This window comes from Melanotaenia boesemani, chromosome 19 (genome assembly GCF_017639745.1).
Source record: "Melanotaenia boesemani isolate fMelBoe1 chromosome 19, fMelBoe1.pri, whole genome shotgun sequence".
Taxonomy (NCBI): Eukaryota; Metazoa; Chordata; class Actinopteri; order Atheriniformes; family Melanotaeniidae; genus Melanotaenia; species Melanotaenia boesemani.
Window position 1 is genome coordinate 6,621,946 of NC_055700.1, and position 54,842 is coordinate 6,676,787.

The 54,842-nt window shown below is 39.4% G+C and overlaps 1 protein-coding gene across 2 annotated transcripts; it reads right to left on the minus strand.

Annotated features, from left to right (window-relative positions):
- Positions 1-521: 521 nt before the first annotated feature.
- lhfpl2a (LHFPL tetraspan subfamily member 2a) lies at positions 522-45,196 on the minus strand. 2 transcript variants are annotated; one of them, XM_041970856.1, is made up of 4 exons: positions 44,994-45,196; positions 26,727-26,813; positions 10,119-10,951; positions 522-1,665 (listed from the first exon to the last, which is right to left on the minus strand). In XM_041970856.1, exons 3-4 carry the CDS (start codon positions 10,537-10,539, stop codon positions 1,409-1,411), a joined length of 678 nt encoding a protein of 225 aa, XP_041826790.1. In that variant the 5' UTR covers positions 10,540-10,951; positions 26,727-26,813; positions 44,994-45,196; the 3' UTR covers positions 522-1,408. The 2 variants fall into 2 exon arrangements, with proteins under 2 accessions (XP_041826790.1, XP_041826791.1); XM_041970857.1 differs by lacking the exons at positions 26,727-26,813; positions 44,994-45,196 and adding an exon at positions 16,667-16,733.
- Positions 45,197-54,842: the final 9,646 nt, after the last annotated feature.

Consider the following 54,842-nt stretch of genomic DNA (forward strand, 5'->3'; position numbering starts at 1 on the left):
CCCATTTCAGGTGTGAGAGGAAACAAATCTCAGAGCCTCTGTTTCTGTTCATTGTGGTCCTCTCAAACTTAGAAAAGCCAAAAGCCTCTGGTAGTGAATCAGGCCTGAATTTCTGCTGCACTCTTTAGATAGCACGATTTGTCATGTGCTTAATCTGGAAGTCATCAAGCGCTGTGTTTGGTTTGAGCTCAGTTTGTGGTGGAGGATGGGAGCCACAGGGTTGTGCCAGCGGCTTCTCTGCAGTCCACACGGAGGGAAGAACATCTGCAAAGGGACTCATGTGTGTGATCTGTCACAGAAATAAATTCAGGTGAAGAGGGAGGTCTGGCATTTGGTTTTATTATGCACATTACTAAATGTTAGAAGAAATGTAAATGCTGCTGTGGCTGCATGAGAAAGAAATAGTCTCATTCACTTCATATAGAGCCCAAACTGAGGTCTCAGCACCAAGCTGGCTGCCCCACTTGCTGCATCTCCTCCCTCCTTTAGCACACAGAATGAAAAACTGACACAAGCCTCAATAGTTTTCCCTTCTCTTTATTTGTTTGGCAGAAACAAATCAGAATAGATAGGACACTATCTATGACTTAACACACTCCCTGAAACCAGACGGTACTAACAACAATACTTCATTTATTCCTGTGTCCCCATTGTTCAGTCCATGTCCTTGTGCACAGATTACAGGATGCCTGCTGGAAGAGGACCAGACACTTCACACGACTGAGCTTGCTTCATGTTAGGGTTTGATCAAATTCACCATAGAGCTTCCTTTGCTTGTCTTTGTGCAGTCCAGGTGAAGAATCCTTTCCACCAATACATTTCAAAGGTCTAAAAACACATTAATCATTCAAATATTACATTCTGTAAGCTCTAAAGGACATCCACTCTGAGCTAAAGGCCGCTTATTCTGACTAACTAGTGGTTCCCTTGCTGAGTTAATACTCACATGTGGTAAATAGTTAAAAGATCCAGGTTTACTGGTTGTGGTCTGGTGGCAAAAACACCAGTTAGAGTGGCAAGAGTGACATCATGAGGCCAGCCTGGGTGAAGCTGACCATCATTTTGCAATCATAACTATGTACAAAATACATATAATCACATTTATTTACAGAACATGTGGCAACAGTCTTGGCACCCACATGTTATAATATGAATATAATAACAGACAGCACCTCTAGTGTCAAAGAGACAAAGGCGACACACTGAGAAAAAACTTGGCACTTGTAAATTTCTCCCACATACACACAAGACAGAGACAAAACGAGTCAGTTTTAGTGGTAAACAATGCAGAGGCCTCCATTTCACAAGGCAGCTTCATGAGGAACAACAGAAGGGCAGGGGTTGATCTTTGTTGGCCCGCCTCTGCCTCACTCTTCTCGTTCTCCCCCCACACACAAGTAGCGGCGCCTCAAAGGAGGCAGATCAGGCTCTTGCCTTCCTCTATCTCCTCCTGAACCTTGTCGCTGGAGGTGGCGATCTCAGCCTGAGCGGAGAAGACAGCGCAGATGAAGGTGAGAACGGTGCCACCCATGGCTGTGTAGAAGGCCCAGCCCATGGAGCAGAGGCCGGCCCGGTATGGAGCCGCGTCTGGACCGCAGTAGAGCTGGACTTTGTCTGAACCCCAGCCAGCGGGGTAGAGCATCAGACCCAGGATCAGGAACAGACCTGGCAGAAGGGAAACAGACAGATGGCATGTTACTTTAAAACTTCATCCATGATCAGTTTGCACCTCTGTTTAGTGATACTGGGATGCTGTGCAAGTTTTAGAGAAATAACAGAATTTCCAGGTAAAGATACTAATTCAAATGTACAAGTAAAGTGTTTGTTGATATTGTGCAAAGTTCTATATGCAGTATGTGATCAAACATGATTCAGCGTTTCACTCTCAGCTGATGCAGAGGAAGTGCTGAAGGTGTTTTCCTCATCCAGTGAATTTACACTGAATCGAGCATGAAGTAGGCCAAGCGAGCAAACATGGACGGAAACATCTTCCAAAGCAATTAACTAACTGGACATTCAAAAGTAGAGTCAAGAATAAAGCTGAATTTGTCGGTTAATAACCTGAATAGTTTTCAAGCAAAAACTGAAAAAATTCTAGATTTTTTAGCTTTTTTCTACAATTTTAAAATAAATATAGCTTCATTTAAGACAACAGATCAAACAGAGCCACAAAATGAACATTTTCTCTAACTTTTTTCTAATATTTTATAGTAAAACAACAAATTGATTAATTTAAATCAGCAGACTACAGTTGACAATGAAGTTAATCCTTAGCTGCAGATGACTTCCAGATGCTTTAGCTCTCCAGGCTTAAAAAGCATTAAAAATCTACTGAGCATTGACTGATGGGTGTGGATAATGCTCTGCTTCACTGTTTGAAGTTTACCCTGACAGCCGACTATGATCTCACTCATCAACAACATAATCTTTGCATGTAATCTAATTTTTACAGGATCTTACAGGAGAACTGCTGTTGATCCCAGACACATATAACTTTTTTTTCTTTACTGTTTCAGGATCTGTGCTGCATCCAGGCAGCAAAAACAGGAAAGGGTAAAAGTATGTTGCCAACATCACAGCTGATTGGTCTGCAGAGCATTTATAGCCTTGTATATGTATGTAGCATCTTGATGACGTAAATACGCTTTCTGTTTTTTACATTTAAGGCCATAATTTTGCATTGACAAATTAAAGGAACCCTTTATATCTGCCATTTTCATGTTCAGTCAGCAATATATGAAGCACTGTTTGTACAGAGTGGATGGTGAAAGCCAAGCATTCCTGCTATGACAATCATTTCTGAAAAACAAAAAAACATTTCCTGCTAAAGTGCCATCCTGGCACTCCAAAATAAAGTTACATGAAGGTGAAATGACTTCCTGATTTCCTGTGTGACTACAGATAATAGCAACAGCAAGACCCCCCATGTGTGTCAGGAAAGAGCAACCCAAGCTTGAATCTTGACACACAATCCTGTCGGGGCAGAGAGGAGAACAACAGGAAAAGGTAGCCGATGGGCCGGTGGACTTTCCCGCCTGCTCCTGGCGTCCTGCTTCTCAGTGGAAGGATGGGGTCGCTTCCTATGTTACCGTGACCCACTTCCAGCCCTTTCTGCCTTGCTGAGTTGGCTTCAGCGCCTTATTCATCTTCTAGATGCGAGAACAGACTTTTTTTTTAAAATTTAAAGTCATGAGTTTTCCGTCATTTCATCTGAAGGGTTGGCCAGCCAGACGAGGAGGCTGCCGCCAATCAAAGCTCAGGAGGAAACATTTACAGTAATACAATTACAGAAAATAAATGAGCCGAACAGGGAATGAGGACTTCAGCTGTAACGTTTTCACCCAACTCTTTCACTGAGAGGGATTTGCTTTGTAAAAACAAGGAGGTGAAACTCTGTTTCTCCCTTAATCTCTCTTCCCTTCTCCTCACTTCCTTTCTTTCTCCTCCCTCTTAAAGCACCCAATATCGTATTAAACAAGGAAATGAAAACTAGGTCATAAATTCTTTCCACATGTTGCTGCAGTGTCCCGACGTCCAGACCGGCTCTGGTGATGGATTGAAGGTATGGTTTTAATTCCCAACTCCACCTCTTTGAAGACCCCCCTCCTCCTCCACACATGCACTCTTTCACAGACCCTCCACCTCCTCCACCTTAAAGCTGGACCTTCTAACCCAATATCCCGCTGAGCTCCACCTTCATTCAGCCCCACTGCTCCCCTCTGCCCTGGCTCTTGTCTGCGTTAACTTCCAAACTGTCAAATCTGCACCATCAATCCATTTCTGGATGCTTTCCTCCCCCCTGGTATCCAACCCCTTGCAGCCTCCACCCTGTGATGCTGCAGGTTTGCTTTCCAAGCCAAGAAATCTGGCCACTTTCTCCTGTCTTAGTAATAAATAAGAAGCAGGTCCACCACTGGATGAAGAAGAAGAAAAAGAGGAAATGGTGGCAAAAAGGGGGAAATTTAGACAGGAGATTCTGGTATGATTCTGTTTTATAGTGGCATGCAAATATATATGTATATATATATATACATATATATATATATATATATATATATATATATATATATATAGTCCTAACCCAATCCAGTCCATAATAACTTAAATATTAACGCTTTCACAGCATTTCACACTCTAACAAGCAAAAGCATAGGTGGTAGCCATCAAGAATTACAACTCAAATTCCCAAAAAGTTGGGGCACTGAGTAAAATATGAATAAAAACATAAAGTAATGATTAGTTAAATCTTATAAACCTATATTTTATTCCCAATAGAACAAAAAGATTTTGTTCTATTTTGTGGAAAACATGAGCTCATTTTGAATTTGATGGCAGCAACACATCTCAAAAAAGTTGGAAAATAGGCAACAAAAGGCTGGAAAGTATGTGGCACAAATAAAAAACAACTGGAGAATTATTTGACAACTAATTAGGCGCATTTGCAACAGTTCAATAACATGACAGGAGCATGTCAGAGAGGCAGAGCCTCTCAGATGTAAAGATGAGGTTCACCAATCTATGACAAACTGTTCCACAGATTTTGAAGAACAGATTGCAAGCACAGATTTTCCACATATTTCTTCTTTTGTTGTTTAGCTGTGAAGACAGTGAGGGCCAAAGTAAAACCCATGCTTCTCTTGAGGTATTCAATCATACTTTGAAATTTGCTTAGGATCATTATCTTGTAGAAGCCCTCCTCCTTTCATCTCTTTTCATCACTTCCTGATATTCAGTCTAATTCATTATCTGTTACTCTATGAGATTTGTCAGAGTCACTGGCTGCAGCATGCACAGGTCATGATCAATTCACCATGTGCTTAACAGCTGAGAGATCTTTTTAAAAAAGATTTTTATTAAACCTTCATGCTTATCTCCGAGCACCTTTGTGCATCATGGCAAGTCCTGCGATAAATTATCAGTCATTATGTTTTGTTTCTGATATGCATCTGACATTTTTAAGCTTCTGATGGAGAATTTGGTGGTAAGGATGCAGGAAATGGTTTTCTGATGACTCATCTATGAAAGCAGAATGTTGCACCACAACTCCGGAGTCTGCAACCTTGTCTCAAAGATCTTTAGCAGTCAAACAGGGGGTTTGATTTGCATCTTTTGATTTGATAATTACAATTAGTACTAAGAAACTGAACTTGAAAACTGCTTGAATTGTAAAATCGTTTCAGGTTTCAAAGACAAGGATTGTTTTAAAAGTCACCCTCTAATGTAGCTTGAAATCTAAAATAAAGACATCGTTTTCAATGTGCCACAGAATTTCTCCTCAGTTTCGAAATTATTACATTAATAAAAAAGTTTCCAAACTGTGCCTGTTTGCACTGCACTCGCCTATGTCATCATTATGAAACAGCCAGATCTCCTGTGTAAGCACATATACCCTGGAAAAATCTATTAAATCCTCGGGAATCCTGTTACCTATTAGTCACAGCTGACAGGTCTGCTTCCCTTCTTTGCATAACACATGACATCTTCTGTCAGAATTATCATCACTCAATAACGCGGCTCAAATTCCTGTAAGAAAGCATTTCGTTTTCATCACTTCCAGCCTGGAGCTTAGTCATGGTCTATGGTTAAACTTGTAATAAGGTCTCTGACTCACGGCTGGAATGAAACTTTATGGTGGGTAATAAAGGCATATGACACTGGACGCACAAGAATCGGAGACAGTTTTACAGCTGAGTTTGTTTGGCGTCTTGTCTCTAATCCTTTTTCTGCTAAAGTTTGATGAGAGTGACGCTGAGCAATGAGGGCATTTCAGTAAACGTACCGAGAATTCACTTATAGGTAGTCTAACGGGTGTATAACAGTCCTTTAGGGGCCCTAAAATGTGCACCGACAGGATGTAAAGTTTACCCGACTGACCCTCAGCAAACGTCTGTTTTAGCTATTCTGTTACGTAAATTCCAACTTCAGCTCAGATCTTAAAACCACCTGAGCTTAAACCATCACTAACAGCATGCAGCAATCAGAAAGTGTGTCACAAGGGCACAAAAGATTCAAAAGTACAAAGTCCAAGTGGCATCAGTCCGAGTGTATGCACAGATGAGGTTAATTAGCTTGGGAGTCACTCCAGAGCAATGACGTGACCATCTCTGGCAGCAGCATCACAATCTTCCCATCTGAGGTCAATCCCTTCTCCAAACATCTGCCGCTTGGACTCGGTTTTCGACTCGGGTCGGCAAGCTTTCTGGAAATAATGATTAGTAGAAAGTCGGTGTGGTAGTCGGTGGATATTACTAAGCATGATGTCACCCACCAGCCTCAGGGAAAGACAGACACGTTAAAGACTGTGATGTACAATAGCTGATTGATGATCAATGGTAGAAAAAGAGATAGAACATCACAGGCAACAGGTTGGCTGCCATTTCTTCCTGCAGGTGAGACAAATGAACAAGAAGAGTCATCAGGCTTCAGCTGCAGGGCTGCGAAGGAAACCCTCTTGCCTTTAAACTCTGTTTGAAGCTCCTCTCGCCCCTTTCCTCTTCCACATCCTCATCCTCTCCCCAGTCAGAATCTGTGGTGCATTTCCCTACTTTCTTTACCAAATATGTTCACAAACAGCTTCTGGGTCTTTTATAACCATATTGGTGGTGAGATTACGGACATATTTCACTTCGGTACCAGCAGATGTTCAAAACCTGATTCTCTGATCAAAGATTGCAACCACAATTAGTGATAGCAGCTTCATGTTCGCTGTGCTTTAATGTGACCTCAGCCAAATTACTCAGTATATGAAGACTTGGTTCTTTTTATACTTGGCTGGAATACTCGGGTGGGCAAAGGAAGATGGAGTGTCAATATGAGAAGCTCTTTCACAATCAAGGAAAAGAAAACTATCAAGTTTGACAAAACTACATCATACAGCCAGCAGCTGTTCATCTCCATAACTAAAATCCTTCTCCAGGGGTGGCCAACGTCGGTCCTCGAGAGCCACAATCCTGCAGGTTTTCCATGTTTCCCTGCTCCAACACACCTAACTTAAACTAATGAGTCATTGTGCAGATCCTTATAGGCTGTTGGATCCATTTCATTTGAGTCAGGTGTGCTGGAGCAGGGAAAATTGGAAAACATGCGGCTCTCGTTGGCCACCCCTGTCCTACTCTGTACCTAAATATGTGCATTTCATTATGTTGATTTAATTAAAATGATGTTAGAATCTGAGCTTCACTTTGATTAGAAATCAAACCACACGACTGTTGTCTAGAGTTTGTAGGTTTGTAGGTCTTTTCAGAGGTTTTAATTGTTATAAAAGTTCACTTGAAGTAAATCCAGCAACATCTGCCTGAATCAAAGTCAAAGAAAGCCACAAGTTTAATTGCATTTGAAGAACTGAAGTGGTTCCTTATAAACCAGTGAAATTATCACCAAGTTGAAGATTAGATATCAGATGTCAAGTTGGAGAGCAAGTCCAAATAATTTCTTCTCTTTTCAGTTGAATCAATATGAGATCATTAGAAAATTAAGCTGCGATGGACTTGAAACACTGACAAGAACAAAGCAGGAATATCTGGAATAAAATGTTATTTTTTCATCATTGCATCAGATTTTTGTCTCAACTGTAAAACATCCTGTAGTGATATGAGACGTTCAAAAGTCAAGACACTATCTGATAATCCAGAGGTGGGTGCTGAGCTGCTGGCTGGGAATTTCCATCAAATTATCTTGTTTTAAAATGATCTAGTTATTTATACTTAATACTCAATGTGGCAAGAACATCTAATTTTATTTAATCAATCATAAACCTGCAAAAGAAACCAGATTTCTTTGCTTTCCTGTGAACAAAATTAGAATGTAGCTTTCAGTGTAAAACTACTCATGAACAAAAAGCTTAACAGTCCAGTGTGTAAGACTTACTGACATCCTGATTTCAAAAGCCAAGCACAGATGTGAACAGACGGTGGCCGTCAGCGACCAAAATTCTTCCCGACATTAACATTTTTTCATCTGTGACTGGATCCAGTGGCCTCAGGTGCAGCTACTGCTGGTAACCAACTGTTGAGCCAAAAACATGCTTATGGTCTTCTTCTCTAGTATAAATCAAACAAAGCCAGTACTTCGGTTTAAAAGTCAGAGGGACAAACAAAACGGAGTTCTTTGTCCATTCAGAGATACTGTAGTGAAAAAACACAGTTTTTAATTATATATTCAATTTTTCTGTCCTTGAACTGTGATTTTCTTACACACTGCACCTTTAAGAGGGAGTGGTGTGGTTACAGAGGTGGGCTTGGGTCTGGAGTACCCGGTTTCAAGTGGGTTGCCATGTATTGGTGTCCACATGGCAGCCCACTGCTCTGTAGTACATCTAGAGATATGTGAAACGCAGAGCTGAATTTCCCAATAGGGATTAATAAAGTAAAAATTATTATTATTGTTAAGTTGTAGACAGACTCCTCCACAAAGCTTTTAAATCTTAATTTCCAAGAAAATTAACTTCTCCATTAAAGAGCTTTATACAATAACATCAGCTCTTTTTTACCTTAGAGGCTAAAGCTCAAGTACAGTATTTTAATCATAAAAAAGGACCCTATTCATTTCAAAGACCAAGTACAACCGTTACCCTGATATAGATGTGTGTAAAATCCCAAACGCACGAGCAGCAACACACACACATCTGACAGCAGTATTCAAATGAAGCTATTTCAAGCTCATTGTTTAAAGGTCCTCCAAAGCATCCATTCATCATTCACTCATTGGGTTTCAGTGGCTGAGTTTATAGCTCGACATGTCCTTCACCAGCCGCCCACCTTTTTCTGTTTGGCCCTGCACCAGATAAACAGCACCGGGGGAGGAGAGCCATAATCACCGGAGGGCTGAGAGCTACAGCCTGTGAGGAGAAAGGAGGCTCAGCGAGCATGAATTCACAGCCTCCTCCCCTCCATAATTCACCACAGCGTGCCAAGGTTGCCCAAGATCTGGCCTCAGACACTGAACCACAGACCCATGACACACACCCTTCGCATATAAACACAGATACGCATGCGTGCTCGACCTTTTTTTGTCTATAGAAAGGACTCCAGCTGACAGAGTAAATATTTGGGTGGCAGTTGCTCCAGGTGATGACAACAAAGTTAACTTCTACTTGGATAAAAGCTCACCGAAGGCTCCGCTGGAATAAAACACATAATTCTAACAGTGGGAGTTGTGGTGCCCATAATGGATGTGTTAAGCTGAGAGCAGAGCTTTTCATTTACCTTGATGCACGGAGGATGCCACAGGAATGAACTGAAACAATACAGCTGGATGAAGGTAAATCTATTTATATCAGAGAACAAAACACATGCAGGTTTCTCAGATTCTGGCCAGTTAAAATTAAATAAAAACTGTAAAGGAAAACATATGTTAGTGATTGTAAGGAAATGATTCAGGGTTACGTGAGTGAGATTCGATATGTTCGTTTTGACTAACACAAAAGACACAAAACAGCCACCAAAAGTCCAAACAACCAACAAATGCAAATCAACCACAAAGACCTGCTAAATACACACAAAACAACCCAAACTGCCACAAAGACATGTAAAATCACAGTGAAACACATAATAAAAGATACTCTACACAACCACAAAGATACATAAGGCTTAAAATAGATCAAAAACAAAAAGAATTGCATAAAAAACAACAAGAGACTCAAATTACCACCAAGTTGTGCAGAAAAGCCACTAAGACCCTTTACACAACAGAAAAGAGATTTAAAACAAGTGCAAAGGCACCCAACATTCTATAAACAACCGCTTTTCATGTTTAAAACAACACATTTTATAAGAGACATTTTAGTGTGTTCTGAAAACAAGTCAAACAACAAAATTTGGCTTTGTCTTACTTGGTAACTGTATATGAGATCAAACTAAATGATCATGAGCATCCTGTAAGGATCTAGGGATTGAGCATCCCCTCCGACAGTTCTTCCTAGAACTTTAATGTAATTTACATTAAAGGGAATAGAAATAGTTGAATGTAGACTGAAAAAAATCTGATTTTGACACATCATTGTAATGCTTCTGTATCTGACCAGGAGATCATGTGGCTTCAACTTTCTAGAAATAGAAACTTATGAGGCAGACATGAACCTCTCTGTTGGTCAGCATTAAACACTAAAACCTTCACCTCACCTGCGATTCCCTGCAGCAGTCCGCACACATTGAAGATGCTCTTTTTCATGATGCTTTGGAAGCACATGGTGAAGACTGAGATGAACGCCACAGCGCACAGTAGCAGAATGCCCGCCGCCAGGAAGATGGAGGTCGCCTGCCAGAACCCGCTGGCAATTTCCCCAAAGTGCACGGCGTACGGTCCACAAAGTATTCCCCGCTGCATGTGGGGCAGCTTTATACAGCGGCCATAGATGCCTAAAGTGGGTCTGTAGGCCTCACCGGCTGCGGTGGCCCCATGGGGGCCGATGACAGCATCAGGGGTGCGGGGGTATCCCACCAGCCAGTCAGTGCTCATGAAGGCGATGAGTTCTCCGAACGCGGCCACAATACTCAACAGAGTCCAAAGCATGGAGCGGCAGGTGACAATGACATGGCACATGCTGACGGTGGCTAAAGCGTCTGCTGATTCCAACACTGCTGCGAGCTGAAAAAGGTGGATTGTGAGTAAAAAAAAAACTTTAAAAATGCCAAGAGCTGAGGTTGTGATCCTTCTCCAGTGGAGGCGTGGAAGAGAGTAAAGCCTTCACAGGAAGGACAAAGTGACACGGCTACACAGAAGGTTCGCGTCAATGATTCACAGTCTGCTGCTTCCCTCTTTTCCTCTGAACTTCTTTCACTTCTTATCTTCTGCTGGTGTTCTTTCGTTGCAGCTTTTGTTACTCCTCCTTGAGCTCACCCTCCTTCAGACAGCTCGTTCTTCAGACTCTTCTGCTGCTTCCTGGTTTTTGGTGTCTACATTGTACTGAAGTTGTTTTCCCTGAGCCAGCCCGCTGGCGTCACATCAGACACACCTAAAAGATAAAACAGAGAGAGGCAAGAACAAAGTCAGCGCCTTAATTGTATGCATGAAATGTAATTGCATGTATAAAAGAGGCTGTCATTTCTACTGTGTTTGAGGAAGTGCAGCTCTTGGTTCTCCTCTCATATTTGGGGGTGAGGAGTGCAGAGGGGAGCAGAGAGAGGAGGAAAGGAGGCTGATGATCTTTATGAGGGGGTCTAATGAGTTGTGGAGAGATGTGCTTGTTTGAAGTGGGCCTCTTCCCTTTTCACTGTGTTTATGTTTAAGGATTTGTGATCAGGCCACTTAGACTGCTCTCCATTCCCTGCAGATCATCGTGACCGAAAGTTGTAAAGATAGAAAAAAAGGAAAATCAGGAAAATTTATGAACATGTCTGCCTCTGTTTTTTGTGGAGAAAGAAATGGGAAGGTTAAAATAGACGTGGAAAAAGCGGAATGAGAAGCGGATGCAGACGGATAGAAAAACAAGCCCGAGGCCTCTCATCAAGCAGCCCACACAGCTGACCCGGGGTCAGCCAGCAGTTGATAACAAACCGGCCGTCCTGCTGTCACTTGACCGCTGATAACCTCGGTTACATCAACTGCGCTGAGTCAGTGACATGCCAATCAGAAAGGTAGCAGCAGCTCATAAAACACAATGCAGCCACATCTGTCACAGCTGGTTGACCTTTTACAAAAGATACTGTTTGGGAATATTTTGCCTCATTTCCTGCAAATTATCCATCTTCTGACTTCCTAAACTGAAACTTCAAAAGGTTTTATAGGATGACTTGACTCTGAAGACATTACAGAAGCTTTTTATGACAGCAACAAGGCCAGCTGGATGTGCAGTGGCTGTGATGATGCTTCGTGGTGTCTTTAAAATGCTCATTCTGTATTTACATAATATTGGTCCTTTGGGACAGAATGTAACACTGCACTCCTGGTCCGACCATTCCTCGCCAAAGTCAAGGAGAATTATTTCTAAAAACGTACTGAATCTCAGAGAGGCTGGTTTGCAACATAGGGCTTTCTTAAACCAAACGGATTACTGGGAAGCTTGCTTTAACTGGTTATACTGGTCATTACAACTCACATCCTACACATGAGCTTGGATTAGCTCAATGCAAAGACAAACAGACGCAGCACAACTCAAAGGAAAAACTGGCTTTCAGAGTGACGTTCTGCCTCGTGAAATGTTAGGTCTGAAAAGGCATAAACCTAGCGAGCTGAAGTGGAAAAGCTGATGATGATGGGATTGTTAGCTTTAGAAATTTCAACTTCGTTTTAGCGAATATCCCATTTTTGTAGCTCGATTATCATAGCAAAAGTATGTTATTATCATGAATTTTAATTACACTCAACAGGAGGTAGAAAACTTTAAAAACTATACAAAAAACAATCAGCATTCAATATTGCTGACACTAAATCAGAGTATCATCACATCTGTGCCACTAACAGGATATCGATATTTCATTCTTTCAACATCACAATTATATTAATATAATATTCATATATCATGTTATGTTAAAAAAGATCATTTCTATCATTTTTATAAACTTCTGGAAAAGGTTTAGTGATGCTGAATGGAAACTGTGACAAAGCAACAGCGAATAAATCATTCAAAACTGACGATTAAAAGAAATTTATTTAAAAATTTTCTCTAAATTGATGCCACATTTTGGGTATGTAACTGCAATCATTTCTCCCAGAATAATGTGAACTGATTTCCCACTGTGTGGGGTTTTTAATACATAACATAGTTTTAGTTAAATAATTAGGACTATAAAATAGCTCTAAACCTATAAAAAGTTTTCAGATGATTAAAATCACAGATTCTATTACACTGTAGAAGAAGAAAGACACTTCTCATCATAGTGTCTATTCAGACTCCTTTGTGGAACTCCAGAAAACCTCTGGGGACTAAACAAACAAACTTTGTGACTTAACAAAAGTCTGAGATTTTATCTATGACAGACATTAACTGAAGTAAGCTGATCATACATTAAAACAGGAGTTGGAATGCCAGAGAAGATTAAAAGGTGCTTATACAAGCCTTTGTGCTTATACTATAAATACAGCTCTTGGCCAAATCTCTTCTTTTTTAGTCTTTTCTTTATGTGTCGGTTTCCCTGCTGCCTCTGGGGAGTCTGTTAGTCATTCTCCAACCAGATCTTGGCAGCGCAGCAGAGGGAACTGGGGAACGCTGTTGACACGTGTGCCGCCCGCACCGTGACGTTTCCATCCCTCAGTCCATGGTATGCCATCACAGTAAGCGATGGAAGGAACGTTTGTCTTCTTCTGGACACATCCCTGAGACTCTGACTCAGTGTGTGTGTGAGTAAGAGCATTACACAAACTTTGATCTCTGTCATCCTGTTGAGATATCAACAGTTCTCTTTTTCTGTCCTGTTTCCAGTGGACAAAATGACCCGGATCTGTGGTCTGCTGCAGGGTAGTTTGCATGGGCCTGCTTTTGTGTGTGTGTGTGTGTGTGTGTGTGTGTGTGTGTGTGTGTGTGTGTGTGTGTGTGTGTGTGTGTACAAGCTAACACTGAGTATGTTTGGACTGTGTAAAACAGATGAGCTCATAAGAGCGGGCCCAGACAGCCGCCTCTGTAGAGCTGGACCAAAGTTAACTGCATGAATCACAAGCCTTCTCATTGCCTCACCATGAACAGATGCAGGAACACATGTAGAGTCACAAACGGCACTTTTTGAAGGACTCCCCCCGCCCTTTCGCACAGGGACAGTTGATGTCCAAGCAGTGTTTTGACAAGACCGATATTTGAAGTCAGAATCTGAGACAAAAAGCCCCTCCAAAGGGTCGGGGTCAGACATTTGCTGGCCTGTTGCAAAGACTAATTCCTCCCTGACAGGAATATTGTTGGAAAACACATCGGAGCTGAAACAATCTGAACCAGCTGGAGGGATGCGGAGCTTTGACGACCTGGATACTTAACCTTTAACCTTGCTTAGCCTCAGTGTGTTTGAATCACGTGCCAACTGGGTCTCAAATTCTCTTGAAGTTGCCTTCAGTGTGGGTTAGTAGATGTAAAACAAGTCTAGTTCTATTATTGTACCTGGTATTTGTGACAACGTGAGTCCAGACGTCTGCTCAGTGTTCCCAGACAGACAGATTTGAGCCGCTACCATGAACTCAAGTTTCCCAAGATAGAGTGAAGCCCTGCTGTTCATACATGTGAAGCCTTAGGGGGGATTTATGATCTCCAGTACTGTGTGTGAGTGACCAGGGGAAGATGGAGGATTATTCAAGGCTCAGCTTACATCCAAAGAAGAGTTTATGGCCGTTAGACTGCACCCGCCACACCCCACTGACCCCAAGAACTAATCCCTAAGAGCACAAATACTTATGAGACTCTCAACTACTGACACATGTGCGCCCAAAAGCTAGAAGAAACTTGAGCTGGGTGCGATGACAAAACATAATCAGCAGTTGATTTTCTAGCATCAACTGAACAAAAAAGATGCAGAGACTTAGTAACGTTATTCAACTGCCATCAAACTTCAAAGAAATGATATTGCATAGCTAGTGGGTGAAATGGCATTCTGACATTAACGTTATATATTCTGCAAAAGGGTGAAAGAGGGCCGAGGAGCTCAGCTGGGAGCGTTTGAAGGCCGACATCTGGGCACACTTTGAATTTATGAACTTAGTAGAATGCAAGAATGAAATACTTCTGCAAATGTAGGTGATGTGAAGAAGCACAGTAGCCATTTTTACCCTCACATAATCGCTCTGTAACTAAAAATTAAGGAGCTGCTGTCAGCTTTTTGCTCCAAGTCAGATATGGAAGCAAATCACCAAATCTGTGGCAGCTTTTATCACTTAGAATGAATTTTCACATTCAATCATGGAGAACCCTATTTACTGTACTAATGTCACAGAAATGGCTTTACACGCATTTCCATTTCCCCTGGTTTTATGGATTTTTGTGTGAACTGTCTGTAACTATGTGCAGACAATCAATCCGACACTGAAAGGATTCACCCTTTTACAATAAAGCGGTTGTCAGCTTGTTGAAAATACATCACAAAAAGGAAATTCAGACCAATCTGACTATTTATTAATGAAAACGTTGTTTTTGTAGATGTAGAATCTGATCTGATGATGGCAACCAAAGTGCATGCAGTTCATCTAAAGGGGGGTGACCTGTATGCCAAAGCAAAGTGGAGCAAAAGGAAATGTCGCAGGAACACCAGACAATGGAATTTATCCTCTTTGAATCATGAATGTTTCCACCTAATTCAGTACCACTCCAACTAGCAAACGTTGAGATAATACAACATGAACAAGAGTAATCTAACATATTCTGTTTTGTGTACTTTGTGGAAACTCTGTGTGAAAATGGCAAAAAAAAAAAAAAAAAAAAATTCAAATATTGCCAAAATGCTTTTCTGCTTGGTTAGCATAAGAAGCAAACCTAGCAAATAAACAATTGCCTCCCCAAAATATGCAAATTCAATATCACCTAAAATTTGATATCTGAGAGAGAAATGAAGACAAAGACAACAAGTCTGCATGATGTGAAAAGGAAACCATGGCCTCCTTAAAATAACCAATGGGAAAAAAACAAATGTTGTTTTCCATCGAGTGTCTTTAAGTTGTTTTATAAATCTGTGGTTTCATATCGTAGTCATGTTGTGACTTCTTAAGACGCAGTGGATAGAAAACTTTTTGTAGCTCCAACTAGTAAATTTAAAAAGAAAATCCTTCTAAAACAAAAATCAAAGTTTACCAAACTAATACGCCAGAAAACAGCCTCAAATTCATGCTTTGGGGAATATAAACGTCTAGAAAACATGTCAAGGCTACATTTCCACTGACTGCTGAGAATTCCAGCCTGAGTAAAATTGCCAAGCTTCTTGTAAAGGCTTGGGAGGACAACTCTTGTTCAGAGTGTCCACTCAGCTTTTCTCTTTTCACAGCAACAAAACAGCAGGAAACGCCTTTCCACGCTGCTACTGACAGGAAGCAATCTGCATATCTATGGACCTGTCAGGACTAGAATCACGCGTCACCATGGAGAGTGTTTGTTTAGTGCTTGTTAAAGGGTTAGAGTTTATGCATCAGAGCAGAAGGCTCAAGCTCATATCGCCACAAAGACTGGATTCCTGCACCTCCAGCCCACACATTGTTGGCCTCATTTTAACCAGGAAAGCAACTTTAAGACAAAGGCAGCGCTTATAACGTGTGAGAATCTGTTTGAATGAGAGGCCCTGCAGCTACTGAAAGGGGACGCAGGAAGTGATTGGGCACAGAGGAGCGCACATAACTTAAAGCAGCTCTATTAAAGACAAATCTAGAGGCAGTCATAATTTCAATCATTGGGTCAGGGACAAATTAAGCATAAATCAGGTTTTCTCTTGAAGCACAGCATCCATCATCATCTGTATTCCATGAAGACAGAAAAAGTCCTGGCCACGACATTATTTAAGGAAATTTACAGCGTGTAATGTTAATAATAGCCAACAATAACAAAGGAACCCTATGTCAAGTTTTCCACTATAAAGGAGCGAGTCTTTCCTAACACTTCGGCACATCTGCTCAACATCCTGGAGCTCAGATACCACTAAGAGGCTGCAATTCCACACAAACACCATATTTACTTTCATTATACCAACCAGGCAGCTCCTTTGAGTAGGTATTCACCCAAGAAGCCCCCTAATTAGGATAAATATTTAAGAAAATGAGAAAATAGTCTAACCTGTCTCCATTGGTCTGCAGATAGCCCAGCTCTACTGGAGATGTGGCTTCTCTACTCCGACTCTCCTCCTCTACTCACACTCTTTAATCCCTGCCTCATGCTCTGACTCCCGGACCCTCCCCACATCCCTCCTCCCAGCCAAACAAGCCTCCTCTGATTGGCTAGGCCGGCAGCGAAGCCACACTTCTTGAGAGGGTCTACATTGGCCATATTTCAGAGCTGAATCTGGGTTAAAATAACAAGAGCTGGAGCTGCATAAGGTTTCTCTCCTCTTTCTCTCTCAGTCTCAGTTTCTCTCACCTTCTTGCTTTGTTTTCTTTGCTCTCTTCACCCTTTCAATCAGCCAAAGCCAACATCTTACTATCAGCTTTAGTGACAATTGCATTTTCACTTCTTTAAACTTAGAAAATAATCCATTAAATGCACCACTCTGAATAAACATGTCAGCATACTGTCAGTAAACTACAACTATTACTTTATTGATTGGAACATTGGCTTCCTCCTAGTATCTGTTCGAAGAAGGCTTTGTGTTGCTTAATTTAGCAAGATTTGCTAAAACTAAGTGACAGGTGATAAACTGACCTGCCTGCAGTCCTGTTCCTTCATTTACTGAAATTAAAAATTATCAAATGAACAATGCTACCAATGATGCCCCAAACTGTTGAGAACATTTCGTTTTCACAAAAAATAAAGAACAGTGATGTTTGACAATAAACGTGCCCCTGCTCCATCCTTTTGGTATATTATGAAGGCATCAAATTCTAAATTTATATATTATTTATGTGATTGAAGTGATGTTGGCTTCAAGAAAACATGTAAGTACATGCTGGTGACACAAAGCTTGTCTAGCTGCTGTCATTAATAACCAATATATAAAAAATCCATTTACATCCTGCTCCAGTCAACAGTAAATATCTGACTACCTGATGGGTCAAGTGACAGGTTGTTCAGAGTCTAAGTAAGGCATTTGCTTATTGGCTGATGGCAGCAAAGTGTCCCAGGATTGCTTCCAGCAGCATCGAGTGCATTCAGCCAACACCACAGGCAGCTTCAGTGTTTGACTGACTTTTGTGCTCACTCACAAATTAGTTCCATATGAACACGGAAAAAGGGGCCAACTCAAACATCAAGAGAAGCCGATAAGTCGATAGGGCACTTGAACGCACTATGGAAAGCCCAACAAATAGGTCTGTCTTACCAGTCTAAACTGAAGCTGGTTTGCAGAAGTTTGAAAACATTTGAATGCAGATGCATGCAAGCTAAACCTAAAATGGTAAATGGCCAGTACTTATATAGCGCTTTTATCCAAAGCGCTTTACACGTATGTCACATTCACCCATTCACACACACATTCACACACTGATGGCGGAGGCTACCATGCAAGGCGCTCAACCATGACCCATCAGGAGCAATTAGGGGTTTGGTGTCTTGCTCAGGGACACCTCGACATGAGCTCTCCGGGCCGGGCTCGAACCGGCAACCCTTGGGTTGCAGGACGACCCCTCTACCCACTGAGCCATGCCGCCCCAAAACTTTGATCCATGTCTAATAAACCTTTATGACTCATCCTCATCCTGTGGTTGTGAGTTGTATGTGAATAGGTTAATGGGCAACTTAAAAGCCACTCACTCTCACTAAAGTGTGTAGAATATCACAAAATCCTATTTCTCAACAAAAACAAGCACTGGCTGCTCATGAGGTATTCAGTTTCTCCTCGTTGTTTTCAGGCACTTTATTTTTGCACTTCACATGCAGTTTTAAATAACATCAGTAAAGTTATTTATCCTAATTCTATTTTAAAAAGAGGTTCATGCTGACTGTCGTAGGCAAAAAAAAGACTTTTTTTTTTTAAAGATAAGCTATTATAAGCTATTATAAGCTATACCTTATGTATTGTAATTTTTAGTTTTACAGTTTTATTTTATATTGTTTTTTGTTTGTTTGTTTGTTTGTTAACCTAAATCTTGAAACTATTAAAGAATTTCTTGACGAAGAGTTTTTTTTCTTTTCTTTAAAAAAAAAAAAAAAAAAAAAAGCTAAGCTAAGCTAACATTAGCTAATAACATCTACTACTGTGACTAATCCAGTGTGGCCCAAAATAAAAATTAGCTCACATATTTGCTCCCATTTCTAAACACGAAGCTTTTTTGCTCTTATATTAATAAGCTTTTTCTAATCAACTTGACCTCGGAATATTACTCATTTTACTTCATTTAAGTAATTCATTGTAGCTGGGAATTCAACCTTTCAAAACGTTCTCGTCTCTTTTTTTAATATTTCTTTCACTTTTTTCTAGAGCGCAAACATTATTACTTTATGACTGTTTCACTGTCATTTATATGAAAAAAATTAAGATATTAACATGGAATCTCTTAGAGTATCTGGAAATTGGTTGTGCACTGTATTGCTATCTTAGCTGTAAACTGTAAGTTAGAACAGATACACAGGTTTAAATCAATGTCTTTACACACTTTAGTCATTTGGGTTTGTTCTTCATACATAAAAAAAAACTATGAAAAATTGCACAACTGTCATTTGGGGTCAAATGAAATAGTCCACTACACGTTCTGTTTATATTCACAGTCTTATCAGAAGTCAACCTCACTGTTAACAGACCGACCTTTCACATTTCATGTTTGTGCTTTGAACATCCAGCCACTATCAGTCAGAGAGTTGACCACGAATCCTCTTACAGATGAAGAAAAAGCCATCTGTGGTTCTGCAACCAGAGTGAAGATGATCTGGGAGGTTTCTCTTAGCGGTAATGGGAGCTCAGACACAGAACAGACATTCACATCAAAGACCAGAGGATCTAAAGGGAGTAAAGATCCACATGTACGACACATGCCAGGCTAAAGCATCATTCATACAGATTCAACCGAGCAGCCTGTAGTCCTCCTGTGAGCTGCTGGTCATTCATCTTTCCTTGTCAGGTTTCGGTCAGTAGTATCATGTAGATCTAAAGAAAGAAGATTACTGTGAAGCAATGCAGGGCAAAAACAGAAAACAGGCTGAACAAAGAAATCAAACTGACAGTTCAGCTAAACTTGCATTAAGGCAACTAATTAATGCAATATTTTCATCATTTGAAACACTTATCTTAATCATGTAAAACTAAATTATAAGCATGACTGCAACACAAACACTAAAAATCTATCTCAACACAACTTTTATCTGAATATTCTTTTGTGCCAAAGCCCCAGTTTGATAAAGCTGTAAAGAATGATTCAGGAAGGAACAGATTTCATACTAGACTAACCAAATGCTTTATTTTGGCTCGTGTTGACACATGATTACCGGACATGCTTCAGACAACTCACTGAAGTTTTTATCTCCACGTGTTTTCAATTGGAGCTGCGCCTGCATGTGTTGCATCACTCCTCTGTCCAGCCACCTTTGGAAGGTTAAGCAGGGTTAGCAGGGTTGTGGAAAGAGATGACAGAGGAGGAAAGACATATGGAAAGAGATGGAGGTGACCGATGAACAGATGGAATATCTGGCTCTGACAAAAGCTTATGAAGTTTCCACTTGAGGACAAGAAAAACTAAACATGAAGTGAAATCAGATCAAGATAACTAGACCAAAACAAACATCAAGACAAAGAAAGTGTTTGATACCTGATAGTAGCATAACAATGTAAAAAATGTGCCTTTATCATGCTTTCTTTCAATTATGCCAGGCATTTTATGCCCCTGAAAACTCTAAAAGCATCTATGGAGTGACAACTTCAGTCCTCCCTGCTGCACATTTTCTTCTTTGTGCAATTAGAGAAGTCTGAGTCGACTTTGAATCCCACAAAGGGAGCAGCTACGACCATCTGGCCGCTTCAAGGGCCCATCAACAAGCACATGGAGACAGATGTTTAACATGAACATACTTAGGAGAGAGGCCAGCATCTACTGAAACCACAGTCCGGGTTGAGCTGCATGCTGAAATGTTTAGATTCTTGCTCTAATACAAGAAGTTCAAAATCAACATGTTTTACTTAACTAACTAAATTAAGCCATAGTTACCCTGTAGTTTATACAAAACAGCTTAAACCCAGGCAAAATTTAGATTTAAATGAATACCTTTCTGAGCAAATAAGATGTCCATTGTTGATCACTTCAAAATCTTCAAAATTTACTGTTCTCATACACCATATCATCTCATATTACTATGAGAATGTATGCAAAGAAGAACATACAACCCTTTCTGATATACCAGATGTTCACTTTCAACCTCAATATTTTATTTGTACATTTGACAGTGATCTGTTTATGTATTGTGACAACTAAAGTCAAGAGACAGATATATCTCCCCCTACAAAATGCTGCCACATTTTCTGCATGATGCTCTTGTCAGCTGTACTTGTAGTTCATCCATATCTTCATGTGGGAGTGTTATCTCTGTGGCATATTTGTTAATTTATGAGCTTGCAAGGGAGTACGACTGGAAAACAAACACACGGATGTGTTGAAGGTAAGGAAATCCCAGCACTGAGTTCTGGGGGGAAGTAAGACAGAAGCGTGGGAAAGAAAGATGCAGGAAAAAAGGAATAATGGTGTAGAGGCCGGAGTGTTAAACAGACCTACAGCTTGTGGCCTGCAGGGAGTACACCTGCCAGAAGTACAGAGCTAACATGTTAGTGCCAACGTTGAAACTCATCTCTGAATGAGAGAAAAAGATGGAGGAGCAAACAATATCAGGGGGGTAAAGACAATCTCATCTATCCTAATAGTTTTTTTTTTCTGCACCAACTATGTACATGGAACATAATAAAAGCACTGCATAGACTCATGAGCACATGTGGATCAAGGCAAACAAAACCTGCACATATCTCTTTGATCTTTGGGTGAGTGGTCACCGTTTCCCCACTGGAAACATCTGTTTATGCAATCTGAGCAACTGTGTCAGCCTGGTTGAGGGCTGAGACGGAGCAGGAGTCACTCTGGTAGGAGAACGAGGTAATTCCTCAGCTGTGCCTCTGTGGAGGAAGGACAACAATCCCTCTTCTTCTCATGCTGACCATTACAGGGGTCTTATGGCAAGCCTGAAAGTGATTGAAAACTAAGTCCATCTGACATATCACAGGCTGGCCTCAAAGTGGGTGGCCGGCCAGACAGGGTGGATCTCACTGACTTCTCGTGATGAGATAATTTTTTTCTGTCTGCTGCAACAAGCAGTTTTCTTTTTCTTTTGTTGTCTTTATTCTGACTCCATTTGTATGCAACCTTTCGCAGCTAAATATCAGCTCTTTGAGCCAAGGGTTAAAGAGGCTGAAGAGCAGCAACAAAACAGAGATAGCATCTATCACAGTGCTGGCAAAACAGCAGCAGTGACTGCTCTTAGTGAAAGCCAAAACAGACAACATACCAGTGACCCCACTAGCCAACCTCCAGGGGTTTTTCCCAACTTTTAAAGAAAATTTTCTCATTTTTCCAAAAGCTTCCTAAAGCAAGATAATCTATTTTTAATTATACAAACCTCAAGCACAATGCAGTAACACATTTTTTTACCTGTTGCTGCTGTGGATACCTGTAAAGACAGACAGGATTAACTGTACACTCATGAACAAGACCCTGAGATAAACTCCTCTACTCCAGCCAACAACTCATTCCCAACCCAGATTTGGCAATCCACCCTTTTCCGTCTGAGGACAATGGCCTCAGAATAAAAAATAACAAAACAACTTTTTTACAACTATTTATCCACCACAAAAATGCATTGAGATTGCAGCATACATTACAAAGTCTATTTTCATGGTTCAGTAAATCATGCATTTCTATCCTTAAATTAATGTGTTGTGTTTTGGAATAATAGAAAAGTTTTAAAAAGGACATTTCTACATAGTTGGGCTATTTTATATCAATAAGTTCTGATCAGATGGCCGTTAATCAATAAAACCAGGTTGAAAAAAGAAAATATTCCACATCGCCACTGAATTCTGACTGACTCTGGTACTTGTGTTTCTCACAGAGCTGCAGAGTTTAAAGCCCTTAAGTCTAACACTGTCTTTATTATGGTTAACCCTTTCCAGCCCCACCTTAGCCCTACATACAGCCCCTGGGGGGACAGGGGGCTCCATAAACAAACAGAGGTTCCAGGAGAAGAATCCCTCCACTTCAAATCCTCTTTTCTAAACTAAATTTAAGAAATCAGTCACTTCTTTAAATTGTGTGGACAGTATTTGGCCCTAAATACGTTGTTTGCCAGGATGAATGCAGTTTAATCCCAACTTCCCTGTGGTGCTGACCTGCTGCTCCCAGCAGAGTTTCCCACTACAGCACACAAACCAAACCAACTCCCCTGCAAGCTGAGACCTCGCTGGCTGCTTTATCTCAACGCCCCTGGGGGCAGGGCTGAAGCTGTTGTGGGCACTCTCGGCTCAACCTGATACTCTGCTAAAACTCAAAAAGTAAGCACTGCTGGGAAGCACTGGCAGCACACTCTCTCTGCTGAGTTTTGGACAATAAAAGTATCAAGTGATATCATTCTCGGGCTTTCAGCAAACCACACAAGCATAAAAAGACAAGGGGAGACAAGGGGAGCAGAACAAATGAGCGGATAGAAAAGGAGATGAAGAGGAAAGAAAGAAGAGATGGAAAGCTGAGAAATGAAGAAGTGTGTTGCTATTGTCAGGCTGGTTTATGGGGATGTAAAGTGAGATGCTCTGGTGCTTTGACTCAAAGACAAAGAGATGAGTGTTAGAGTCTAGATATTTTGTGTATGAAACCTGCAAGTGTAGGATTATACCACCGCAGTATCCTGGAGACACAATAGGAAAAATCAGTCTGAATACAGCTGACATGATCATATAATAATCCATAAATAAAGTGAGACAGTAACAGAGATGAAAACTTGCTCATTAAAAGAAAAATGTTTATATTTATCAGTTTTAACGGAGATGAAACCTGATCATCATATGTTTGACATCAGTAAAAACAAGTATAAGATAACAGGAAGAGAGTGGCTGACATGAAGTTTCCCTACTTTACAATAGCAGTGACAAACTATTATTTAGTTTATTGTGTTAACAGGGGCTTTCCACTCCAATGACCTCCACAGGTGCCTCTACTCAGTGTCTTCCACTCCATTGTTTTCCTCCATATTTGAAAAACATACACTCCCCCCTCTTGGCTCCAACACCCCCGACTTCCTACTTCAAAAGATAAATAGATGGGACAGATTTCAAGCTTCAGTGAAGCAAAAAAACAAGAAGTTTCGCCTTCAGTTTCCTATAGTAAACGTTACAGAGCAAGGGTGGCGTAAAGCAAATGATTTAAAGAGGTAGCTGCTGACCCAGTTAAGAGGTCACAAGATGATTCATAGTCTAAAATAGCTGAAAACATTTGAAGTCACAGACAGCCAAACTTTTTTGCAATCTAACACAGCATGTCCACAATTAATTCTAGCTTAGATTTTTATATGAACAATTCAGAAATGAGTTCAAATGAGTCCAGAACTGATGGACGACAAGAGATTATCACAATATCGTCTGATGAAAGCAGTTAGATTTGTATTACAATTACAAAAAAGTTGGGGCATTGTGTAAAAAAAAAAAAGAAAAATATTGTAATTATCTGAAACTGTTATAAACCCATATTCAATTCCCAGTAGGACATAAACAACAAATCAGATGTTAAAACATTTCACCATTTCATGGAAAATGTTAGTTTATTTTGACCTTTTTGGCAGCAACACATCTGTAACAAGTTGGAACAGGGAGACGTTTAGCATTGTGTAGCATCCCGTCTTTTTTAACTACTGTATGTAAATGTTTGGGAACAGGAGGCCTGGTGCTGGAGTTTTCGAAGAGAAATGTCCTTTTCTGGTCTGATGCAGGATTCTAGCTGCTTAACAGTCCTGAACCTCCGTTGCTGGATTTTTGGTTTCATGATGCACTAAATGTTTTCTGTTGGTGAAAGGTCTGGACTGCAGGGAGGCCAGTTCAGCCAGATGAGGAAGCTGCCCACGCCATAGGCACTAATGCAACCCCATACTATTAACGATGCAGGCTTCGAACTGTCTGCTGGGAACAAGCTGGATGCTCCCTCTTCTCTTAAGGTCACAGGAAACAGCGTCCATGTTTTCCAAAATAAATTTTGGTGCAGCGTCCCAACTGTTTTGCAAGTGGGATTGTAGTATATCAACAAAACAGTAAAATCAACTCAAGTGTTAACATCCATTTAAAAGACTGAATATAAATCAAGTCAACTGCATATTGGAAACATTTCTCTGTATAATAGACAGCACTGTATGCCAGCCACATTCATTTTTCCCCTCTAACTGCAATACAATTTCTGTACTATTTATAGTCAAAATAATCACTCTGACAAAAAGTTTGAATGTCATGGTACTCGTCTTTCCTCACAATACACAGCCCCTCTGACTGACCACAAGAGCAATACAGCAAGCACTAACAGCTCACTCACAGTTGCCGCTACATGCTACTTACTCTGCCACAGACAGAGAACCAGAGAAACCAGCGCCTAATGTGGGGAAAAGTGACCCTGCTTTCATTGTGCCGCAATATCAGCTATTCAGCCAAGAACTTGATTTGTTGAAAAAAAGGTTTCCACACATAAAACAGTTGCAAATCAAAGGAAAAATCTGTACACCATCTCACCAACTACTAATACTTCTAGGTAGGAAACATTTTAGTCCTTCTGAGCCTTCACAAGTGTTGTTAAAAGAGCCATCTCACACTAGTGAGCTTAACTACTGTTCCAACATTGTCTGTATGCACAGGTGTGAGGCAGTTATCATCGCAGGGGAGTGTTTTTCACTAGCTGACAATCATACTTTGTGTGTTGGCTTCTCATGGGAACAGAGAAGTTACTATTAATTGGATTTATGGGGATCATCAGATAGCTGGAGCTACATTTCAATGAATGTTATCACATTTGAAGGTGGATCTTTATGGGCTGTTTTCTGTCACAATTTCTGATGCATCTTGTCGTCTGATAAAAGAAATAGAAAAATATGTGAATGAGAGCAACTTTATTTGAAACTATGCTGTATCCACATATACTTATGCTTTATTGTTTTTACCAAAAGAGGGAACTTTGGAGGATGCACATCCTGCATAGGACCATTTGAGTCTAGTTGAGTATATATTCAGCCTTTAACATTATCTGGGTGTTTTATATGATTTTTAAAAAGATTATGCTCTTGAAAAGTCCAGTTTTGGTCAAAGTAATGCAATAATTTAGTTGTTTACCAATGCCTTAAAAATACACTCCCTTGGGATGATCATCGTCTTTCACCTGGGCACACAAACAATGAGTGAACACTTTTTGCACGGTGGTGTGGTGGTTAGCACTGCAGCCTCACAGCAAGAAGGTAGCTGGTTCGAGCCTCGGCTGGGGGGAGGTTCAAACTTGGGAGGCGGTGGCCTTTCTGTGTGGAGTTTGCATGTTCTTCTCATGTATGCGTGGGTTCTCTCCAGGTTCTCTGGCTTCCTCCCACCGCCCAAAGACATGCATGTTAGGTTAATTGGTCGCTCTAAATTCTCCCTAGGAGAGAGTGTGTGTGTCTATCTTTGTTGGCCCTGCGATGGACTGGTGAACTGTCCAGGGTGTACCCTGCCTCTCACCTGCTATAATGCTGGGATAGGCTCCAGCATACCCACGACCCATAGTGGACTAAGCGGTACAGAGAATGAATATTTATTTAGAAGTCATTGTAAAAAGATTTTGAAAAAGATCTATGACATTATTGGGTGGCATGATGAATAAAAGGTGTCAAAATCCAAAAAGAAAAGATTAAAGTTGGTTTTAAATCTTTAAATAATAAACCTAAATAAGTGAACTTCTGCAAAAGTTTGTGTTTGAACTCATTTGCTGACTGTGAGAAGCAGAAAAGTAAAGGTTGACAAGGACTTAAACACCTACTTGAGCCAGTTATTTAAACAGCTGTTTTTTCCATGTGGAAAAAAGTACCAGGAACCTTAATAATGTCAAGTTAAGAATAACAGGAGCCCTGTTCGTGTTAGATTGGTCTTCCAGAGGAAAAGCATCAATCTGAAGTCACATGTGATGTGGATTAACGAGTGTAGCTGAAATTGAACAAAACCAACCTCGTGTGTGGAATCTGGAGCTGGATGCATACAAAGTTCTTCAGTTCAACCAGATGATGTAAGGCTCCTTTCTCAAAGCTACACAACCTGTAGAGAAACAGCAAAGAACAAAGCAGCGTTCAGTCCAAATCACAAAAACACACCATCTCCAGAGGGCAACAGTTCAGTCATCGCTAGCTCCCTGACAGTAATGAGCATCCTTTTCTCATTGCTCATTGGTATTTTCCATCTAAATGTGAGGCAGCAGAGCAGCTGCACCTGAAGAGACCTAAATGGTTTCACATGTTCATAAAAACGGGAAGAGACGCTGATGTTTGCATCCCACATTAGGAATCCAGTGGCAAAGTTGCATAATGTCGACCACAAAATAACATTTTGAAAAAATAAGCAAGGTGTAAATTACAGCTTGATGGCCAACTTCCATAAAATGTCTTTACAACGTTCAAACAGTGCACACTGATGTTGCAATAATGACACATTTTATATATATTATGCTAAATGTTCTTATCATACACAACCAAACAGAATTTTATCTATTTAAATGCTTTTTCCTTGAAAAATTTAAATCAATAGTTAAACCAACAGAGGAAGAAATGGCCGCTTGTCATGTAAAACAGTCTGGTCCACGGTGATAAACCCACAGAGAATTATCACCTGTCTCTGCAGTCCCCCTCTGCTTTATGGAGCGTTTTAGCTTTACGGCTCACAGCTTTACAGTTTAGATTCAGTTATCACTGCTCACAACATTTCCAGCCACAGCAGGCAGCTGTTCCCAAAAAAACTAAAAAGTTAGACACTTGTTGTAGAGCTTTTATCAGCTTAGAGGTAAATATTATTCCCAAAAGTTAAAGTAGAAAAAAAAACGTTCTTATCCATTAAGTGGTAGAAACATGACTCCAAAGAAATGTTAATGCTACTGTTAATCTATTGGATGTTTACAATCTGTCCCCAAAGATCTAGGAAAAAAAAAAAAGATGCTGCTGCTTAATGTTTTTTCAACATGAAATGATATTAAATTAAATGAAAAATACTTTGTCCCAGAAGGAAATAGTAATCGAATTACCTGAATAAATTCAATTAAAAACATATTTTGTTATAAAACTTGTAAAATAAAAGATACATCACATCATGTTGCATGCTGGAATAAAGGGTTATTGTTATTTTTTGGTTTTTATTTTACTTATCTTTGTTGTTTAGCACTTTGTTCTGCTGTGGCTGGCGTTAAAAGCAATTTATAAATAAATTAATGATGATGATGCTGATGATGAAAAAAATCCCGGGTAAAGATAGCTTTGTCATCTCTGACAACTAGGGGTGTTTTTGAGTGACTATATTGATGATAAAGATAATAAATGACTCATATGTGTAATATTTCCTAATGAGGATTATAAATCGACCGATACATGATTTCAGAAAGTTATAGTTAAGAAATACTGTCCTGAAGTAAGATTTCAATTTCAGTATGAACCTCCGAGCAAGCGGGATTAAAACATCCATCCATCCATTATCTTGACCGCTTATTCCATTTCGGGTCGTGGGTGAGCTGGAGCCTATCCCAGCATTTTAACAGGTGAGAGGCAGGGTACACCCTGGACAGGTCACCAGTCTGTCGCAGGGCCAACACAGATAGAGACAAACAACCATTCACACACACACTCACTCCTACGGAGAATTTAGAGTGTCCAATTAACCTAACATGCATGTCTTTGGACGGTGGGAGGAAGCCGGAGAACCCGGAGAGAACCCACGCATACACGGGGAGAACATGCAAACTCCACACAGAAAGGCCACCACCCTCAAGGTTCGAACCTCCCCCCAGCCGAGATTCGAACCGGCGGGGATTAAAACATGACCTCCAAATTCATTAATTCATTAATGACATTAACCTTACATTCTCTGTGATCATAGTATTAATTGGTCAGTACAGATTAAACCAGTCACCACTTTGGAGTGACAAATTGAAAGTCACAACAGCACGAACGACAGCTATCAAACATGTTTCTGCTGTCAGCAGCAGATTCAGGTTACTCTGCCTGCTTCAAACTAATGACATACATAAGTCAAGCTGTAGATAATTAACTAATGGCTGACCCTCTTCCCTTTAACTCGACTCTGCTGAGGCCTTTTAATGGATATTGTCCAGCGAGAGCAGCACTCGGCACAGTTAACAATCAGGTCAATAGTCAGATTTCATGGGATGAATGCAGCATATTCAATGGCAATGACTGCTTACCTATAATAGATCGGGGTAAGTAAAGGAAAGTTAAAGATTTCAGGACATTTATGGAGATGGAAGAAAGAGACGTAGCAGTGATGGGTGGCAGCTCTTAATCTATCAGTGATCCTTAAAGTGGCCTCTGGAGCCACTTAGTGTTAAGTGGATCCTAACTGATAAAACACCTAAATTCTTCAAGTTCAATGGACCAAGAATACCCACAAAAGCAGTTATTTAAAATCTCATTCTTACACCATGTGCTAAAAACTGAGTATGCACACACAGCATGAGTCAGCCACTGAAATAACCTCAATGTTCCCAAGTGGCATCAAAGCAACAACTGTGAAATCTGCTCAAGACAACAAAGCTAATGGCAAGTTCCTTCCTTAAATATTTATGAACTCTTCAACATATTAATGCAATTTATTTAAAAAGCTCTCTAGAAGTAAGAGGCTGTAACTGCAACAGTAGTATCCATGTTTTTCTTCAGCAATGCAATACATTAGATTTCCTTTAATACCATAATTTAAAGACTGTCTTTACAAGACTGTTTTAGCAGATAACAGAAACCTGAGACTTTCTGAAATATGTCTTTGTCCCCATGAGAATGAGTCAATTAACACCACTAAGGAGGTTATGTGATTGGTTTGTTAGTTTATATCTAGAATTGCTGAAAAATTATGTAGAGATTTGCATAAAATGGATTGTGTTGGGGCATGGCCCAACGTCCACTGATTGACTTGTCTGGATTAAGTCTCAGACGACTCTTATTGAAGCTCCTCTAAGAACTCTCAGCAGCGACTCTGCCAAATCTGATGCAACAGAAACCCACAAATATGTTACAGCCATTGTAATATCAGGTATCTTTATCAAGTGATTACTGTTTTGATAACAGATATAGTCTGGCTCTGGCTCTGGTACAGCTGGACAATGTTTCTATGTGTACTGTGCATGCAAATGAATCAGTTATTTACTTTAAAGTAGATATAGTCTGGTTTAAGTGAAATATTGAGTAAAATTTCATAATTTTTCATTACAGTTCATAACTTTTATGGACAGAATTTCTAACTGAGGGAATCCAGTTTTGTGGACTCAGGATTGGGTCTGTGCTTTTTGCAGATGATGCAGTCCTATTTGCTTTAGGCCATGACTCACAGGTCAGTTCACATCAGAGCATGAAGCAGCTGGGATGACGATTACCACCTCAAAATCTGAGACCAAAGTACTCATCTTGAAAGGGTGGACTGTTCTCTCTGGGTGGGGAATGAGATCCTCCCCTGACTGGTGGGTCTTGCTCTTGTGTTGGATGAATGAAGTGGGTGACAGACAGGCAGACTGATGTGAGCTCAACATCCGTTTGTTATGGTGAAGAACGAGCTGAGCCAAAAAATTGAAGTTCTTAATTTACCAGTTGACCTACGTTCCGACCCTCACCTATGGTCACGAGCTGTTGGTAGTGACCGAAAGAACAAGATCGCAGATTAAAGCAACTAAAATCAGTTTCCTCAGTGGGGTGTCTTAGCTCGGTTATCCAGGAGAGACTCAGAGTAGAGCTGCTGATCCTCCACATCCAGATGAGGTGGCTCAGACATCTGGTTAGGATGCCTCCTGGAGGCCTCCTTGGTGAGGTGCTCAGGGCATGTCTCACTGGGAGGAGGCCTGGGGAAGACCAAGGACATGCTGGAGGGACTATGTCTGCTTACAGACAACACAGACTATGTCTGTATTTTTTCAAATTTATAACAATCCTTTTAAAAAGAGATTCAGTAAAATCTTACAGCAGCACAGGAAAGAAAAACTGTGTTTTTATGTAACCCAATTCTCTGATTAGCAAATCTAATAAAAAAACATCTAATCGACACAAGAATCAACAGCATGAATAGTTGAAAAACAAACAGGAACACTTGGAATAAGCTTGAAATAACACATGATTTACTCAGCAGCTTTAGTGGGATCTCTGTGATTTCAACTGCCAATAAACCATGTGCCAGTCGGCCTCTAAAATCTGTAATCATGCAGCAATGGTATGAACATGGATATCATCCTGGCTATGATCTAGTTTATTTGTTCCATGAATGGACACAGCTGTAGCATCTGCATGAAAAATAATACAGACTACACATTGTGCTCCAAGTTTACTTTTGTCCTCAAGGGAACCTCAGCGCTTTAAATCTATGTTGGCTATTTTCCAAATTGCCACAGCTGAGAGGATTTCCCCCAAATGTTACAACCCAACTACTATTTTTGCCCTCTAAAGTGGTGCCAAAAAATGCCCCAAAGTGCATTAAACTTGGTAATGCTTCTCAAATAAGGCAGTGTTAGATGCCAGTGTTTGGAGTTCAGCTGCTGAGCCCTTCCACAGCTGGGGGCAGGCTTTTATGTGGGGACTGTAGGTATGTTCACTGCAGCCAGGCCCACCACAAAAGGGTCTTTCTTAAAGTATTTAAGGGCTTTGGGAACAGGGAGTTGGATGTAAGGGGTGCATGTTGGAAGGGGTGCATGTGGGCTCCCATCATTCAGTGAAACAGTAGTGGAACCACTTTGTGGTGTTAGTTGTGTCTTGCGTAGTTAGATTAGAAGAACAAACACTTGGTTATCGAGTTATATAAGAGTCTTGTGACCATTTCCCTGTTAAATTCAGTAAGTTGATCGGTATGTTTAGACACCAGATGATGCAATAAATTAATTTCCTCCTTTCTTGTACTTTTACCTTTGATCCTTACTTAAATAATCAATTAGCCAAAAAAAACGATAAAGAAATAGCTCTTTTCATTAAAAAACTCATAAAGGTTTTTTTTTCTTTTAAAAACTGATCTTTACATCAATACAGTTCTAACAAAAAAAAAGAAATGCCATTTTTCTTTGACAAGGGTCCCGATAATCCAGCTAAGTAAGACTGTTGGCCCCAAGAAATATAGTTCCTTAAATATTTCCTCCAGATCAGTGTTAAACGAAGTTCTGTGCTTGATTTTAAAGTATAGCAAGCTGTCCTCAACGTCTGACCAGCCTATCATTTGAAATTACAGGAGCAAATGTGTCACATCTACCTCCATCAGCAATTGCAACTTCTTCTGTTACATGCACACTTAGCTGCTTCATCAACCAGCCAATGAAATTCAGAAAACAAGAACAATGATGCTTGGATTTGAATTATTAAATGTTCAGCAAGAAAAATCCTGCATAAAGAAATAAGTCCCTTATGCATCCTGTATGCTCAAGTCTGAGAAGCATAAAAAGGCATCTTTGAATGTTTCTGAGGTTATAATATGGAATGACATTCAGAAAAAAACTAAATCTATACACCCAAAACAAAGAGGAGAAATGCAGTTAATGTTACTGTTATTGTAAAATTTGGGGAGGAATTATTCAGGAAAAGGAGTTCCCTTTTATTTATTCATCCATCCATCCATCCATCAAATTTGGATGGGGATTTCTTACGGCATCCGGTTGTGGTCGATCATGTTTTCCACCTAATGGATCACAAATGCCCCAAAAAAGAAGAAAATCCAGCATTTTCTCCATGGTTTTATACATTTACTTTAGGTATGTCATGAAAAAGAGTTAAAGTAAAAGTGTTAACAACAATCAGCAGTAAAATTTGTACCATTTGAGTCTGTGGCTTTGTTTTCCAGCCGGGTTCGGGTTCTGTGTTTCTCTTTGTTGCATGGACCCAGGTCTTACTTTCCATTTTTTTTTCTTTCTTTGTTTATTTATTTTGTTTTGGTTTTGTTTTTTTTTTTGTTTTTTTGTATTTTCAGGTTCATGCCCAAGATTTTAAATGTGTTACTAAATGTCTTATTGGGTTAAAAAATCTTGAATATTTGTGAATTTGGGATGAATTTTGGGTAAAAAAAAAAAACACACTTTCTTGTGGTCATGTTAATTGTGATGGGCACCTTTTTTTTAAGAGTTCCTGGTGTTTTACAAAGATTTCTTGATTAAAAGAGAAATTACTATATTAATCAATAATTAGTATCCTCTTCTTCAAACTGAGCCATGCCCAGTCATCTCCCTCTGTTTCCAGTCATTATGCTACACTAAGCAACTCTCTACAGGCAGAAGTTTTCTATTTCCCAAAAAGGTATGAGTGTGGTTAGGTCTCTCCAATCTAACCCGAGCAACAAGCTCAAAGTATGTTCCCTGAATGTTAAACTATTTTTTTAAGTGTTTGTATAGATGCACATGCAGGAGCCAAATGTGTATTGTTTTAATCAAAATCATAGGTTAACTGTATCTGGAAATAAAGAAAGAAAAGTAGACAGGCTGCATTTAGTCCTTTCATCCTCTCTTCCTCTGCTCACTCTCTGGGTCTGTGGGCAGTAATGAGAGGCATGTGAGGCTGAATGGAGGGCGCTCTCATTGAAATAACCAGCTTGGAAGCCTCATCCTTCAGGCAAATACACATGTCGCAGGTGTCAGGAAGCAGCCGTATTCATGCTCTTCACAATATTCATGGTGCTGCACCGCCCCTGCAAAGCAACTAGGACAAGTAACTGAAGGAGTCGGTGAGCAAATGCTTAAAGAGCACCAAAGATCAGGTACTTAAAGAGATTGGTCTTTAACTTAAGGCTGCATCTCAGCGATCTGATCTGAGGTCAGACACAACATGTTTATACTGAGTGTGTGTGAACAGTAAAAACTGTATTTGCAATTGTTAAGCAAGTGGGAACATCTGTTTCTGGAGTTTACAGAAACACAATACATATTGTCACTGTAGACAGAGGTTATATAAGCCCCCTTATCCTAAAACTGGAACTGAATAGGCATTACAGCTGTCTTTTCATACAATACAAAACAGATTTAACAAACAGTGATCTCATCATTGTTCATGCAGAAGTATGTGTGCGAGACACTGGAACATTTTCTTATGACCAGAAAACTATTGCTGCATCATCACCTCAGAAACCGCTCAGTGGCAGCACCGTGGATCCCGTGTTAAACGTGCTTCACAACTGTTACCCTCAAAACAAATGCTGGCTGATGATGAGACGTTACTTGGCTATGTAAAAGACACTGATTGTACAGAGGAAGGGTAAAACACATGAAAGGATCTATAAAATCAGTTGTTGAGAATAATACGTATTGTCTGTTGCTGCTCAACTGAGCAGCTGTGTTCAATTTACCACACATTATTTTAGGAGCCAGCGCAGAGAAAGAGGGGGCTTTAAAGGTTTGCCAGGAGCTCTTCAAAGAGAAGAAGAAAAACTGTTGGGTTACTGGTGCCTGTGCAGCTTCCGCTTTGGGTTTGGGTGCAAGTTCCTGCTGATGGCAACTGGAAGGAGACAATGCTGTTTGACTTCCACAATGAGTCTCATAAAGTTTATGTTTATGTCCAGCAGACAGTTGCACATCTGCAGCTTAGCATGAGATCAAGCCCCTAAATCTTCTATCATTCCTGAAACAATGAACCGATGAGTTTGCCAAATGTAATAAAATGATGTGAATGTTTTCGCAAACAACAGATATGCATGTTCTTATTATCACTGAATTAAAAAAGCCCAATGGATCACATACATTGGGCTCCATCCTTTGTCAGGATCGGGCAGGGTTTTTCAAAGGCTGCATGTGGAAAGCACAAGCTTCTCATGCACAGCTTGCATGAAATTAGCTAATTTAATAATTAAATTGCGGGACAAATGCGTTAAAACTTAAAATTAATAAAATTTCTCTCTTTCAAGCAAACTGCACACATTTTGTGTCATTCTTAAACATTTGCTGCTTGTGTCAAATATCAGTAGTAAGTCATGGTACAAATGCCACGGGACACCTTGCAGGTATTTCTGAGGTTGAAACATTCTGAAATTATTAATGATAGGCAACAAAATGTTCTGGTGACTGAGCTGAATTTCATGCACTCACAATTTTACTGTATTAAGAGGATCAGATGACATTTTATGTATGTATTTTGCTTTATGGCACCACATCACATGCCAGAGCTCAGAGAAGAGACAGGACACAAGTTGAATTAGCCTTTGTTAGGGAGCGCAAAGTACAAAAATCTGCCAAAGTTCGGTAGCGTTGCTATTTTTGCTAATAGCCTGCTAATAAACTTTAAAAACAATAAAGGAAGTAAGATATTTAACTCTGATTAAGATCATTTACTACTTCCCAGAATTCCTTAGAAAAATTTGGACATGGAAATTAGTCTTATTCAGTGACATAATACAGCTAATGTTGGGATCCATCTTCTCAAACAGTCCATAATTCTCCCTGACACAAACATACACCCCCCACTTCCACAAAAAAAAACATGCTACACAAGCTGAACCATTACAGCCAGCACTGGGCTTGTAAAGTGAAAACTAAAGGTGTGTGTCGTTCCCTAAAACACACGCTGATTACACACTGCACTAATGCAACAATTATCCACCCTCTATCAAATTTCCTTGCGTGTGCACGCCTACGTGCATGCCCTCATTCATGCATATGTGTGTGTGTGTGTGTGTGTGTATGTCTGCCTGTGTGTCCAAGCCGCACACTAAACACACAGATGACATCACCTCAAATTAGTCTGTTCATTTAGTGTAAAACATCATAGACAGCTGCAGCTGCATCATTCTGCCTATCAGCTAGTGTATAATTATTACTAAAGCTTTAAACAAAACATAAATTATAACTTTATGAGTTTGTGTGTGTGTGTGGGTTTTTATTCAGATGTGGTGAAGTCATCACTGAGGTCTCTCCATATGATAAAAGACAGGTGTTATAAGTGCCCTCTTAATGTGGATAGGAGGGTAATTTCTCTGGATTGGACGCGAGCCAGGTCTCTTCCAGACACGATGACAGACATAATGGGTGCAAGAGTTCAGACACACACATTCATTTTGCTTCCTCACATGACTGCATACATGCAGCAGGCCAGCTTATGTTCAGCAAATTGTGTTATGTCTGAACGCCAAAGTGCCATCATCTTTTCTGTCTGGCTTCTGAACCTGCAGTGATAGAGTCCCTCTCAGAGTGACAGTCCATCTAACACCAGGAATCTGATGGTTCAGCAGTCACAAAAGCATTTTTAATGTGCCTAGCCAACCTGAGAGGAGGTTAAGTGTTTACATGATCAGGATGAGTGAATCCTTGCACTTGCATTGCCTGATTTGTGCCATGTCGACACGCAAGAATAAAAAAGTATCAACTTTGGAGAACTCTACTTATAGCTCCATGCTGATTTAAAAGCGTGAACAGAAAGGAAAATCCAATGCTAAAAAAGTTGTTCTTAAACTTATTTGAATGTTCATCTTTAGAGTAGCTGACAGACGGGCGGATGAATGGATGGAGGGCAGAGTCAGCTATTAAAAAGAGGTACCCTTCAGAGTGAGTGATCTCTGGGGCAGATAGTGGGGCTTTCAGAGGGAAGTCAGGACACTGGTGGGGGTGTGTTCCTCTGGGTGATGGAGCACAGATGTCTGACCTGGCTAACTGAAACACAAGCTTTAACCTTGTCTCATTCTCCTCTCTTTGCTCTCTTTTGTTACCTGTTGTCCTTTTCTTTTTTAGTTTTTCCCCTTCATGGCTCATCTTTAGCCCTCTCTGACTCCCTTTTCTCCTGCCTGTTACTCTCTCCATTCGGCAAGCGAGAAAATTATCCCATCTAGCTTAAGATGGCAAATACCACTTAGCTATGGAGGAGTGCCACAAATGACAATGGCAAACAAAGAAATGCCTCATTCACCGTATTCACTGAATCCTTCTTGTTTTCTCTAAAGCTCAACATGTTTTACACTGGCTTTGGAGTTCAAATAAAAGTAATTACAAAGTAATGCTGCAAAGGTGCTTTCATGGGCAAAATTAGTTTAAAAGCTGACTCTGATCTGAACCCCAGACTGTGTCAGTGTTTCTTTAACCAAAGCCATGTCACCGCTAATCATACCTGAGACTGAATCTAACAGGATGCATCTGATAATGAGCCCGCGGCTGGGAAACCAGCCTGGCTTAAATTCACTTGAGCCCGTTTGGTTCGGGATGATGGCTGGAACTTTAGGGTATGTTGATAATCTCGTCTGGACTCATATCCTGACTGCGCCTTTCTTCTTTGGATAAAATCTCTTCAGTTACCCACAAAATTATTGAAACAAAAAAAAAAAAAAAAAAAAACCCTGGAACAGGCTAATTTTTTGGACATAAGCATGCGTGTCTTGTGCAGTCCCACAGGTGCTGTAACATTATCCCCTTGCAGTCTAGCAGCGTAGTCACCTTCACCTGCAGAGTTTTCACTCTACAAATCAATTCACAGCTGCACAGATCATTAGGCAGACTTCAGCTGGGTTGAGCAGGGCTTGTCAGTCTCAGTAAAGACAAGTGAAGACAGACAAGTTGCAAGAGTTTTCCTAAACCTTCTATTTTTTTTATTTCTTTTGTCAATCTTACTAACTTTTCCATTAACAGACAAATAAAAGGAGAAAGTGTTTCACTCTGTAACAGAACCGCAGCCATAAAAGGATGTCTGCCAAGCTAATAATATATTCCTTTTTATTTTGTCAATGATGTCTACTCACTGAATTTTCAACCTATTTCCCAAATGGTTGGCTCATTACAAATCTAGATATGCATCAATGGCACACACACACACACACACACACACACACACACACAAAAAGGCAAAAATAAACAGTTGCTGGCTAGAAATGAAAAGCCCACTTTTTCCCTCACTTTAAATCAAAGATTCACTATTTTAAAAGGTTACTAAGCAGAATAAGTTTGAAGTGGTAAATTGCTGTAAAATGCAAAATTACCATGATAAAATGGAAAGTTTTACAGGCATATTAACAGCTACAAAAGGCCCCAGTGGTTACTAACTGTGAGTACAGTTGGTAAAGTTGAACAGCACTGGGTCAAACCAGTGACCTGCCTCATGGTATGAGTCACCCCTATTAAAAACAGGGTTGACGAGGCAGGATGCCGGGAGAAAAGAGCGTTACAGACCTGCTGAACTCTGGCTACCAGCATGCAGCGGTGATAATGATGGGTGACAGCCTGCAAGTCCAAACCACAACAGCGTTACCATGGTGCTAGGGAAACTAGGTCTCAAATAAAGAAAACAGGACCTGTAGCTGTGAGATGCTTGCTCTCAGACTGGCTGGACAATCTCTCAGCTGTGCTGGGATTTAGCAGTAAATGTGAGTGAAATTGAAAGTAATGTCGACCAGATCGTGTCAAAGCCAAGCTGGGAAATTTTTGAACAAAACTCAAAACGAAACAGGATGATCAAACATTCTTTTGGAGTTACGATGGAGACGCTCAGTAAATGCAACCATGAATGTAACCTAATGACCTTATAGTAAGATTTCAATCTTTAATCAATCAATTTGTAATGCTAAGTGGGAAATAATTGCTGTTGGTTTACAAACACATGACCTGTAATCTCTGGAAGTGTTACTCTACAGTCTTGCATTTTATTGTAATGAATGGTTCATCATATTGAGTATATATGCACCCAAAGATCGATTTATTTATTTAAACTAAATAGTAAGCGCAGAGCTCAGGAAGTGTGCCCTTCACATGATGTCAAATGCAAATGAGTTTAAGTGGAACAGGTGGGGAAAGAGGAAAAATAATGGCACAACGGTCAGACTGGACAGCCATTCAGCCAAATAAAAAGGCATGCTTTTCTTCATGGACAGTCTAAAATACTTTGCATCTTTACTGCAAATTGCAGTCAGTCACTTCGTTGATGGTGTTTTGTTGCAGCCATTGTTTGATTAAATACAACGGTTTCTTAATTTAAGCTAGCAACCAGCTGGAAAATGAAAGCAATCTAACATCCATCTGTCACACAAACAAAACACAATCTGGTGTTATCTCTCACAGCTTAGAGCTTTTTCCATGACCTGGGCCAAACTGAGCATAACATATCGCCTTATCACAACACTACATACAGACTGCCTGTATTGCAAGGTCATAGCCTTAATCATTAGCATACAGCTGTAGGGTTGGCTCCCCGAGCGGCTGCTGTTCCGGCTTAATCAATATTCAAACATGTCTCATACTACATTTGCCAATAAAGACAAAGGATGGATGGAAGGGAGGAAAACTGGAGACATAAACTGGACTAAACGCTGAACACAACCAGTTTAATGAGTCTGCTGTTGCTCAGGGACTAGATGGAGTGCTGGAGGCCATGCAGCTGCAAAACCAACCGTCTGTCTGCTGTCCAATCCCCTGAGACTGACCCCCAGCTCACCACAAATGAACAAAACCCACTGCAAATTCTTTCTCCGCATTTCACCCAACAGGAGGGTCGATTTCCCCCCTCCCTTATCTCCTCCCTCCACAAGTCATTCGTTTCTTTGGATGTCTTTCTTTCCAGACAAGTGTGAGGCGAGGGTTTTGTTATTGTGAGGACTCCACCAAGCTGATTTCCCAGTAAACACTGGGCTGCATTGCTGCCAGAGGCAGATGTAACCCCAGGGGAGGTTCATCACCAGAAACCAGAGGGAGGTCCAGATGATGTGGAAAGTCTGAGGATAAAAAAAAGTGACCAAGGGAGGAAAGAATGGCCGGGAATAGGAGACAGAAGAGTGATTAGCTCCAGTGCTGCCTAATCTAATCAGTGTGCATGACTGCCTTGGAGTGGAGCACTGAGAGGGGGGTGGGGGGTGTAGAAAGTATTAATGTTTTTTCAAATATCTGCTGAGATTTTGAGGAGCTTATTTACAGAAAAAAAAAAAGTAAAAAAGGAGGAAACAACAGAAAAGGTCAAAGTCATGTTGATTTAATTTTGGCAAATTTCCTGTTAATGAAGCTGTTGTCTCGTGCCAGTTTCTCCCTAGTCTCCAGCTTTGTTATCAGCAGGCATTTATTGTAAAAAGATTACCTCCTTGCTGTTTCTCAAGAGACAATATTTGCTGTGAATCATTTTTTACTTTTGCCATTTCATTTTCTGTTAACTGATCTCCATGTAGCTGATATTTAGCCATGTATCTATCCTTTTATCACCTATTATAATACTAGTATGAGGCTTTCAGTTCTTGTTGTTTTTTTTAACCTGTCCTGTCCTGCATCCAGTAACTAGCAGAATGATGGTCTGGCTGCTGTGTTGTGCCAAACAAATTTGCTTTGCCAAGAGGAGCTTAATGGGTATAAGTCTCCTCTTGATGATCTGATTTACTTATTTGTTTGTTTGTTTGTTTGTTTGTTTGTTTGTTTAAAATCTCATTTATTTATTATGGACCTGACCACAGGGGACAGAAAAAAGGAAAATAGTGAAGAGAAGTAGAAAGGAAAGTAGAAAGAAGAAACAGGAGACAAAGATACAACTGATAAAAGGCAACAACCCTTCAGTCCAAACACCAGACAGCCAGCTGCTACACCTGAACAGAACACAACAGAGAATTTCCTACAGCTTTTACAGGTACACTAAGCTGACATCCATCAGGAATTCCTACAAAAATAAGCAAGACAACAACTAAATTAAATAAAAACAAAAACAAACATGTTTCACAACAACCAAAGTACCAGAAACACACACATACACACACACATACAAAAAATAATTAAAGTAGCTCTTAGTGTATAAACCCACTGGACACTGTGTCAGCATGCAGAGTATGAGAAGTGAGGAGTGATCAGAGATGAGTGCAATCAATCGATCGATCAATCAATCAATCAATCAATCAATCAATCAATCAATCTTTATTTATTTATTTGTTTGTTTGTTTATTTGTTTGTTTGTTTATTTGCTTATTTATTTATTTAGGGCTGTACAACACTCAAATGTGACCAAAGTGCTTTCCGATGAAACCAGTACAAACACAATAAAGTGTTTGTACTCGGCTTTTGGGACTTCCAGCAAACGTTGGCTGGAAGACCTCAGAGTTCTGTTTGGGTTCCTCATAGACAGCATGTCAGATTAATATGATGAACCGAGGCCAGAACTGAAGTTATTGCTCCCGCCTGGGCATGTTTGTTAAAAAACGAGCTGCAGCATTCTGCACCAGCGGGAGGCGTCTAGGCAACTTGGAGACTCTAATATAAATGTATTGTAATAGTCTATTCTGGAGCTGATAAAAGCATGGATAGCCTTATCCAGATCTGAGCCAATTAAAAATAAGCTTAGCTTTGGCCAAGAGTCGAAGTTGATAAAAACTAGATTTGACTACGCTATTTGTTTTTCAAATTTGAAATTCTTATCAAAGATGACCCCACAGTAGGTCTGAGTCTAGAAGTCAGTGCACCAAGATCAGTAGTTCTAGGATCACAGAATAAAATATATCGTGCAAATGCGACCAGTTAACGAAAGACTCAGGAGATTTTGTGACTGATATTAAGGACTTAAATAAATAATTCTGTAAAAGTGTCTTAACCCATATTTGTTCTCATGGCCAACAGGGGGCGACTCACGTGTTTGCAAAGGAAAGTCTGTTTATATTGAAGTTCATGAAATACTCACTTGATCTGTGACTTCGTTGTTTCAGGGGTGACAAGAAAGAAAGTATGCAGCTAGCTAGCAAGCAAGCTAGTTTACAGAGATGAGGACAATGAGGACGCGATTCATGGCTGATTGTTCAGCTTGCAAAAGTAAAATAACCTAAATAATAAAATAAGATAGTATTCCAAAATTAAATAATTGAATGAAAAAAATATATCAGATATTAATTCAGTAATTATATAAAATAAAATAAACTTGATCTTTTAGGGTTGGTAGGAGTTGCTGTTGGGAGGTTGGGGAAACACTGGGTTTGTTTAAATGTCTGAGTGAAGGCTTCTGGCTCCAAATAAAAAGTTTGTTGAAAGGGAAAAATAACAATAAAGATAAACTTCGATGAGCTTACCTAAATCCTACTGGTGTCTTTTTATGTATGATAAAGTTGAATTAAATATATACTGTGTTTTAGAGGAGATTTCAAAACATCGGGATGTATATAATATCCCTTTTCTGTACATAAGGAAGTGTTAATGAGCCTTTAGACCTCATAAGACAGAATGGACTTCATTTTAATCATGGATGCATTTTTGGTAAAACAGATACTACGATGCAGTATTGATTAGGGTGGCAAGACAACTTGTATACAAACAGTCCTCTTCATCATACTCTTCACAATTTGACAATGTCAGACCAAGACAACACCTAACACATGACAAGTTACTATAACATTGACATTACATGTTGTGGTATACCTACATTGCATGATGCTATCTATTCATTATATAACACAATGTAACATGAACTTTTTACATTATCTGTAAATTTCATCCAAAAGTTGAATCCCTAACTTCTTGTGAGTAGTTTATAAAGGGAACTGCCCTTTTCCACTCAAGGGTTGTAGTATTTTAACATAAATTTAAAGCTTGTAAGTGTTCTGTAGGATCAAATTATCAAATTCCCTTGAGGTTTAGGCATAAGCATTTTGGATAAAAAAAAAAAAACAAAAACAAAACAAAACAAAACTGGAAAAGCTGCTGAAAGCCAATTTAAAACTTAGCGTAGCTGTTAGCGTTAGCTTGGTAGTGACAAGCTATAACTTTAAGCTCCATGTTACTATCTAGTTTTGGATTAAGGTAATATTTGATCTACTTTAGTTTCTTTTTCACTAAATATTATAAACTTTTTTTTTAACAGACTGTCCTGAAACAGACATCTTACATTTTCCATTAACAGAACCTCTCCGATGCTTTCATCTTTCTTTTTTGTGTAAACTGTGAGACAGATTTTTCCAGTCCTGGTCAAACAGCCCAACTATGACACCATTTGACATAACAAGACACAAACTCGGACACTGGGCTGTTTTTAAACTACACAAATGCTCTTCTTAGAAGCCTGGAATGGAAAACCCAGTAACGTAATATGACCCAGTTAGGAATTGTCTGGATTTTAAGTCTTCCCCGCATTACGTCATTTTTATAGCCAAATAAACAAACTCCGGGGTCACACGTATTAAATGAAATCTGTGATATGATGGTTTCCTTAGAGCACTTACTGCATGCTCCCGTTAAAAGTTTATTGACTGCATCTGCTGAGGCTCAAAAGTGAAACAACCAAAGACGTGCTGATTGTGAAAACCAGATGTGAGAGTGAATGATATAACTTTATGTACAGATGCAGTTACAGTACTTTAAGGAAGTCCAATGTAAATAAAGAAGCCTTGTTATCTGGACCATCTACACTAGAGGATATCCACAAAAAAAAAAAAAAAAAAAAACTGTATTCCAGATGTTCATTCGAGCCACCTGGACTCAACTGGTTTAACCTCTGACACAGAAGCAGCCGTTCAATTAGTGAATTTCACACTCCAGTCATGGAGACACCATGTTTCTGACTTTGGTTTCAAGCAGGCACTGATAGTGCCCAGCTCTAATTTCCATCAGTAGTAATATTTATTATTGTAGACATATAACTGTGCATTCAAGAATTTAAGATGTGGATCAAATCCTTCATTAAAAATAGCCCCTCTGTCCCCGCAGACATACACTGACCAACCTCATAAACTGCAACCAGGATCCTGGACTAACGACAAAAGCTTTGCCATCAAAGCTCAGGGAAGCACCAAAGGCAGATTATGTGGTCTAAATAAATGGGTTAGCAGTTAAACTTTTGTTTCATGTTTCTGTAACGTGCATTAAAAGCATTGCCAACTGCATCGTCTGCAATGGGCAAAAAGAGGAGCTGGTAATATTTTTTCCATGCTTTGAACCATTCAGTTACAAAGAAGGAAAAAAAGGGGTTTAAAGGACTTTTCCAAAGCATCTGCACCTCCAGGCTGCAGAGGGAAAGAAAAATGCAAGTACATTTACTTTTCTTGTGGCTTAAAATGAAGGAGTGCTCAGCATGATCATAATGAATGAAGCTATGAGGTTTTTTTTAATGGGCCAAACACAGAGCCTTGAGGGTCCACGTGTGCTGACATATGGGCTCACAACTACTGGCAAACTCTGACAGCACTGTCTTTAAAGCTTTTCACTCACTCTGTGATGACCTAAACATCATTAAAGCTCAGCTGCATTCCTTTAAAAAGAGAAATTACTAAATGGGTGCAGCTAATTACAGATTGTAACTCAAGACCACACAGCTGCTGCAATGTTGTAACTTCACAGCTGTAAAAGCGACAACATAATAAAAAAAAACAACAACAATTTAGCACATTCAGTCACAACAAATGCTGGATTTTTTTTTCATATAAATAATGTTTCCAGCAAAAATCAGTCAGCAATAAGCAAGAAAAAAAATGCAATATCATATCCAGCTATCCTTCTGTTACACAATAGTTGTGCATACTTTTAAAAATGTGCCTGTCTCTCTTTCTCTTTCATACACAAACACTGGTTTAAAGAAAACCAGTTCTCAGGTTTAATGTTGAAACTCAACACTAAACAAGACAAGGATCTGTGTCGCACTTTGTCATGACTGCTGACAGACTTTCACTTCAAGTCATAACAGCTAAGCAACCTTAAACCTTCAATATTCCATGTGACTAAGGAAATCAGTGCCAGGCTCAGGTGTCTGAGGTAAATAACTTCTAAAGGGAAGTTGTTAGCATTTACCTTAAACTTTAAAGAATTTCTCATCAATATCTTATTGTTTATCTCTCAAATGCAAGTTTAGCTTTTCATGAGTCTTTTGTTCACACACTAACTGAATAATAGTACATATGGTAAAACAATCTGAGAGAAAGGAGAGAAAATATGGTTATGACTGTTTCCTTTATAAGCTGGAAACGTGACAAGTAATTAAATATAATCGGTCATTCATTTTTGCGTGATAACTTTCTATTATACATAATCAATGTGTTTTAATAGTCTAATTGGACAAAACACGTTTACATTCTTTTATTTATGTAGGATGGATAAGACATAAGTAGCATAATGTCACACATATAAAGACCGTTTGATTCCGCATTGCTTGGCAAAAGCATCAGTCTGCTCAGCTTTCCTGCCACGAGTTTCCCTTCAGAGCTTCTAGTGGAAATAAAGCAACCAGCTAAGAGAAGTAATGTGGGTTAAAGGCACATCTGTGGTTGACATTTGTTTATGAAGACCTTTTTCAGTGAGGAATAAAGTCATCCACTGTTTGCTCAAAACAAGGACTTTTAAAGCGTTTTTCTTCACGCGCGGATACTTACGCGTAACTGCTGGCTGTGCGGAATGTGACGCGCTGAAATCCTGAGAGTGGGAAGATTCTTGTTGTGTCTTTTTTCTGAGCGCTTTAGATTAAATGGACAGTGTCGATCCTGTGATATTTTTTTTTCTTTCTTTAGAGTCTGATCACTTTCCTCCACGTTTTCTCCGGGACCGCAGAAGAATGAATGGCTCCGTCCGCCTTCTCTCAGCCCGGACAGACTACTGCTGGGATGGGAGTGACTGCCCTGTTTGCGCCCTCCCCCCATCCACCAGTCCCTTCCCTTTCTCCAACCCAGCCTGGACCTGAACTCGTGGGAATCAATTATTTATTGAATCCAGCTACAATCCACATTTATTGCTGTGCCATGTGAAATATGCTGTCTTCTTTGGGATAAAGAAAAAACATCCACCCGTTGCATCTATTGATTTTTGCAAGCATTAAACTTCTCTAGTTTGAGGATTTGTAGTGATTGCTCAATAAAAAAAAATATGGGGAGTAAAAACGAACATAAATTTAAGAAAAGATTTGTAGTCAAATTAGAATTTATTAGATTCATCCTAATCCAATTCAAAAGGGTCACAATAATGGGGTTAATGCAAAACTCAACTACTGTATAAATTATTAACACAGTTCAACCACATTAATAACTATGCTTTAACACTCACTGGCCACTTTATTAGGTCCACCTTGCTATTACCTTACTGGACCCCCGTTGCCTTCAGAACTGCTTTAATTCTTCATGGCACAGATTCAACAAGGTGTTGGAAACATCCCCCAGAGATTTTGTTCCATATGGACATGATAGCGTCACACAGCTGAAGCAGATTTGTTGGATGCACATCAATGATGAGAATCTCTCGTTCCAACACATCCCAAAGCCGCTCTATTGGATTGAGATATGGTGACTGTGGAGGCCATTGGAGTCCAGTGAACTTTCGTGTACAAGAAAGAAGTTGGAGATGATCTGAGCTTTGTGGCATGGTGCATCATCCTGCTGGAAGTAGTCATCAGAAGATGTTACACTGGTCATAAAGGGATGGACATGATTGGCAACAATACTCCGGTAGAATGTGATGTTTAAATCATGCTCAAATAGGTACTAAGGTCCCCTCCCCCGTCACCATTAACCCACCAGCAGCCTGAATCGTTTTATCCAAGGCAGGATGGATCAATGCTTTCATGATGTTTCTGCAAAATTCTGACCCTACCATTTTAATTTGAAGCTGAAATAGAGACTCATCAGACCAAGAAATATTTTTCCATCTTCTATTGTTCAGAGTTGGTGAGTGTGTGTGAATTATAGCCTCAGTTTCCTGTTCTTAGCTGACAGGAGGCACCCGGTGTGGTCTTCTGCTGTTGTAGCCCATCTGCTTCAAGGTTGGAAGTGTTGTGTGCTCTTCTAATTCTATTCTGCAGACCTTGGTTGGAACCAGTGTTTATTTGCGTTCCTGTTACATTTCTATCATCTCCAACCAGTCTGCCCATTCTCCTGTGACCTCCACTTTCTCTGTGAGGCACTTTGTGATGACTGAAAGGTGCTATACAAATAAACTCTACTTACTTTCTTCCTCATTCTGATGCTCAGTTTGAACTTCAGCAAGTCATCTTCACCGTGTCTGAACAGGTGGACCAAACAACGTAGCCTGTAACTGTACACTTTTAAGCAATCATATTTACGGATTTATTTTTCAAGTCCCTTCAGTTTGGTGCAACAAATGAAAACAAAGCACATCATTACTGTAAGTCCTGTTCCTACTTTAACATCACTGATTACACCAAATAAATCTCTTAAGTCTGAAAACATTTTGTATCAACCAGATGCAACTGCAATGTGTCGTTGCAGCTTTTTGTTCTCTCTCTCTCTCTTGATCTTTTTCTTTTTTACTTACATAAACAACTGAATAAATACACACAGGAGTTGTCTTGAGTCAGAATGTAAAGAAAACACATATTTTAAAGAATGGTGCATGCTCTAATAAAGGCATAGTTACCAACATGTCTCCACTCAGCAATTAGCAGTTTGTTATAGGATTAAAACATTTCGGTGAAGCTGAGAAAACAGTGATGTAAATATTTGAAATGACTCACTCTCTGTGTTTTCTCTTTAAGGAAGTTCACATTTCTAGATTACCAGAGCAACAAGTCCCAATCCATCTACAAATGACACAAATGTAGAGCCTGCACAAAAGAAGCAAAAAAATAATAATCCTAAAAGTATGAATTAAGTTGGTTTTATTTTGTACTATTTTTACAACTTTCACAATTTACAAAGGCAAATATACAAATATAAAATATGGATGTAATCACAGTATTATCAGCTGCTGCTTTATGGATTACGCTTCTTTTTGTTTGTATGTAATCAGCTTTATCTTTTTTAATCTTTATTTTTCTAATACACTAGTATTTTTTTCTGCACCTTGTTGTAATGTTTTTATGTTTTGTGTGAAGCACTTTGAATTGTCTTGTACATGAAATGTTCTATACAAATAAATTTGCTTTGCCTTGCCTTGCCTTCAAAGGTAAATAGTGTCACCTGGCCATCGATAATATAAAATTGATGGATCTGACTGAGAAACTGAGAACGGTACATGCCCACTGTGAAGCGGTTATCACCACTCATCCAAACAGTCATCCAAACATTTTTCTATAAATATGTTTAATTCTGCTATATATGTTAAAGCCACACTGCTGGACTTTAGCAGATTTTTGCACATTGGTGCCCACTAACCAAATTGGATTCAGCACCCATCTTGCATCCTGTCTCCTCCCTGAGCTTTCCATCCAATCGATGTCGATTCTCATCTTATCTCTTCCACTATCACTTTCTCTTTTTTTCCATGCTTCCTCCAATAATGACAGTGTGTTGATATTCTATGGCTGGCATGTGACACAGTGCCCTGGAGCAAAACACAAATATCAAGTGATACCCCAGACTGGAAACAAAGATTGTATAGTGTGGTTTCACTCACTCACAAGAGTTGTAAGTTATGTAGTATTGCTTTAAGGTGGGGGTTTATGAAAACTGGCTTGCTATATTTCCGTCCTTAGCCCTATTAGTTGCAACTTCCATTATTCATATTATGACTGTTTGCAGGGCCTTTTTATGTTATTTAATAAGCTTATATCTGCACCTTTGTGCCATCAAGTTGTCACCTGCATGTTGGACAAATATAAAGCAGTATAGGATATTCCCAATCTAGTACTCACTCTCTTTAGAATTGACTGCTATCTGCAAGGCAATCATCAATATCTAATTTCATCCATGGGAAACAGTTGTCCTGACATGTTACTCAACATATCATCATCATACTCACTTTGACAACCTGCTCATGCTGTATTACATGAACATCTGAGTAGGCTTCAGGCCACATTCTCTCTAAATCTGAGTCTTAAACTTTATTGGGAATCTAACAGCTGAAATAAAAACCCAACACCAGTCAGGGTAGATTGTTCACATACTGTAGGCTCAATCTGTTCTGGTCCAACATGTCTGAGTGCTGCAAAGAAAGAATCCAAAATTAGCCTTATTTCCAGACATATGTCTATATGTTCACCGTCTTGCAGTCTCACTTCTCTTTTTTGGCCTAATTCAATAGAACTGTAGGCGCCTGTTCATAAGGATGTGTAGTTGGCTCACTAGAAGAAAAGAAATTGTGAGAAACAATGACTTTTGTATATTCATGCACATTTTACACAACATAGAAGGCGTGTGAATGGACTATTTAGAGAGTGTTGTGACTAGGAGGGGAGCAGCTGGTGCCAGGCCCTCACTGCCCTCTTATATGTGCTTCTTGGTCCGTCAACTGAGACTTGAATGGAGTGGAAACACAAGGAAAGTCTCATGACTTGGTTGTGGAGTTTCTGGCTCAACAACTGCTGTTATTGTCAATAACAGCAGCCCTGATCTTATCCATCCAGTTCCTCGGATCAATGTCACCCTGATTGACCTTCAGTTTGAAGGCCAGACTGAAAGCACAGTCGTCTACAGCAGAAATAAACTGCTTCTAATACAGTAGATGACTATTTCCACAAATGTAGTTAAAGCTATAGATGAGCTTCTGTGTCTTAGATCTGGTTGGACGTTAAACCTCTGGAGTCTGTCAAGTCATGACTGAGCCTTGCTGATCATGTCTTGTCTATAATAACATGACTTCATGTTCTGGATACAACATGTAGAAAACAACTGGCATTACATTTTTAAAACTGCAATAATATACTGGAAATTTCAGTAAAAAGGGCGCAAAAATCACTTTACATATATTTTGCACAGAAAATAAGGACATTTGTGTCACAACAAAGAAATAATCATCCAAACACACTTTATGAGTAGGCTCTCTTATAGTTTGACTTCTTATATATGGGTAATTATCTTTAAATTGCATGTGTGTTTTTATGTATTATGGGATTATAGACAACTTTCCAAATCTGAGTCTGTCCTAAAAAGTAATAGGAATTTCAAAAGATGGCCAAATTTTTGCAGCATTTAAATAAATGAATCACAGTTAAACTGAATTTTTGTCCTTCTGATGCAAAATCTGACTTTCAGTTTAACAATCAACAAGTTACATTAAGATATTTTCTTTTTCGAGAAAAGCTGAAGTGCATTTCAGCTGAATTAGTCTGCACATATTGGATATTAATTCAAAATACTGAACAGTGTTTGCAGCAGAATAATTATGTAAGTAAAAAGGTGTGGGTAAGAAGGTAGGGTTAGGGAAAAAAGTTAACATTTTCATTTTGAAAGGTTTATTTTTCCTGAATATTTAGATGAGTATTTTTGATATAGGTATAAAAATGCAGGACAATGTAGAGTAATGACTTAATAACTACTTTACTGAGTATTTCCAATATATTGATGGCATAGTAAGAAAAGAGTTTAAATAAAGCGTAATAATTATCATTGTGGTGTTTACTGTGAACTTGAATTATAATCAAATAATCTTAAAAAAGGCTGTACAGATGCAATAAAACATGGAGATATGTTTTCATATCTATAAGATACCAGAAAACAGATACTGTACAAAGTTTTAGTTCACATGAGATTCATTTTAAAAACACAAATATTTTAGAAAGTAAGACTGATTAGTTTTTATAAATCATGTTTTTATAAATGATCAGCTGTCACGTAATAGAAACAAAGCGTAATACACACAAATGCATTCTGTGGTATGATTATTTTATGCATTTATATCCAGAAAGTTTATTTGTTTTAGCTTGCAGAGGGCAGATGTATGTGGTATTTGGTTTTGAAGGTAGAAATAGACTGTAATGGACTTCAGAGGTTGATCCTACAATTTCAGTGTAGAAATACTCTCCTGAAGTTAAAATTCAGGGATTCATGTATTCATTTGTGCATGCAAAATACAACAATACAACTCTCTAGCATGTGGCATTAACTTTCCATTCTCTATAGTATTTAAATGATTAAAATATATTGTATGTAAAAGACATTTTAATGTAAGTAGAAAACAAAGAGAAAGACAACTGCAGTGGGTAGTTTGGGGTTTCTTTGTCTACATGCAGCTACATTACAGCCTCATTATTTCATTAACACAGCAATTTAAAGGTCCAGTCTTATAACAGCTCCTGCACTTTTTATCAGCTCTTGCTCTGCAGCAGTTTCTGCTCTTTATCAGTTCTTGGTCTGTGGTGATCGCCCAGCTCTGTCAAGAGCTGTCAAGGATTTTAATTTTTATGAGGTGTGATGAGCTGTCGGATTTCCCCCCCTTCAAGGCTCAAGGTTCAACACATTCCAGGCTGCACTGGTCAGTACGATTTTAATCTGTTTTCACAGGCAGGCGGCACAGACAGACACCATCTTGTTTGGAATTCCAGTCCCTCTTCACTGTGAGCTGAGACCTTCAATGTCTCCTTGTGGACATACCAGAGGGGAATCAAGGATAGCAGCTGTTTTGAATGTCCCTCATGAGCCACTCAACCTGAAAACGTTCAAGTGTTATGATGGTTATCGTATCCTTACTCTGGCATATCTTTCAAGGGCATCATTCTCAAGTCATACACAGCTTTTCACGGCTGAAAAAGCAAAAACGTGGGGCGACATCAGATCCACCAAATCCAGTGTTGATTCAGCAGAGGCACTTCAGAGCTGGAGAGTGTCACAGGGCTGAGTCAAAATGCAGGGTCAAGTACTAAAGACACACCAAGAAATACCAAAACCACTTTGAAAGTAAAAGGAGGAGATCAGTGGTACTTTAAGGGTGAGATGCTCATAATCACACGGAGTAACTAAGTAGGAGGTTCCTTTAATCAGACAGGAAATCAAAAGTGCAAAAGTGGTCTTCTGAAGACTTAGAAACTTATAGTACAGGCTCTTGTTTTACATGAGTGGCAACTTCTAATTAAATGAAACACCCCATCATCCTGGAATTCCAACATTTGATTGTAGGGTAAGTTAACAGAGGAGGCAAGTGACAAATTTATAGCCTCAGCTACAGTAAGTGAGAAGCCTTTTCTCAGAAACATAAAATAATTGTGTGGTATTCTGGTATTCACTGCTGCTGACTCCCAAATTAAATCTCATTTCACTGCCACTTAGAAAAAGTCTTCAAAGCACATTTAATACCATTAAAAACCACATATTTTTAAAAAGCATGCAAACACAAATAATGCATGAGCTTGAAATTTAAGCAAGTAATTGGCATCACACGTTTGCCATGGGCAAACCATATGAACTGGCTGTTAGGAAATAAATAATTCATTAAATTCTGACCTCAAACCTCAAAAGCTACACATTAACTAGGCACCACAGTTCATTCTGGGCCTTTTAAGTAAACTATTGAGGTCACAAAACTATTTCCACTATAAATTAATTTTTCTAATGTTTTAGGAGCTTTTGAAAAATATCAAAAAGCTATTAATTCATGTGTGATGCAGCTAAAAGGTATAAACGATTTGAATTGCTGTCGTTAGAAGTGAGATGTTGGTTTAGAGTCAGTAAAAGGTCCTGACAATATAAAAATGAGCCAATGTGCAACAAGGATAATTCTTCCTAAAATGGAAAGTGTATTTGCTGAAAATGGCTACTGCTTCTTAAAATTCCAGCCATTCTGTTTATTTTGATTAGTGCTTGGACAGGATATAAGACGGTCACCTGCCAACTGCTTTACATGCCCACTTTCAGTCTGCCTTATATAGTCATTGTGTTTATTTATTTATTAATTTATTACTATGTTATTTATTTTAACCTTACCTAATGTCACTTTATTTCACTTCACTATATTTGATGTTATTTAGATTTTTATTATTTCATGTTGAGTTTTTATCTCCTATTGTTTTTTTCTTATACTGCTAAATAAAATCATCTATCATCTATCATAATTATGTCCAGACAGATATAGGAATGTTCAAACTAAACAAAAATAAAAACAGGAAACAAGGCAACAGCAAAAAATGACACAAACCCCAACCACAAACCCACAGATGAGGGAATTGTCAGTCTTCTAACTCTAGCTGAGAATTTGAATTAAATTTATTACACAAAAAACTGACTCATTTGTACATCTCTATCATACAAGACAAACTGCTAAAAGTATCAAGATTGCAGGTTTGGATCTGTGATATGTTCAGAGAATATAAACCTAGCAGAGCTCTTAGATCTAAAGACTCTGGTCAACTAGTCCAAACCAGAGTCCAGACTACACATGGAGAAGCAGCATTTAGCTGTTTTGCAGCAAACAAGTGGAACAAACTGCCAGTGGAGATTAAACTCTCACCAAATGTATTTTTAAATCCAGGTTAAAAACATTTCTTTTCTTATGCGCCTATGCATGAATTCTTTAACTTTTTTAACTTATCTTGCTTTTCATCATTTTATTGTAATTTATTATTTTATTTTGATTATGTGTTGATGCCTTTTACTATTTCTAAATATCTGTAATGTCTTTGTTTTATGTAAAGCACTTTGAATTGTCCTGTACATGAAATGTGCTGTACAAATAAACTGCCTTGCCTTGCCTACCATGGTGATGAGTCTGTTAATGTCACTCATTCATGAGCTAATGAGTTTAGGTTATGTGACAAATCTATTAATATCTGACTCCATAGCTATGCTGTTTTTCGTGGAAGCAGCATTGTTTATTAACTTGCTTTCCTGTCAATCAACACACATGACAGGTTAATAGGTCACAGTCCACATTAGGATGGTGCCACCCACTGTCTGCAGGCAGCGTTTCCTGTGGCGGTCTGCATGCTGCTACCAGCGGGAGGTCAAACATCGAGGGGCCAAAGGGCAAAACGTGTGTATGAATTAAGGAAATTTCTTTTTCTCCATCTCTTTCTAAATATGCAAATTATCCCCCTCCTTTTTACATCCATCTCCTCAGTACCCTTTGGTATGTTTTTTTTTTTTTCTTTTTAAATACAAGGGATCAATACTTTACAGCAACCCAGAAGAAATGTCACCCCATCTCCAGGGAAATAATTCATGAATGTGTGGTATGTGGAGGTTATTCTTGAAGTCACAATATCAAAAACCTGAAGTTTAGATGAAATTCTACACATTTTCAACATCTAAGCAGAAACAGATTGCTAATGTTTTATAGCACCTAATCATTATCTTTGGGGGCAAAGACAAAGGAAATCAAATTAAATAGAACTATTTTAATTAATAAAACATAATTATGAAACAGCAACTATCATGTTGAAATTGTTGACTTAATTTTAAGGTTGTCACTGTTTCTTCCCACCAAAGCCAAAATATCGGTTTTACCTGAAAGCATCTTATAATGATGCGTTCACTGATTAAGACATTATCAAGTGCTTATTTAAATTTTCCTACCATATATTCAAGAAGGGAGGATTCAAAACAGCTACGAAATCAAAATGAAGTGTATTCACGTCTAATCTGTCACTTAAACAGATGAATTCCTCATTTAATCATTGTTTTGTGACAGCAAACGGCTGTATTTCATTACTTCTCTCAGCTGATAATTAAAGGTGTTTGTATGTCTCTAAGTCAAATTAAAAAATGGGATAAATAAGTTGTGCATCCAAAACGTTTCCTCACTTATAGTACTTTTTAGGAAATGAGACATCCTTCTAAACATCTTGATGATTGATTTCTGGGTCAGGCAGGAGGAAAGAGGACACAAAGAGGCACAAATTAGACAAATGAGATGAGCCCCAAGGTCTTGCCTCCTGCCAGGCAGTAGAAATTATTGGTGATAATGAAACTGTGGCCTACCTTGAACTGTCCATGTGTCCCCATCTCACAAATCCAATCTCTCCTCAGTACCATGAGAAAATTTCTTGCTCCAAAATTTCAGGTGGATTCACAGATTAACTGATTAGACTTTACTAGTTTACTAGTTTGCTGAAGCTTCATTGAACTTCTTTAGCAGGAATTCTCAATCCTGGTCCTCAAGGGCTGGTGTGCTGAAGGTTTTAGAAGTTCTCTTGCTACAACACACTTGATACATCCTCCAGCTTGGGCAGAGCTTGACATCAAGGTCTGCACAAGTTGGAGGAATTCAAGTCGTCTTGAATCAGTAAGTACCCACTGATTTGAGTCAGGTGTGTTGCAGCAGGAAAACTTCTAAAACCCACATGACACCACCCCTCAAGGGCCAGGATAGGGGATCTCTGTTCTATCGTTTCTATGGGCAGAGCCCGTGACTTGTTCTAGAAACAGCCACTGGGGGCAACAGAAAAATGTTTTGGCATTACATCTGGAAAACTGTCATAATGGATGCAGAAATTCAAGAGATCAAGAAAAAAATATGATGAATAAGATGTTTAATCACTTTCAAAAGGGAGCATGGAAACTGCTGACAAGAAGAAGCGAAACAAAAAGATGCTAAAATGCTCTTTAGATGTGATCAAACATTTAGTC

Bases quoted from the DNA above. Each gene is read 5' to 3' on its own strand.
- lhfpl2a (XM_041970856.1), bottom strand. From the start codon at position 10,539: ATGTGCCATGTCATTGTCACCTGCCGCTCCATGCTTTGGACTCTGTTG. The intron at 1,666-10,118 runs GTGAGGTGAAGG...CCCTTCTGCCAG, and splicing joins ACTGCTGCAGGGAATCGCAG to GTCTGTTCCTGATCCTGGGT.